Consider the following 72,089-nt stretch of genomic DNA (forward strand, 5'->3'; position numbering starts at 1 on the left):
GTCTCCAAGTCTGCCTCGAGCTCCTCCATCTTCTCCACCCCTCGGTTGGACGAGATCTCCTCGAGGTGAGCCGCATTTCGCGAGTTCGTCGTCGTCGGGTTCACAGCCGTCGCGACCCCGATTCCGGCGAACCTCGCCGCTGCTCCATCCTTGTCTCTTTTCTTCCCTCTGAGTCGCGTTAAGGTCTGCTTAGGTCTCGATGTCGGTTCACGCCACGCCATTTCGGCCTTGGTACCACCGTCGCGTGGGAACACGGACGCCGCACCGCCGTGCTCACCGCCGACGAGCACCTCGCACGTGAGCAGGCTCACCGGAGGCATTAGGGTTAGGCGTTTCTACCTAGAAAGCTCCGCGCTAACTCACTGGTGCTTAAGCCGCCTTTCCCCGACGCTCTACCAGTCGGAGATGGCCGGCGTAAGCCAGGGTAGCCCCGCCGTGCCACCATGGCCGACGGCGACCCCTCTCCGTCGCTGTAACCCTAGTGTCACCTACCTCCATCGTTGCGGAATCACTCTAGCAGCACGTTGGTGCCCTTGGATCCACCGGAGAAGCTCACCATCGACGAGCATTCGCCGGCGAAGGTGTCCCCCGTCTCTGAGTCCCTGACGCGCGGGACCCGCTGTGAGTGACTCAACGGTCCCCTCCTCTCTTTTATTCAAATCCAGATTTTTGGCATTCTTGCAAAAATCATATCTTCAGTTTCTTTGATCCAAAAATAGTGAAATAAATTTTGTGATGTTCCTTGAGATGGCTAGTTTTTAATAAAAATATAAATGCACCATGTTTTCTGGGATAAATGATTATTATGATTTAATCTTGTTATTCATGTGTAAATTCGTATCTCTTCATATACTGCTCCTTTTGCTATAAAAGTTTTGTGCTATGCTCTGAGTGGTATGAGAATGCTTTGATAAATATTTCATGATTTTTTGAGTAATGTATCTGTGATATGAAATTTATGTTGGTTCCATGGCTTGTTTTCTTACTTAAATCATAATAAGTATTTGGTGCTTATGCTGGTGCTCTACTCTTGTATCAATCTTGTTGGTAATAGTAACATGTAAATAATCTGAAATCTGTTGTTTGACACTATCTAAGCTATGTTTCTTAATTTATGAAATAAGCACCTTGTCACATGTTAAATGTTTATCTTAGATTTGGCATGTGCAATTGTTCTGAAAACATTATGATAATGTCAAGATGCTATGGTAGTGCTTGTGTAATTTTTGTAGATTTTTCTGAGCACTTTTGCTAGTGTCTTGTAATTATGTCCCCTTTATAGAATTAAATTTATAAATGCCTTGGTATTAAATGTTTTGGGGTTAACATATGTTGTTCTGGTAATCTTATGATATGCTAGTGCTTGTAATCCATTTGGTTGGCACTGAATATGTTTTGGCTATGTCATCAAATATTTAATTAAAGGGTTAAAAGCTGTTCTGGACAGCAAGGGAGTAATGTAACCCTTACTTGTTGGTAACTTGGTTTTCTCGAAGTTTTGTCTAAATCAAACTTGTTGAAAACTTTATGAACTAGCTGTGGTTTAATTTTGGGATCATTTAGTCCAGTAGTTTTGAAGTTATGGCTTTTCGAAGTTGGGTTCCAGAAATAGGTGTTCTCTGTTTGTCTGGGACAGAACCTGGAACTTTGTTTAATTGACTTGTTTAACTTATGAGTCTTGCTGTGATGTTTAGAGATGAAATGTAGACAATTTCATAAGCTTTCCAGAATGTCCACATTTATGTTTGTTGGACCTGTATAGCTCCAGTTATGATTTATTCCTTGAGCTGCACTGTTATGTTGGTCATTGCTGTTTGTAGTTTAACTTGGTAATCTTGCTAAGTAATTAATCATCTTGTGTGATCTTGTTATGAAAGTTATTCCATAAATGAGTGTCCAGTGAAGTTCTAATTATGTTATCCAGCATTCAACCTTTTTAGTATGCACACATTCTTATTCATCGCGCATGCAATAGGTGCACCGGAAACGACCGCTGCGTTCGAGCTCCAGGTGAACCCCGAGGGCCAAGAGATCAACCCGGAGGTGGAGGCCCAGCAAGCCGGACACGAGGAGCCGAAGAGGAGATTGAGTGCCCGAATCACGAGCCTGCATTGTTCGTGAAAGGCAAGCCCCGAAGCATCTTAAGTCTCCCACTTTAATTTCGAAAGCTTACTTGGTTATGTTATAGCTATTGATGCATTACGTATAGGAGTTGTGATAAAACCTTTGCTGCATTATACTCGTTCCTTATCCAGATATATTACCATTGCCTGGTCCTAGAGTTAGGATTGAGTAGCAGCTTAGCCTTGCTTAATCGGTAGAAGTCGGGTGATATCCGGTTACCTGCGCGAGATAGGGTTGTGTCGGATCACGATCGTCTATATGTGCTATTGTGAAAGGAACCTGATTAAAATGATTTAAGCCGGGCGGAGTTTTGAAAGGTTGTAGTTACTCCGTCTGTGGCAGCTAAGGACCGATCGTTGTACATCCTCTTGTCACGTTGAACGCATGCCTGACACATAGTTGGCCGGATAACTCGTTCCGACCGCGAAGCCTAGTAGTATGACTCAGGCCGGAAGACCGGCAAGTATAAAGTACGCACTACCGGAGGAAGTGCGGTGTGCGGGGGACCATTGGCGTAAGACCAAAGGCAGGTGAGTTAAAAGTCCTGACCTCCCTGGCAGAGTGGTAGCCCTGGGAGTGCGGCGCTGATCGGAGCTGCGATTCCTGAGTCGTACCAAAGTGACCCGCTGGCTCTCCGACGGGGGATGCTTGGGTGAGTGCTAGGAATAACCCTCTAGCTGGATAGGAATCGATTCGAATCGCCGTCTCTCCCCGATAGTGAGAACTTGACAGAGCAGCGGCAAACGTAGCATTCACTAAAGGAACAGTGGTTCGTGATAATGATGATGATAGCAAGGAAGAACATATGATGAACTTGATATCGTTATTATTGTTTGTATTAATCAAGTGAAGTGTTTTAGTACAGGTGCTAATCTAGTGATAGGTCAAAAAAAAGATTAAATGGATGCCTTTACAAATGGTATGGTAATCACTTAAGCTTTTGGCAAATAATGGGTCAAGCCAGCTACACTTTATACTTAGCCTTGCATGATCCTTGGTGTCTTTTATGTTTTACTAGACGGGTAAGTCTAGCTGAGTACATCCTCGTACTCAGGGTTTATTTCCCATCTGTTGCAGATGATATCTTTTATGATGGCTTCTGCAAGACATGTCTCCATCCCGCTGGGAATGAGGACTAAACTGTTGGGCACGGTTCTCTAACTACTTCGTATCTGTTGCTTTTGGATGGATGGCATGAGACTCTGGAAATAACAAGAACTTTGGAATGTGTTGTAAATTACTTTGCTTCCGCTACTGCAAACTTGTGTTGTAATAACTAAATACTCCGATGTGGGGCCGCTTCGACGGTAATGAATGACTATGTAACATTCGCTGTGTTATGTTGAACTATTACGATCTTGATTTGTTGCAAGTTGGTTTGAAGTCCTTCGTGATTTCAATTGACTAACGAGATTATATGGGCTCAAGTTTGGAAACTTGATTGGTAGTCGATCGTTTCTACACTTGAACTCTTATAATTTGGTCGGTTCTGTGACTAAAGAAATGTCTAATTACCTGTCGGTGTACACGTTACCGACAGGAAAATAAATAACACATAGGAAATGTATGTGTTTTCCTGTCGGCTACATTATTTTTCTGTCAGTATTTGTCGTGAAACACAGGGAATTTGTGAGTTCCACTAATCATTACGATCTTGTAAGTCAAATTACTGTGACCCAACTCTCTTGAAATATCAGCCCGCGTAGAATTGCTGCCAATCCTATCTGGCGGGAAGCCAAAACCAAAAGGAGGGCTTCAGCGCGCCAAACCCAAAGGAGAAGGCCCACAAGTCTGTGTAACACCCTAAAATTGACTCATTTTTGAAATAGGTGAAAATGATTTAATTATGAATTTTTGAGCTTATGAAACATAGGAAAATAATATTTTTCATTTAATTAAAATTTATCATAGGGTGTAGCAACTTGTTGTGCATTCATATTGGAGCATTATTTTCATTGTATTGTGTGGATTTGATTAAAGGTAAGTTAAACTGATTTTAAAATGATTTTTCAAACTTGTTTTTGAAATGGCCTTGAAACAAAAGAAAATAAAAAGAAAAAAAAAGGGAGACAGCTCCCTGGGTCTGGCCGAGGCCCGCTTCCCTTTTCCCTCTGGCCTGCTTCCCCTCCCCCGCGGCCCGCTCCCCTCTTTGGCCCAGTACGCGCAACCGGCCCAGCTCCTGGCCTACCCCGCGCCCTCTCCTTCTCTCTTTCTCTGACCAGTGGACCCCACCCGACAGCCAGCCTTCTTCAACCCCAAGTCGGAGTCGTGCTGGACTCTCGACCGGGTGTCAAAACCCGATACGCACGGGATTCCTTGCCATCCACGGTGAACCGAGCCCTATAAAACTCCCAAATCCACCCCGCAACACCCCTTTGCATCCATGTTGCGAAACCAAGCCCTAGGTCGCCGTGTTCTCTTGAGTTGGATCTCGGCGAGGCCGACCTTGTTCTCGACCGCGGCAAGCCCTCTTCGCTCTCCCTCGGCTCCAGATTAGGCCCTAGATGAGTTCGGCACGAGATTCTCCTCCGCCCGGTGTATTCTTTTTGCGTTCTAGTGGCCGGAATCGCTCAAACCGAGAACTCCGGCGAGCCTCCAATGGCGCCGCCGCGCTGGAGCTCCACCCGGCGGCCGACCCCTGCCGTGACCTCCTTGGGACGCTGCGGACCGTCCGATCAAGCACCAGCGAACGAGATTAGAAGGTCGGTGTAACTCTTGCTAAAGAACCCCTGCTCTTTTTAAGAATAAACCCGCAGTCCAAAGCGGATTTCAAAAATACGCTTTCTCTTTTAGAAAACGGAAAACAACCAGATTGACTCCGAGAATACGTTTTCTTGTATTTACAAAACTGCCACTGATTTTATCTAGCTCATAAAATATTCATCTTAATTCCGTTTTTGTCCATTCAAATTGCGTTGAATTCATATTAATGAGCTCTACATGTTAGTAAAATTGTTTACTCAGTTTGAAACTTTTTAATTTCGTGGTCCTATTTAATTAATTATTTATCTATAGGAAATCTTAGAAAATTCATATCTTCTACGTTTTAACTCCGATTTTCGTGATCTTTACGTTTGTGTGATCGTAGTGCTGCGTAGAATATTTTCATAAACTTTTATCTTTTATTTCTCACTGTTTGGTGTATTGTTCTAATTATAGCTTGTTTGCTTCGTGTATGATTGTCTACATTGGATTGCGTGTAGTTGATTGATGATTGAGTTTAGACGTGAGCCGTACGTTGGTGAGCAAGATCAAGCTTTTGGACGACCAGCAGGCTCAGGAGAGCTTTGATCAAGGCAAGTATAACTTGGGATCATCCTTGTTACCTATACACAATTAATACAATATCTATCATATGCATGTGTCCACCTTGATGACCTTAGCAAAATCATAGATGATTGTTATCCTGAATTCCTTGTTACCTATTTTGATATGCATTTGGGTAGTTTTGCTAGTGCTTGATTATAATCCATGATCTTGTAACATGAATGTTTGGATAAACAATAAACAATAAAATAAACTTTCTAGCAACTTGAATATAAAGGGTGGAAAGAACTCTGGCTTTGCAGGATTGATCTTGACCCTCCATAAGGACTTATCCCTTGGCAAAAGCTGGGACAACTCGTACAACCATGAGGGCTATATGGCTCTGGTTTTAGCTCAGTATGAGGACCTTTTTCTAGCTTGTTAGCGGTTACCTTAAATGGCGTAAGAATGGCTAGACACGTTGGGTATAGTGCGGCCTCTGTCCATGTGTATAGGCTGCGAGTTATGTGCCATGGAAGGGGGGCTCTATATCTGCCTGCCGAGTGAATCTAATGGCCCTAACTTGTTAGACGAAACCTTTGAAAGGCTTCATAGTGATCCCTGCCGACCTCCCTAGGAAGGGGGTTAAGAGACTTGCAACCTCGGGCGAAAGGGTAAATCACGACTCATGGGTAAAGATGTACAACCTCTGCAGAGTGTTAAATCTGGTATACTAGCCGTGCCCACGGATACGGGCGGCCCGGAAAACTGACGGAATAGATGGACACTGATGAACGTGAATAATGATAATAACTGATGGTTTATTATGTTGTTTATATGTGTTATTCTTAATTCTTGTATACATTGATCATGTGGTTATGGGATTAATTATGCTACCTTGACATTTGCTATCCAATGATTAAACATGCTATCAACTATTAAAAGCTAAATGCAGTCAAATCAGTGTCAGCTATTTGAGCCTCATGAACCCCTGGTTATACTTGTTGAGTACGATATGTGCTCACTCTTGCAATTTCCCCCCACACCTCAGGAGAAGTTTTGGGCTTGTGATCAACCAGTCAGTTGGATCCTGTGGAGAGGAGTTAATACCCGAAGTTTAAAGTTGTCTATCCGTTGTTTGCTATTAAAGGTTATCTCTTTAATATTATGTACGTTATATATTTATGCATTGTTCTTTGATATTAACCCTTATTTGTAGCTATATGTGAGATTTGACTTCTAAAATTCACATATGGTGCATATCTGGTTTTGTCCTTAAAATCGGGTATTACAAAGTGGTATCAAAGCAATGCTGACTGTAGGACGCAAGCCTAGTTAGAAATTGGTCATCTTAAGGTTTTGGAATTGTCATAAAATCCTTGCTCTATAAACCTTGATATTTTCATCCATACTATATCCCTATCCTTGCTATTTCTCTACCTTGTTGCTTATTTTAAGAGTACTTGCTCTCACCTTCACTCCTTGCTTTGAATATGCTTTTAGAACCTTGTCTTACCACCTGCTTACATAGTTGAAAGAGAATTTTAGGAATCTTTGCCCTTAATAGGAAGAGAACGATAGTACCGCAAGTTGAGTTAATGCTTGAAGTGTGAACCTTTGATGCTTGGTTTGGTTTGTTATTATGCTTATGATTGATTTGGATCTTTGTAATGAGTGCAATGATCTTGTGGGTTTTCTCCACGATATCATTTAGTTTATAGGCCTAAGGCATAAGGAGTAGTGAAATAAGTAGTTGGGTTTGGTTATATCCTGTTTCTATCCTTTGCTGTTTTCTGAAGCAGACTGCAATAATTCTGGTGTATCTCAAGTTCTGATCATGCAACGTCTATCAAATTTTTCTGGGAACAACTAGACTTCAAGATATTTCTCTGACCGCAAGGATCACCCTCATATCTATTATGGTTTGGAAGTTACAAAAATCACAAGATGATACAGATGTGCTGTCCAGAGTCTAGACCAGTTTCGGGAACTTGCTGTTTGAGACAAATATAACTAGAGAATTTGGAAAAGTGTTCTATAGAAAAGTTATAGACGACTTGCTAAGCTTTCCAACAGTATAAGCTGGAAGTTATTTGGCTAAGTAGAACCTGAGATATGATACTTAAAATTGGATGTTTCCATTCTGTATCAAAGTCTGGACAGTTTTGGTATTCCCTATTTTCGGCCAAGTTAAAGACAGAATCTGGGAAAACATGGTATACGAAAGTTGTAGAGGATTTCCTAAGCTTTTCAAAAATGTAAGGATCATCTCCAGATGAGTTAAGTAGCTCGAGATATAATTTCTGGAAGTTACTACACCTTTGCTGAGACATTATCAGAAAGGATATTATGTTTGGTTATTCTACCTATTCTTAAATACAGAACCTAAGGAGGACTTCTACATGAAAGTTGTAGGGAATTTCATAAGTTTTCTAACGATATAATCTGCAACTCTATTGGATTAACAGAATAAGAGTTATACCTGTTTTACTATGCTGGTATTTTTCATATCGCGAGGAAATTTCAGGATACCTGTTTGCTCCACTGCACATGAGTTCTTTGGGATGTCAGAAGTTCTCAATGTACTTGTTTGGAAAGTATGCAAGCTACCTTTCTTGTGTCCCCTAATTGACCTTTTCTAAGGGGGTAGCCTAATTAAAGAAATTACAAGGAGAAGAAGTGGGTAATGAGTGGAACATTTATAAGTACATCAAATGCAAGTATGTTTGGTTTGTTCAATATATCATTCTATTTGGAGTGTGCTAATACCAATGGAGGTTTATGTCATTGCTGATACTCATGGATTGAGAGTTATGTTTATGAGGATCAGATGACACCAAAGTTTACGAAGTTAAAAGTGGGATGCGAGAGTGAAGCCACTTAACTGTGATAAAGGTACTAATAGTTGGAACTTAGTGATGAAGCCAACCTTGGATCAAGAGACTCGGTACATCGAATTTTAAAGACTATATGATGTGTCGCGTCTAAAAAGGATAGGAGAAGTAGTCGCTAGTGTTCCCCAATCAATCTCATTTTAAGGGGGGTAGTACCCTGCTATCACAGGATGATGCATTTTAAAGTGATAATGGTCTTCTAAGATGTTCTATGGTTATGATCATCTATCCTTGCCGTGTTACCGACGTTGGTCACTTGATGACAGGGAGTGTAGTGTCCCATGGATTCGGAGCACAATATGACACCTCTCATGGATAGGTGGGAAGATTATGATCATCTTGCCTTTGAAGAAAGATGCTATGAGTATGACAAAGCTGAGTGTTATCAAAATAATATTGAGGAGCATGTTGACAATGAATCAAATCAAAATCCACAACGACGGAAGCGTAAAAGGAAAGCTCGTAAGAAGCCTGCTCACGGAAATAAAGTACAGCAAAATTATATCAAGGGAAGACTGAACAATGTGGATATGCATAACATTCAAGGAGCCACCAAAGTGGTGGGAGGTTATATTCAAGTGGACTCAGTGCTAGTTTTTGCTCTGTTTGACCGAAGTGCTTGCATTTGGAATACAAGTTGTCAAGTTGAAATAATGCACAATATCTTATTCTTGTTTCTCTTTTGGAACTCGTGCCTCTTCCGAATCTCGAGGACGAGATTCATTTTAAGGGGGGTAGATTTGTAACACCCTAAAATTGACTCCTTTTTGAAATAGGTGAAAATGATTTAATTATGAATTTTTGAGCTTATGAAACATAGGAAAATAATATTTTTCATTTAATTAAAATTTATCATAGGGTGTAGCAACTTGTTGTGCATTCATATTGGAGCATTATTTTCATTGTATTGTGTGGATTTGATTAAAGGTAAGTTAAACTGATTTTAAAATGATTTTTCAAACTTGTTTTTGAAATGGCCTTGAAACAAAAGAAAATAAAAAGAAAAAAAAAGGGAGACAGCTCCCTGGGTCTGGCCGAGGCCCGCTTCCCTTTTCCCTCTGGCCTGCTTCCCCTCCCCCGCGGCCCGCTCCCCTCTTTGGCCCAGTACGCGCAACCGGCCCAGCTCCTGGCCTACCCCGCGCCCTCTCCTTCTCTCTTTCTCTGACCAGTGGACCCCACCCGACAGCCAGCCTTCTTCAACCCCAAGTCGGAGTCGTGCTGGACTCTCGACCGGGTGTCAAAACCCGATACGCACGGGATTCCTTGCCATCCACGGTGAACCGAGCCCTATAAAACTCCCAAATCCACCCCGCAACACCCCTTTGCATCCATGTTGCGAAACCAAGCCCTAGGTCGCCGTGTTCTCTTGAGTTGGATCTCGGCGAGGCCGACCTTGTTCTCGACCGCGGCAAGCCCTCTTCGCTCTCCCTCGGCTCCAGATTAGGCCCTAGATGAGTTCGGCACGAGATTCTCCTCCGCCCGGTGTATTCTTTTTGCGTTCTAGTGGCCGGAATCGCTCAAACCGAGAACTCCGGCGAGCCTCCAATGGCGCCGCCGCGCTGGAGCTCCACCCGGCGGCCGACCCCTGCCGTGACCTCCTTGGGACGCTGCGGACCGTCCGATCAAGCACCAGCGAACGAGATTAGAAGGTCGGTGTAACTCTTGCTAAAGAACCCCTGCTCTTTTTAAGAATAAACCCGCAGTCCAAAGCGGATTTCAAAAATACGCTTTCTCTTTTAGAAAACGGAAAACAACCAGATTGACTCCGAGAATACGTTTTCTTGTATTTACAAAACTGCCACTGATTTTATCTAGCTCATAAAATATTCATCTTAATTCCGTTTTTGTCCATTCAAATTGCGTTGAATTCATATTAATGAGCTCTACATGTTAGTAAAATTGTTTACTCAGTTTGAAACTTTTTAATTTCGTGGTCCTATTTAATTAATTATTTATCTATAGGAAATCTTAGAAAATTCATATCTTCTACGTTTTAACTCCGATTTTCGTGATCTTTACGTTTGTGTGATCGTAGTGCTGCGTAGAATATTTTCATAAACTTTTATCTTTTATTTCTCACTGTTTGGTGTATTGTTCTAATTATAGCTTGTTTGCTTCGTGTATGATTGTCTACATTGGATTGCGTGTAGTTGATTGATGATTGAGTTTAGACGTGAGCCGTACGTTGGTGAGCAAGATCAAGCTTTTGGACGACCAGCAGGCTCAGGAGAGCTTTGATCAAGGCAAGTATAACTTGGGATCATCCTTGTTACCTATACACAATTAATACAATATCTATCATATGCATGTGTCCACCTTGATGACCTTAGCAAAATCATAGATGATTGTTATCCTGAATTCCTTGTTACCTATTTTGATATGCATTTGGGTAGTTTTGCTAGTGCTTGATTATAATCCATGATCTTGTAACATGAATGTTTGGATAAACAATAAACAATAAAATAAACTTTCTAGCAACTTGAATATAAAGGGTGGAAAGAACTCTGGCTTTGCAGGATTGATCTTGACCCTCCATAAGGACTTATCCCTTGGCAAAAGCTGGGACAACTCGTACAACCATGAGGGCTATATGGCTCTGGTTTTAGCTCAGTATGAGGACCTTTTTCTAGCTTGTTAGCGGTTACCTTAAATGGCGTAAGAATGGCTAGACACGTTGGGTATAGTGCGGCCTCTGTCCATGTGTATAGGCTGCGAGTTATGTGTCATGGAAGGGGGGCTCTATATCTGCCTGCCGAGTGAATCTAATGGCCCTAACTTGTTAGACGAAACCTTTGAAAGGCTTCATAGTGATCCCTGCCGACCTCCCTAGGAAGGTGGTTAAGAGACTTGCAACCTCGGGCGAAAGGGTAAATCACGACTCATGGGTAAAGATGTACAACCTCTGCAGAGTGTTAAATCTGGTATACTAGCCGTGCCCACGGATACGGGCGGCCCGGAAAACTGACGGAATAGATGGACACTGATGAACGTGAATAATGATAATAACTGATGGTTTATTATGTTGTTTATATGTGTTATTCTTAATTCTTGTATACATTGATCATGTGGTTATGAGATTAATTATGCTACCTTGACATTTGCTATCCAATGATTAAACATGCTATCAACTATTAAAAGCTAAATGCAGTCAAACCAGTGTCAGCTATTTGAGCCTCATGAACCCCTGGTTATACTTGTTGAGTACGATATGTGCTCACTCTTGCAATTTCCCCCCACACCTCAGGAGACGTTTTGGGCTTGTGATCAACCAGTCAGTTGGATCCTGTGGAGAGGAGTTAATACCCGAAGTTTAAAGTTGTCTATCCGTTGTTTGCTATTAAAGGTTATCTCTTTAATATTATGTACGTTATATATTTATGCATTGTTCTTTGATATTAACCCTTATTTGTAGCTATATGTGAGATTTGACTTCTAAAATTCACATATGGTGCATATCTGGTTTTGTCCTTAAAATCGGGTATTACAGTCTGTGACTCAACTATTTCTCAGCAAAAAGAAATAAAAAAAACCCAAAAACCCTCCAGCCCGCATCGTGACCTAGCCCCAGTTCAGGATTCAGCGGTAGTCCCGTCCGCACGCCGCCACACAGCCCGCACGCCGCTTCCCCTCGCATCTCCCCGCACAGCGCCGCTTCCCCTCGCGCCTCCATAGCACGCGCGCCGCCAGCTTCCCCTCACGACCCTCCACCGCATGGAGGCCGCCCTCCCCCGCCGGACCTTCTCGCGTCGCTCGTCTTGTCGGGCTCTCTGGTGTGGACCATTCTCGTGCCGCGGCCATAACTCCTCGGCAGGAAAATTAGAAAACTATTTTTTCTGTTGGTAAATGGAATTGTATTGTCGGTGTGGTAACCAACAGGAAATTTTCAGTTTCCATTAGTGGTTGGCTTACCGTTGTTTGCTATATAAGGTTATATTTCTTGTATTTAAGTATGTTATATATTAACTATTATGTTTTGATATTATCTTTATTTGTAGCTATATGTCAGATTTGATTTTCTAAGCTCATATATAATGTGTATCTAGTTTTGTTCTTAAAACCGAATGCTGATTAGAGCAGCTACGCGCAAGGACACATGTTTCTTGATCGAATCCCGCTCAAGTTCCAATCCTGCTACGTGGATAATTATCACAAGAAAAAACTACAGACCTCTTCCAAATTTATAACAAGTTACATAATTTATTATGCCATAATAATCACATGTCTCAAATTTATAATAAGTTACATAATTTATTGTCATCAAGTATTCATATAATTTAATATGAATTGTTAGTTCAACTACTTACATTCTTATTTCAGAAACTTTTCAGTTTTGGTAAACATAGATCAAGAAATCATAAAAACAAGAAAGAGCGACAGCTCTGTCCTTAGATTCGGAAGGTCACATCAATATATTATGTACGACAGCCATTAGTTTTCCACTATCATAACCGGACCGTAAGCACAATTACTAACATATAACAGTAATTCTGAACATTTTGTATATTCTTTGTAATAAAGTAAAATAGCCTAGATTTCATGGATTTTGGTTTCACTTCTTTCTTGCAAGGAGCCGTTGACGAAATTCCCCAAGAGCCCATATAGGATACAAGTTGCGGTAGTTCCCGTAGTTGAAGTACAAAGAACTATTAAAGCACCCAACATGTTCCTGCAATCAAAAGTTGGTAATGCACTAAGGACAAATTTTGCATGGTCCATGTTTATCTATAGTCTACGTACTTAATTTAATATGGCTTAATTTCTTTTTTGAGAATTACACAGTACAATACAGACACTCACAATGCACGCACAGTCACCCCTATGAATACATATGCGCAAATCCTACCCCGGCCCTATCAATACTTCCGAAGGACTAAGCCAACAAATCACAAGATTCACGAAATCACCACAGATGCCTCACCATCGATAAACATAATGTTTTTCTAAACGTTCTCAAGTTATATCTATCTCTATATCTAAGATTTCTTGGCTTTGGAGCTAATAAGTAAAACATGACCTTAAGTGGGGTCGAATTACAAGAATATAAGTTTAAGTAATGTATATTGCGCCGTTGACGTTTGCGAGGATCACATATTCAATTTATCAAGACTCAATTTATTCAGGCGAGAACCAGAACTGTCTAGCCCTTCCCTCGAAAATAAGGCCTATGGTGTGCGGCCGAGGCACAACCTAAAATAGAAACAACATGTCCTTTATATATCTACAAACAATCCTACTCTACGAACAATCCCAATGTTATTGCACGAAACGCCCTATGATCTACGTAAAATACACAAGTATATACATCAAACAAAGTGTCAAACAAATGATTGTATATTTGGCTAACTACCTAAAAACAATTGGCCATTTGCCACTACTGAGAAAATATAACATTTATATTAAGAAAACAATTAGCCACTCCATCATCAACAGGATGAATATGTACTAATGCTTTAGCTCAGTTGTAGGAAAATATTAGGAAGCATTTAAACTCATGTAGTGATGATGTCTGGAACCGTCTATGAAGGGTGTATGAAAATGTTGTATACTCTCTCTGTAGCAATAGCGTGCAGACTTTTGTGGTTCAAAGTTCATCCATAAATGATCATTGTTAGCCATCATTTATGACATCATTAGTTGGAAATGGTAGAACTTTGTTGCATCACTGTGATTACGTTTCTCATGTGTCTTTTCCTATCTGCTTTTAACTATCCGAAAATCACAGGAGAGGGCTATCAGATTTGTCAGGAAAGGTAATAATCTAGTTCCGATCCCTTGGAGACCTTGAAAAGACAATATTGATAAATATTTTTTTGCTGAAAGAAAAATGAACAACCTAATAATCATGAACCAAAATTTTGTTTTAACTCTTATATAAGGACAAAAATAATAACTTACTTGTTGTGGAAAGTCACCAGATTCTAGTTGCATATTGATCAACACTTTTGCAGCTTTATATAATGGTGTTGGATCACGTTCCACCTACATACCATGCCCATAATATGAAATAATTAGCATGTACCATAATAATGTCCTAAATATAACTGTGGCAATTCTAATCTGTTTGCAAAATATATACCTGCCCACCATAAACTAAGGCTAACATTGCCCAAGCAGTGTTCACAGCATGAGGTCTACTAGCATCCACATATTCCTGCACAATATTTAAGTCTAAACCATGATAAAACTCATTGATACATAGAGTACGACTATGTTCAGTAGAAAGAGAAGAATATTTGATATATAATGCATCCCATAACATTGAATCATTGCTTAACTATTAGTTAAGTGCAGGTAATGAATCATCCAATTTCTATGAATTCTAAAATTGGAAGGTTGTACAACTTTTATATAACTACACATTGTACATGGAAACCCAAGACAAGAGGAGAACAGATTATTTAATTTCCCGATTTTGAGTACCGAAAAATAGATTATTTGATTGTATATGAAGAAGTAAGAGTAGGATGTTTGCAACTGTAGCATACTATAACCACAGGTACTTGAGTACGTAACTGCTTGTCTAATACTATCACTTAGCCATGTGGTGTGGCAACTAAACGTGGTTCAAAAAAATCAGCATAAATCACGTAATTACCTATTTTTTTCATGAAACACTAGAGTTTATTACTAGGGTTCTTTAGATAAAAAATATTGGATGGATGGTATGTGACCCCTAATTTATCCAGACTAATATCATGATTTATCTATAGAAACCATTATATGTTTAAAATGAATATAGGATCTTTAGGAAAATTCCAGACAAATAAGTAAAGAATGAACTAAACATTGATTGTTTTACCATCGAGAAACCAATAACCTTGTAAAATCCTAACCCATTACTATTTCGCTTCAGCTTGTTTGTCCCAACTGTTTTTATTTTTAGCAAGAATGCAAGGAAACCCTCACTGTAGTTTGTCCCAAGTGTTCTGGTACTAGGTTTAGTCTCATGTTATCTAGATAGGTTTGTACCAACTTAAAAGCCTTTTGTAATCTCATCCTAACACGTTTATTACGTTAACTCTCTATTACAAAAAGAAAGGATATAAGTACAAGAAGAGGAGCTACCCATATGCATGAGATATAGAAACTTTGTGACTAGAAGCATCATTTACAAAGCATAGGATACAAAAGAATAAATATATACTTTTGTCAGTTGCATGGTGTCACATGTATTTGATAGAATCCATTATGCTGTTTTAAAGAATGGCTCATCAAACAAAATTTTAACACAAACAGGACGAAGCAACTATTTGTTATTCAAAATAACTTGATACTATCAAGTAATGAGAGGCTACTACTACTAAATTGAATTGGCACCATTCAGTGAAATTTGCTTGTCTTAGCTTCCTACTTCCTAGATGTACTAAAGAGGATACTATTTGTAAACAGGGATTCATGGAAGACAAATGACTGAATCTAATAAGAAAGATTGCCATGAGTTAATTAAAATCATGACGTACCTGTATCTTAAGTTATCAAAAGTAGAAATATAACATAAACTGAGCAAATCATGCACTCAGTCATTTAATGAGACGTAATCCTTACCTCAGTTTCACTAGAAAGATAACTTTCTCCCCATCCACCTGTATGTAGTTGCTTCGACAACAAAAAGTTACATGCTTTCCTGATGGTATCACTATTTTTGTAAGTTCTTCCAGAAGCAGCTAACCCTTTTATCGCAAAGAACGACCCATATGTGAAACATACACCCCAACTGCCAAACCTATTATATCATAAGAAATCTAGTTATTAATGCCATATAAATATTAGAATTATTAGCATATAACAAGCAGTAAAATTTTTGAGACCAGGAGCCATCTTTTCGTTGTTCTTTCTCAATAAACTTAGTTGCGCTTTCAATGCAATTTCCTATCTCTTCTTTGCGATACCCATGATCTAGGTCTCTGAACATAATCAGAGCTTGTAGCACTGATGATGTGCATTCAACAGATCTGTCAATTGGTTCAAGACAACAAATCAGCTCCTGTTTATATGAAAACATGAAACAATTGTGTTTATGCGGTTAAGAAAAATATTTTATTTCTTACGGATAATCAACAACAATATTTATAAAGCTCTCTGAAGGGTTGAGAACCTGTTTCCAACAAAATAATAAGATTAGTCCAAGAAATTAATCTAGCTAAATTTCTTTTGTAATTGGAATTAATCCATTATATTTATCATGGAAATTACTATAGTTAAAAAAGATATTGCAGTTTAACTTCTCACCTCCAATAAAGGTGTGGTTCTCTTACACTCATATGTTGAGAAGGTGCCATCATTGTTCTTCATCAATAGGAAGAAAATCAAGAACCATAGACAAATAAAATAAGTGCAAAAAAACTACTATACAATTACTAAAAAATATTATCTCCAAAGACAAAGTTTTATTTGATTTGATTGAATCTGTATCTATAAGTCATGGCCCTTCAAATTTACAGGGTGGGGAGGACTTCCCTTGTTAGTAGTTTAAAGTCGTACAAATCCTGTGACAAAATATAACTGCTAACTCGAATTTGGGACAAAGGGTAGCCTACCTACAAGCAGGTCGACAAAGATGGAGAAATGAGGTAGCACCTCAATTTAAAAATAGAAGAATAGTGATTGAATTGCACTACTCTAAAACACTTTTCTAAGGCCTTAACCGAGACGGTTGTTTTTATTAACCGAGGTGATTACATTTTTTCAAAAATCATCTATTTTTGGAGGCGGTCATATTGAGACAACCGCCTTCGTAAATCGATTTTTGGATGCGGACAACTATAAGGCCTGCCTCCATAAATATAGGCCTAGCTTGCAAAGCTCATATCTTTCCATGTACTGGGCTTATATATAAGCCACACACTTAGGGTTTCACATCAAATTGTTTGTCTCCCACTCCCGAGCCCCTCGCAAAAGCGGCCACACGACGACCCTTCTTCCTCCCTCTACCTCTCTCTCCTGACTCCCCTCGCTCTCTCAGCACCATCACGTCCCTCAGCGACTCAGCGCCCCCTCCCTCCCGAGCAGCGCCGCAGCTCCTCCCCTCCCCAGCGGCCTCCTCCGATGGGTCCTCCGGTCGTGCGGCGCTCAAACTGCTATGTGGGGCCTCGGGTGTAACACCCAAAATTTTGCACCATTTCAAATAGATGAGAATTGATTTATTTATGCAATTTTGTGACATTCAAAATAAGGGTATTAATGATTTTTGGGAATATAAAATCAAATATAAAGCTAGATACATGTTTTTGCATACATGCTGCTGCATACTTATTTTTGTGATGAGTGGTTTTGATAAAATTCTAAAAGAAATTCAAAATCCTTTGAAAATTAATTTGGAAAAAGAAAAGGAATACTTTTATTTTTCCCTCCCTCTCCTAAGCTTTCAGCCTAATAGCCCAGGGCGGCCTGCTCCTCCTCCCCTTTAAATTTCTCTCCTTGCTGGCAGGCCCATGAGCGCTAGACCCAAGCACGGGCTTGACCCTACCGCCGCCGCTCGCCCGCGTGTCTCAGGGTGGATGGAGGCCACCAGAGCGCCCGTGCCCTGTGTTATAACCCACCGCACCCGCAGCGCCATCCCTCGCCAACCCTCACACCGAATCTGAGCTCGCAGCTGCCAAAACCCTAGCACCACCGAGTTGGGGTCACCGTCCCTCACCACACACCGTTTTGACCGCCTTCGTCTGCATTATTCTTCGTTGGTGAGCTTGCCGCACTCCCCTCTTCCTCCCAGTGCTCTCAACGCCTCGAAACATGGCCTCTAGGGCCGTTCTTGAACTTTGGTGGGTTGAGCCATCACCGGCCCTGGCGCGTGCCACACGGGTGGTCCTCTAGCCGCGCGAAGGGGCGAAGCGAGTTCATCATCATCTCTACTCCAAGCCCGTGCTTTTAGGGCATCAAATCGAGGTCTGTGGGCCCCTCTCCCATCGCGACGGTGACCTCCAAACCGTTGGCAATGGCAGAGCCCCTTGGGTTTCTATTAATCACATGCACAGTCCTTGGTCGAATGGAAAAACCTTATTTTCTTATTTATTTTTAATTGAAAAAATAGTCAGGTTATTAACAGAATTGTCGTTGGACTATTTTGCTCATAAAAGGCTCGTTTTAGCTCCAAATCGATCTGTTCAACTTGCGTTAGGTTTGTAACTTAGTTCCCTATGTGTTGATATAACTATTGGTTATGTTTTGCACTGATAAAATTCATAGTTAAGTTTAACCTTTTAAGTCTATTTAAATGCTTTAGAAGATCTTGCTTAATTTATTACTTCCGTGTTTTAGATCCGATTTTACTAATTTTCATGTTGATGTGTTCTTAGTCACATGTAGAATAGCTTTATGAGTTTTTAAACATGTTTTATCACTGTTGGTGTATTGTTCTAATCTGTAGCTGTGTTTGCCATGCATGATTGCCCGTGAATGTGTGTTGTTGTTTGTTGACACGAGTCCAGACGGTGAGCCGTACGTACATGGGCGATCAACAGTACTACTTTGACGACCAGGACCAGCAGTGAAACTACCAACAAGGCAAGTATAGAATGGGAATTTCTTGTCCTATTCATAACCTACTTAATTACCTAGTCATGTGTATGTGTCAATTTGATCACCTTTAAGGACATCCTATCTATTGTAACTTGTGCCTTGATTTACCTATTGGATATATATATATAATATGAATGATGACTAATGATTATATGGAATGGATGATAAAATTGAATAGCAGCTGGACGATAGGGTGAGAGAGCAGTTGGGTTTTGTACAAGATGCTCTTGGCCCTCCCTAAGGACTTATCTGTTGGCAAAAGCTAGGACTTACAGTACAACCAGGACTGCCACATGGCTCTGGTTTTAGCTCAGTAGTAGGATCTTTCCTAACTTACTAGTAGTTACTTGAAAGGGCGCAAATGGGACCTACTGAGCTGACTATAGTGTGGCATGTGTCCCTATGTGTATGGCCTACGTGAAATATGCCATATGGAAGGAGGGCTCTATAATCCCTTTCTAGGGAAACCTAGCGGCTACGAACTTGGTAGAAAAACCTTTGAAATGCTTCATAGTGAACCCTGCTGACCTCCCTAGGAAGGAGGTTAAGAGACTAGATACCTTGGGCGAAAGGGTAAATCAAGGCTCTCGAGTAAAGAAGTACAAACTCTGCAGATTATTAAAAACTGTTATAATAGCCATGCTCATGGTTAGCAGTGGCCCAAAAAATTGATGGAATAGTTGCTCACTTAAATATGATGTTATAAATGATGATGGGTATAATGATGATTATTATTATGATGACTATTGACATGCTTATTATTACCTAGTTCAACTTGGGCTTATGCATAACTAAAGGAGATAGTGCTAAGGTACAGGCTTATTAAAAATGCTAACCACAGTAAACCAGTTTTAGCTTCCTAAGCTTCGTAAACCCATGTTGTCCATGTTAAGTACGAGATGTACTTATGCTTGCTTTACTTTTTTTGGATAAAAATCTCGCATGGGTAACAGATGACAACTGGTATGAGTACTTTCATGAGGACTTCTATCCTAGTGTACCACCAATCTATGTCCCAGTGGAGTTGAAGGCTTCCATCGAGAGATAGTTATTTATTCTTCCAATTTTGTGAGAGATTTCTATTATTGTAATGGAGAATTATCCGTTATATAATAAGCACAGTGATGATACTTTGTAATTTATGTGCTTATGTGTGTGACTGATCTTTGGGCACACATAAGGTTTATGCATCTCAATTCATCCTTGAATTGGGGTGTGACATCCAGCGGATCCAAGCGTGCTCCCGGGGTTCTTCCCAGTGGTGGCTGGGGAGTGCTTCTCCTGGAGGAGAGGATGTAGATCTAGGGACAGGGCTTGTTGATCCGGAGAGGAGAGGAGGTGGCACGTGCGGATCTGGCTCGGTAATGCTTAGGGCGGCACGTCTCTGACGTCTCCGATGAGGACACAGCGTCTCAAGCATCTCCAACGAGGATGCAATGGATCCTACTTAGGTGTAGTGGATCTGGCTTCTCTGACCTATGACTATGGTGAGGATGTAGCAGATCTGGCAGCAAGAGGCCAGATCTTGGTCCGACGAGAAGCAACAGCGGAGGCGACACGTGGATGGGCTCGGTGGGCCCCTAGATGGGTTCGTCGGGCATATCCATGTTTTTTTTGTTTTTCGATTTACCAAGACAGGCATCCAACTGCCTTGAAAAAGGTCATATTAACATGACCTTTTGTCCCTGAGGCGGTTGCCATGCCCATCTCGGTAAATCATTTTTGCCCACCTCGGTAAAGTTTCATGTAGTAGTGTTGGTTGAAACCATATGAATATGTGCATGATGTGAAAGGTGGTTGGGAGCTCGTATTGAGATAGTTTGTGTCATCTTGTAGAAGATTAATATTTCGTAAAACTGTAAGAACATGACAAATGATGTAAAGACAGTCATACCACATAAGAAAGTAGGCAATCCACTGCATTGTACAAACTTTGTCCTTCTATGGGTTCCCCCACAAGATCTGGGGAAATCTTTGATAACAACATCAATGCCTAAAGAAATGCAGTTAAGTGTTAATGGAAGAAAGTTTCAATGAGAAATTTCTGGAAAATTAGGTATCATAAATATTTTCACATATGGGCACTCAAAAGAATTCCATTTAATCACAATTTATGATATAATTAATCCATCCCAACTTATAAGGTGAATGACTTTTTATAACAAGTTTGACCACTCGTGTTTTTCAAAAAATTGTGAAAAATATCACTTCTTTTGTCATGGCTTGGTTTATTAATAAAAGTTCATGAAGAATGACTTAAATTTGACTATATTTGCACAATTTTTTGAATAAGATGAGTGCTCAAACTTGGGGTCAAAAAGATCAAATGTCTTATAATTTGGGATGGAGGGAGCAGTTGCATACTTGCCTTCACTTGTTAATTTGTTTAAAAAATAATATAGTATATGCATTGTAGGGAAGATAAATAAAGAGCAATAGTGTTTGTTATTCATATAAGTACTTATGTACTACATATGTTTTATCTATCCCTCTATCATTTACTATACAAGTGTACAACACAACACTATGCAAATTTGTAACATAACTATTTTTTGAAGGACAGTTGCTGAAACAGTAATATATGCCACTATATCATAGCACACCACTTATAATTTTACTAGGGCAGAACATAATCTAGTTGTTGAGTGAATGAGAAACATAAAAAAATCCTGACCTTCACTGCTTCAGCAGTACAGTCAGATACTGACCATCCATTATCTGCTGTTGAAAGTGTCCATGAACCTTTTGATTTATGACGGTAGTAAGTTTTGTAGTCGGGGTGGTTCTCACAAATCTACATATAAGAATGCAAATGAACAAATTCAACAAAATAATTATTTTCCAATAATATGAACAAAAGGTGGGGAATTTGAACCTGTGAACTCTTAATAAATTCATGAGCTTTACGGAGTGTTGAACCAATCTCATTAACAAGACCTGTGGAGCAATAGGCTTGGACAATGAAAGAAGTCTCCCATGTTGGATTACCATCATAGACCTATCATAGATAGAGTTTGTGCAATGCTTCTCAAAACTTACTAGAACAAAATAACTCCTTTCAAAATAGAATGAACACCTCAATGCTATGGTACACACTCTTTGGTTCAAATAACTATGATTGAAATTAACCACAAAGCATGCACAATATATATTTCCAAACTAGGATTTTGCGAAAAAAGCTACAACTTTTTCCATGCATTCCGTTGATTAGTTGCACATGAGTTTTGAGGTGAAGGCCCTAGGTAATGTGCTATCAAGGTTGGTCATGTTCAAAATTTTTATCGTATGTACTATCATTGTATGATGACCATTATGAATTCTTAAGAGTTTTACTAAAATGTTGCTACAACTAGGACAAAGTAGAACAATATATGTGGACGTTAAGAAAATGGTATCATTTCGAGCATTTGGCATGTTAAAACTAGTTTTGAGATTCTGAAATATTTTTTTGTGGTCTTTGACATTCTAGTGTTTGAGGTCAAAACAGGGGATTAAAAAGTAGAGTAATGAATAACAATGAGTACTCAAGACAACTTACATGTATTTTGTTTGTGTTTATAGGTTGATAGTGAGATTAATGAGGCAGATATAGACTTTTTGTCCATATAAAGGACTTTAAGTTAGTTTACACAATGGATTGATCTTGATAATTGAATCATTTTATATACTCACTGATGCATGGTTCAATTGCAATTTATAGCTGGGTGGCGGTAGAAATTAGAGAAAAGGGTATAGTTTGGTTGAAGCTAGTTCTTGAAAGAGAACAATGGCTTCATTGGAAATGGGACAAGATATTAATTGTTGATGTGCTTGTCTGGAACAATTCCTAATCATATATGCTAGAAGAGGGAGGGGGTCTCCTACATTATGGATGAGGACACTTGGTGCCCAATGAAAACCCAAGGGATTGATTGGGTAGCTCATTTTAGGGAGGACCAATTTAAATTTCTTGTCAACTAACTACCGAAACATCTTGTTTGTTTAGGAGAACAATCTAGTATATGGATAACTAGTTTTTCCAAAAACAACACAATGAATAAACAATAACTATTTTCTACCAAAATATTCAATAAAACCATTTGTTCAAAAACTTGCAACAAAAACTGTTTTATCTAGTTAGATCTCTACCCCTTTTGCCACAAAAAATCATAGAGGATACATGGATATAGTTAATCCAAGTAATTCTTATGTGACCAAATTGCATACAGAGAAATAAGAGCACACAAGGTAGTTGCTCTTCACTGATTCTTGTGTAGGAATGAACAAAAAATGCAACAACATTATAAGATAGTGATTGTCTCTTCTATATTTTGTTGTTTAAGTAAAGAATTTGTGGCCAGTTTTCTGTACATGATAACTGATACAAATGTTTTCTATGAGCATTGAAGTCAGTATTGTTATCAAGAAAGTATAGAAAATTCTGAATAAGAAAATACTATCATTTCAGCGAGTTGCTAAATAGTGCAAATATTACCAAAATTTAGAGAATTTGATCAATTGCCAAAAACATTTGAAAACAATAAATGAATTCTTTTTTGAACTTGTGAAGAAATATATCTAGACATGATATTATTTACACTAGTTCACAATAAATGAATCATCTAAAATCTAAAAAGTATGCCATCAAAGTTTTCAGTAACAATTATAGGCCATTGCCAACAATGGAACAAAGAGTGGAAAAATTACAATAAATGAATCATTTATAATATGCAATATTTGCCATCAAATCTTTTCAATAAAACTTATAAGCCATTGTCAACAAAAAAATGAAGAGTGGTAAAATTACTACACAAAACAGAGAGTGATAGAATTACAATTAACAAATCATTTAGACAATATTTGCCATCAAAGCTTTTCAAATTATAAGCCTTTGTCAACAGTAAAAATGAAGAGTGGTGAATTACTACACAAAGCAAGCAAGATAGTACCTGTGCCTTCATGCCATCTTCCGCAATCCATAACATATCATATATCCTTGGAAGATGTTTTTTGAATGAATCTGAATTTGGATTCTCTGCCCAACAACAAATCATATCTAGCGCCTAGTAGCAAAAAGTTGACAAGTAGCTATATATTAAATAGTACAATATTCCATTCCAAATAATTTTAGTTACATGTAAGGAGAGAGAAGTTAAGTTAATTTAGTTATAACAAATCATTTTCATGATCCATACATTTGTCCCTATAAAAATTGAGGATTTATCCTTCGCAATCAGTTTTATATACTCTCACTGAATTTGAAGAAGCAATGTGTCACTATACAAGTTTGTAGGACAAAACTAAAATAGATGAATCGGAGTCAAGTGATTGTTGAGATCCTTAAAGAGTACCTCGATATCATACTATTTTAAATATGTTAACACAGTAGGGGTTTTCTTTTCCCAGCATTAGGTATGAGAGCTAAACTTTGCTCACATAGTATAAAAAATGGAGTTAGACCACCTTTTTGTTAAGAATAAGCATTTAAATCACTATCAAGCATTTATGCATATTACCTTGTTTATCGGACATGTACAGATGTATTTACTAGTTTCATCTTCGTAGTGGATATGTTTCATGATGTTTTTCAATGCTATATCTCTTAACTTATTTACTGGCCAACAATTCAGCATTGGCTCTATAACCTTATTAAGGCAGGTCCATACAAGATTTTGTGCCATTGTTCGAGGATATATAAGGTCCACCTGTATGCAAAAGAAATAGAAAATAATAACATAAGAGTCAAACATTTAAACTTTGTGCAACTTTCATTGCTGCTGCCAAAAATAATACACAGTGCAATATATATTCAGGTTTTTTGCGCACGCGTGCACACGCACACACAGAGAGACGTAAGTATATCAAATAAGCCCATCATCATTTTGTACTCCCCTTTATTATATTTTTATTCTTTTTTACTTCCAAAGAGTACTGTTCGTTTGGCAAACTGTTCGCTGATTTGTTGTGAGAGCTGCTGAATGGCTGGTAGATTTGACTGATAAGCTCAAGTGAATATTTATTGTTTAAGTTTTTACCACAAACTTATAATATGCCCTGACTCTTTTTTCTATTACCTAAATTCTAGGTCCACACACTTTTGCGACATATCCCAAAATACTGAATGCATATAAGTACTGGCTTCCGTTTCAAGCACTAAATGTCATCACTAAACGTACTACGAGAAAAAGAGTACTAATTCTACAAGTATTTAATATGTTTAGATCCAATATAATGCTACTCATTTGTAAAAGTGAGATTACTTAGAAGTAGAACATTATAGAAGCGAGGAAAAAGTTTACCCTCGTAAGAACACCATTCTCTTGTACTATATATACAAGCATGTGTAAGAGTTTTAAAGAGGTTCAATAGAAAAAGTTACTATTTGCACATGCCATTAATTTAACATACCTCACCTATCATTTCGATTATTTGAAAAACTTCAGACTTACAAATTTGATTTGTTATACTACACCAACTGAAATACATAGATTGCTTTCACTTATTTAAAGTAAGATGATTTATATATACATTTTTTTGAAAAAAAATAATAACTATTATATGGGGATCTAACCAAGTCTTAGTAAATACAAACCTTGGCACAAGTATCACGAGCTTTTTCCCAATCAACCTCACTGTATGGTACGGAATAGAGCTCATCCCTTAATTCCAATATAGTTGGAGTAATCGTTCCGATGAATTTTCTACCAAAGAGATAAGCCATAGGCAGATACACCATACGACAAAATACCCAAAATCGTCCTGAGCCAGTAATAAATGTAAAAGGTTCAATGTCAGATAATGAGATACTATTTACAATGGTACAATCATTCCATTAGATTCGTCCCCAAGGCCTCCTCATATATGGCTTTAAATCTAGTTTTCAGTAACTATTTTTTCTCAATATTAAAACTTGGCCTGTGGACATTGCATTAAGAAAATGAGCTTCTTATGCCGCTCAACAAAACCCATGACTCCCAGCCCCACCCATATACAGCAGCACCGTAGCCTACATGAGAATGATTACGACCAGGGTCGAGGTTCAGACAATCTGTGCTTTGGCATGAGATAGACAAGGGGATTAACTATCAGGGCTGAGCAAACCTGTGCTTTGACATATGGCACAGATGAGGTGATCTTTTTTAACCCTAGTCTGAAAATTTGTTTCCATGAGGAGTCAAACTCGAGCCATTTAACCAACTTAGATAGATGTTCTTTTGATATTTGTTCTCAATTTTCTAGAGATGCTCTTATTAGCACGTAGTTATACTTGTTCTAGTTATAGATAAGTGATGTCTTAGACATCTACAGAGTCATCAAAATATATCTTTGATTAGTACTTTTTGTTGCAAATATCAGTGGTTAGAAGATCTGTAGATGAGCCAAAGGAAGGTGGCAACAAATATGGGAAACTGAAAAAACAAGATATATGGGTATTGTGAGCTTTGCAAAATTGCACGAGTCGTGTAAATATTTATGCCTGCGCTGAGTAGTGCATGCCAGTTCTCTCTCCCTGTGATTGGTATCCCACAACTGTAACACCTCCAGAACAACTTCTATAAGTTGCTTGAGCAAATTTCTAGACTAATTATGACATTTGCATAAGAAGGTAGGTTAACTAAAAAAAGATGGAATGTAATTAGAAAAGAATATCATGTCCTCTACCCCACACTCCTAGCCCTATGTGTGGTGGCTTCCGAGGACGCCACATCTCCCTTTCTCCCAGTCCCCAAAAGTTCTGCAGGCTACACTCAAAGCCTTCAGAATTATGAGCGACATTATATTACCTAAATCAATGGTTCACAGGTAGTTTTGATGAGATACTGAGAAATAAGTACCTGGATGAATTGGAAGAAAGTGTGGGACAAGCCATAATTCAGGAACTATTGGATTATTTCCAGACCAATCATACAAACCCATCACCTTCATTTAAGAAGATAACATCCTTGAATTACTCAGATCCAAGTCAACAAATTGTAAGTTACATAAAAAGTCAGTAACTACAATTGCAGTTTTATGCATCATGTTTCTGGTATAAGATCTTTTTTCAAATAAGAGCCATAAGAAACATAGAAATATTAAAATTTGTAACAACAGTTTATATTTTAAAAAAGTTTTTTTTCACAGATTCAAAGAACCGTGTTTATATATTCTAGGTAGACAAACCAGATATGAGCATTTGGTAACCAGGTCAAATCTTGTCAAATTACCACATTCAGCTCGAATTCAATTAATAATTTCCTTTTGCAAGAAAGCAAAGGTACTTTAGCTTCCTATTTTAAAAGGAAAAGAATTTTATCATAATTAATACCAGTATCGAAGGATTCAAAAAGTGGATTGTTTAGTACTCAAAATCTGGAATATACATAGAGTTTAAAATTTATTTGAAAGGGCACTTCATATTTGCATAGACTTATTGCAAAATATTATATATGAAACCTAGTGGCCTTTAAATCCTCATGTATTCATATAAAAAATATTTTATTAAATGTCATACCGAGAACCATATCTTTCCCCACTGTGGAATTGCAGCTGCACTTCCATGGGATAAAATCCACTGACGTCCTTTGGTCAATGCAGCATTCGTGGGCTTTTCACCAATAAGTCTTAAGGCAACATAGTTCAAGCATGAGCCGAACATGGTGCTTGGTCCCAACACTTGTTTACCCCAGCCACCATCTTCATTCTACAAGGACCATGTTACATAATAAAAGATTTCTAATTTTCCTTGTAAATAGACAAAATAACATTATAAAAAAGTAAATAGCTAGACTGTCATAAACATGCCTGATGATTGTAAATATAGCGACATATCTCACGTCGATGTTCTTTAGATAGGACGGTATCGAGTGACCCAGTGGTATATAGAGCGAATACCTGAAATGAAGTAGAATTCTCATAGTGTTATGCAGGTCAACTAAGGTATACAGTTCCTGCACAGCTCACAGTTTGTTAAGGATGACTTAGAAGAAAGAATTAAGCTGAATTCCTATTTCTGTTACTAATATTTATTCTAGCAAATAGGCAATATATAGCATAAACACATAATCTTTTAGTTTATGGTACTTCTGTATGGCATATGCCAATCAATAATGAACTAGCAGGCCTAGCATCAAACACAAGTTATCTGATTCTTTTTTTTAACGCAAAAACTATCTGATACAAAGTGTAAGTGTCAAATTCAATGTGTACCAGGAGAGGCATAATGAACAAAATGCCACTATAGTCGGCTGGCCAGCACCCATCTTCTGCTTGCAGACTTGAATGTTGATCGAGGGCTCGCCTCAATGCCGCTAATATGATCTCCTCTGTGACTTCTACATTTTCTGCGAGCTTGGTGGGTGGAGGATCCACCTGAAGATGTTTATGCTTTGCATACTGCAATAGAGGACAGTTTAGTATATGAACAATAAAATGGAATATAGGCCAGAAATAGTTAAATCACTTGTACACATACAATTAGTATAACTAGAACAATCTTTCACACAAAGAAAATTAAACATGAAAACTATTTTCTTTTAACGTTAATCTAAGCTGGCAATTATTACTTCAGAACTAATAATTCTGCCTTACGCATGTCACACACGCACAACATACCAGCTCACTCATTTCCTGCCATGGCGTGTGACGCTCGATTTTACTGCCATACTTGCAGCTCCTCTAGAGCTCACCGCAGCTGAGGCATGGTAAATAATGGTCTAGAACCAAACAGCCAGTGGAGGTTTCGTGGGGTGTTATGCATATTTGTTAGGGTGCCACATAAGGGCACTCACAATGCAAGACTCTATCACAGAGTCCAAGACACTTAATTACATATTATTTATGGTATTTTGCTGATGTGGCAGCATATTTATTGAAGAAAGAGGTAGAAAAAATAAGACTCCAAGTCTTATTTAGACTCTAAGTCCACATTGTTCGAGATAATAAATAACTTTAGACTCTATGATAGAGTCTGCTTTGTGAGTGCCCTAAGCAAAATTGCTAACTTAGCAGGGTCATTAAATGAAGGAGTTTCATCAGATGAGATAGAAATTTCATCCCCATGAAACTCCCGTGACTCGGTTACCTAGTTTATAGTCTTAGTAACTGTGTCATGAAACTATGCATTGAGACTGGCCTTAGGCCAGTGTCAGTGGAGGTTTTATGAGGTGTTATGCATATTTATTAGGGTGCCACATCAGCAAATCTGGCCTTTTTTATGAAACATGGAGGAGAGAGAAGGAGTTTGTTTCATTCCCACGACACGAGCTGACTAGCATTTCCATTTCCAACACCATGAAACGAGATCGAAACTCTCAATAAACGCGTTTCATCGGCAAGGACGGACGCGAATGGGCAGGCGAGGCCACCACGGGCGAGGTCCTGCTACGTGCGGGTGAGGTCGTCCACCGTGCGGGCGAGGCTGAGCCGCCTCTGCCGCGCTGCACGCGAGCCGCGAGCATACCACCTCCGCCGCGCCGCGAGAAGGGCTCCTCACCGAGCTCGCATCTGCCACGCAGCGAGCAGGCCGCCTTCGCCGCGCGCGAGAAGAGCTCCTCGCTGTCGCGCGCGAGCAGGCCGCCTCCGCCATGCCGCAAGCAGGCCGCCTCCGCCGCGCGCGAGCTGGCCGCCTCCCCCATGTGTGAGAAGAGCTCCTCGCCGTCGCGCGTAAGCAGGGCTCCTCCTCGCCCACCGAGCCGCCTCGGCCACGCCGCGCGCGAGCGGGTCGCCTCCGTCGCGCCATGCACGAGCAGGCTCCACCTCGCCACTGCGTGAGCGGGGTCCTCCTCGCGGCCGGGCGTGTGAGCGGGTCGCCTCTGCCACGCCGCGCGCGAGCAGGCTCCGCCTCGCCATTGCGCGAGCGGGATTTTATGGTCCGGTTTCCAATACATTCATTCATATTATCCTCGTAAAACTCTCTACTCCTATGAATCTCTTATCATCTTTTATACCGAATGAGGTAAAACAAAATGACTCCACATAGGAAGATCCTTAAATTGTGCTCTCAAAGAGGTCTAAAGTGGGTTAAAGTCAAAAATATTGGCTTCACTTTGTCATGGTGAGTTTTACATGAGGTTCTGTGAGAATATATTTTAAGTGAAGTTGTTTGGCAAAACAGTTTACCAAAACAGTTCTAGCTCTACTAATAAAACTATTTATGGAGCTCAAGCTAACAATGTAGGTTCGTAGAGTAGAGTAATATCAAACAAGACCTAATAAATATTCCAATATGGAGAATGGGGCTTTTAGTATCAAAACCATAAAAGATTAGGTTCCACCGTTGACGTAGGCGAGAAATCGAACCGAATTAACAAATTGAAAGCACAACGGTTTTACGTCATGTTTTTTTTTCTTTTCTATTTAAGACGAAACCACTGAGAACATGTAGCGAGAGCTATGCCTACATGCTAAAAAATTATATGTGCATTAGTTCTCTGTGAATATTTAATTATCTTTTTCTCAACGCATGAACGTATCAAAATTTCATCTTTTTTTCATCCGGTCCCCTCCGAACTACCTCTATTGTGTTGAGTTTCTTCTATCACACTTTTTTGTTGACTTACGAGTTACAACAATTTGCATTTAATAAATACAGGGTCCAATTCTAATATATATCTCCTATGTGCCTTAAACTCATGACTTATGCTCATACAAGTTAGAATAGCCCACGTCTAGCAATGATATGAAATACAATAAAGAATCTGATTCATAGGATTCCGTTGTAACGCATAGACACAATTTTTAGTTCTAATATAATACTAAAAAGTGAAATTTTAACTACCATAAAATCTTCACCACTGCCGGTTCCATACCCTCACTACCATGGGTTTTCCGTTTTGGCGGCCCTCAGCGGTGAAAGTCGGTGATAAGAATGGTCATTACCGCTGGTTCATGTTAGTTTCCCAAAATTCTAAAATCAGCTAAAATTTATTTTAACACTGGGAAGGCTAGCTAGTCGCATGATCATACCTTATTAGTCACAAGTCATGTGATTTTTTTGCATCGGGATCTAGTCCTCGCTAGTAGCTACTCGAAGACTCCACCCCTAGATCATATGTGTATATATGGCATATTCATTCCTCTAGTATTTACTTCTCAGGATTTTGGTATAAATATTTAGCACCGTAAACGGCTTCAGATGAAAATTCATCAACTACAAGTTGTTGTTCTAATCGAGATCGACAACTTGGATATTGGTTGCTTCGCCATTCAAAGTCGTTTGAACAATTTGAATTTCATAGTAGGGAACTTTAGCCATACTTTTTGGAACCTCAAATAATTTCAAATAAAAATTAAAAGTCAACGACTAAAAAGTTGTAGACGGTTTGGGTCAATTTTCCATTCGAGGTCATTTGTAAAATTTAAATTTCAAAATTTTACAATTACATATTCAAAATTTCTAATGAGAAGTCGTGATCTACAATTTTGCTTTTGACTTTTAAAATATGAGAGATTGTTTGTACAATTCAAAAAAAATGACTTTTAAAATATGAGAGATTCAAATAGAATTCTAGGATCATAAATGATTTGGAAAGAAAAAGTCATCAACTATAAAGTTGTAGACCTTATTGAGATCAAAATTTTGATATAAAGTTTATTTTCATCTGACTTTGTTTGAAAAAATTATGAATTTTATTGTGATGCAGTATAAGTGAAACCTTTGGAGAAAGTTTTCTTTACTGCCGGTTTGTAACACAAACCAGTGGTGAAAAATAGGTCTCCATCAGTGCTGGTTGGTAACACAAACTGGTGATAATGTTATGTTGTCACCACTGATTTGTGCCGGTGGTAATAATCACTCCCATTTTTGCAAACGGTTCATAAGACGAACTGACGGTGAAAATCATTTTACCAACGATTCCTAATACAAACCGGTGTTGATTATCAATTATGTAGTAGTATTTCTTCTCTCAACATAAATTTCGCCATCCAAGGGTATCCTTAATGGTAAATTGTAAATAACTAGCTAGATGAGACTCAGAAATAATAAACAAAGAACACTATAGTAGAGAGTTATGTGAGTTGTGAGAGAGTTGTTTATGGGAGATCGTGTTAGACTAACTATTTAGGAATCACTAGTATATATTTGATCTCGCTCCTTGATAACCAATAAAATTCTTTGTGGACAGCTTCGTGGGAGATTGTGCTAGATTAACTATTTAGAAGTCACTAGTATGTACTCCCTCTGTCCACGAAAGAATCAATTCCTAGAACCCGTGCCGGTTAAATTTTTTTAAGTTTAACTAACTTTATAGAAAATAGTAACAATATCTATGAAATAAAATACACATCTTATAAAAATATGTTCTATGATAAATCTAATGATACTAATTTGATACCATAAATCTTACCATTTTTTCTAGAAATCTGGTCAAAGTTTAAAAAGTTTGACTTAGGACAACCCTAAAAATTGATTATTTCATGGACAAAGGAAGTATATTTGATCTCACTCCTTAATAACTACTCCCTTTGTCCATAAAAGCTTCAATTTTTAGAGTTGTCTTAAGTCAAACTTTTAAAACTTCGATCGAGTTTAAAAAAGCTAAGATTTATAGTATCAAACTAATATCATTAGATTTATCATAAAATATATTTTTTATAAGATATTCATTTTATGTTATAGATACTATTGTTTTTTATAAAAAATTTGACTGACACGGATTCTGCGAATTGAAGCTTTCAGAGACAAGGAAGGAATAAAATTCTTTGTTGACCAGCTATTTGCCAACAGGTGGGTGCCCTAATCATTCGCCGGCCCAACACTGCCAAACCAACTCCTACTAGCTCGCTCTAACTCTCTCGCCTCATCGTCGTCTCCCCGCACACCACCGCCCTCCCATGCATTTGGGCCCTTCTCGCCCCGACAGGCTTCCTGTGCTCCGTGCCCCACGGCCCTGTCCTCCTCGACCAGCACTTTGGCATGGCCGCCCTCGTGTCACCCACCAAGATACGAGTTTCCTTGTCCATCTAATTTTTTTTTTACCTCTGACATACGGGCCCTACTTACTAGTCCTAAAGGAAAAGGTAGCAAGAACGTGAAAACCTAAGGAGGAGAAGCAGCAAGGGAAAATCAAGAGATAATAATACAGATAAAACCAAGGAGAACATGCCCTGATCTAAGAGGATCTAAGGACGTCAGGACGACGTTAAATCTAGAGATAATACAAATCTCAACAAGGAAATGAAGACAAAAAAATCGCAACATCCAGCGAATTGGAATACTCCCTCCATACTCATAAAGAAAATCGTTTAGAAAACTTTTTTTAGGTCAAACATTGATAATATAAATCATAAATAATTTTTAGATTATTGAGTTTGGAAATATAAAAACCATATGAATTGATTTATCTTGAAAAGTACTTTCATAAAAATATACATATACCACTTTTTGATAATTATTTTTTTATAAAAATAAAAAGTTAAAGTTAGACTTTGGAGATATACGACTTTCTTTACGCGTATAGTGGAAGTATATACTATCCGAACCGAGGAAGGAGCATGAACCAGCCAAATGCATCGAGCCCTTCTCCCGGCAGCTCACGTTGTCCCGCTCGGTGGCAACAATTTGAGAAGAGAATGAGACGTTGTAGGCTCAGGCCAAGGCAGGTCGGTATCATCGACACTGCCCGGGACCCTACTATGGATGGATTTTTGTGATCGAATCGCGTGATCCTAGTCTGGATATCAATATTGACCACATTTTTTTATGAAACATGTTGACCACATTTTTATATCCAATCCAAATACGAATACAGATTTATTGGATATGAAGGCAAAACGGATATGTCGAGTTTGAAATCTTATTCAGATATCTACTAATTTTTTGTTCACGGTCAAAAACGATCATCAGGGCCGGTTCTTAAAAACCTATGTCATCCATCGTCAAAGAAGTGGTCTTTAAGCAGTTTTAAAACCGTTCCTAAAATTTAATATTCACCGCCCTTGAAAGTCTAGGACTAGAAGACTGACCATACTATCTATCTCACAAGATTTAATTTTGAGTTCGTTTCACACAATTGCAGCATCGTCGACTCAAACTCCACAACCTTAATTTGGCCTCACAGGTATCACCTCCTACCACGACAGATTATAGATATGATATCCATTTTTTTCCGGATATGTACAAATCTTGTAATCAATATTTTGACTTGTAAACAATCTTAAATATAAAAAAATTTAACTATAAAGTTTTCGATCTCGTCGAGTACTAGAGAAACTTGATAAGCTATTACCTGCATACGCAATAAGAGATCAGAGGACTCCCTCTTCTCGAAGCGGCGCTCCGTGAACTCCCGGCGCACCCTCTCCACCTCGGCGCGCTCCTCTGGCGTGCCGAGCTCCGGGTCGAACTCCCACACCACCCGCCCGCGGAAGTTGTTGCACGACTTCAGCCATGGCCCGCCCCCCTCGGCGACCTTGAGCCTCCACATGATCGTTGGGCGCAGCGAATTGGAGAGAGGTGGAGAAACAGGTGATACGTAGTACCTACGCGTGAGTGCAGCTTACAGGAAAGCTCCTCTTATATAGTAGGCAGAGGAAGCAGAGAGCATGTTGTTGTGGGAACGCATAGAACCGTAATTATTGACCCCATCTATCATTCATGGTGAGAAAATGAAAGATGAAGGCCAATGTCTCTCTCATTCCAGGTTTGTATATCTCGATTACTGTCAATATATATATATATATATATATATATATATATAGCACTTCTGAAAATGCTTGTCCCGAGAAAGAGACTAAATATTCTAATACGGGAAAGGGGACTTTCAGTATCAAAACAAACGTAGGCTAGAAATGGAATCAAGTACTAACAAATTAAGCACTACATTTTTGTAGGAGATTTGCTGCCGTACCACCAAATAACTTTAAGTCATTAATTTAATTAGATCAGATGGTTCTAGGAGGTAATAGGTGAAAAGTAAGTTTTAGATATAAAGATCTTTTCTAATCTAATTAATAATACAAACATTATCTATTAGATCTTATGGTGAATTTTTATTTTTGCAATTTTGAGTGTACATAACTTAACTAGAATAAACTAACAATTTTTTTATGTACTTGTATCTCAGGCACGTAACCAAATTTGCGTATATGCGTGCCTGACATACATGCATACATGTAAATTATGTGTATATGAAACTTTACAATAGCTACATATTTTATTAGAAGGTCTTCTCAATTATGTAATATATTTTAGTTGAGTTAGTATATGACATATATTTTTTTAGCGGTAATGATATGACCCAGACGTCTGGACGGCTCATTCTTGGCTTTTACATAGATTGGGTCCAACAGACAACCCACTTCCCCACTCGCTATCTTGCCCCACTCACGGCCGCTTTAATCTCGGCCCGCAACGGTTGCCCTGCCTACTCAGCTCCACAACACGCCACTATCGCTTCTCAATCGCATGTGCCCACCACTCTCCATCTCGTGCATGCTTACCGGCTCCCTCTATGGCTAGCGGCGACCCGCTCCTCTCCAACGTGTGTGCCACCGAGTTCCTTCCCGGCTGGCAGCACCCCGTCCTTGTTCCCCACCGTAGCATCCTCCTCCCCTGTCCCGGCAGCTCCTTCACTACACCAGCGGCTCTGTCACCCACCCCATGTCCTTCCCCTCCCACCACGGCGGTTCCTTCCCACCATGGCGCCCCCCCCCCCCCCACACACACACCAGTGTCCTCCCCCACCGGGAGCCCCTAATGCTCGCAAATCTAGCGGCCATGGCACTCATTCGCGAGGATATCTCTCTCCACCCTATATTGCAATTGTATGTCTCACAAGGTTCAAAGGTATGTTGCGATTGAATCATATGGATGTTGCAAAACTAAAACGGGGATGTTGCACATGTTGCAATTTTTAGAGGCATGTTGCAATCGTATGTTTCGAGTGTTGCAGATGTTGTATGTGTTTTATTCGAATGTTTGTGTATGGTTGCAATGGTTTTCAAGTGTGTTTCAGGGTGTTTTTCAATTATTCTAGAAGTATGTTTCAAGTGTTTCAACTGCCTTTAGATGTATGTTGCAACTATTGTCTTGAAATGTTTCAAAAGTAGTTTGGATATTGCCTCTCTCCTCCCACCTTCTCTTGCATCACACGGTTGGGAGCAGAGGCATGGGCGTGTGGTGATATGGGCGTCGTGGGCGTGCTCTCATGTTTGAGCGGGTGCAGAGGATACGATTTTTTGAGTGTTTGATTCGACACATCAATACATGAGAGGAGCGGACGGTTTCGTCGAATAGAAGCGTGAGAACCCCCACGTGAAGTAGGTGTGCGGGCAAGCACGCAATCAGATGTAGTTGGCCTGAGTGTCCGGACGCTAGCGCCCGGATCGGACGTCTGGGCGCTAGCAGTTTCGATTTTTTAGTGGAGTATGTAACATGACCGTTGTATAATTTTAACATAACTTAGAGCATCTTCAAGAGTCTTTGCAAATCTCACTCTCTAAATCATCATTTAGAGAACTATTTTTGTAAAAATCACTTTCTATTTTTTTACTCCCCAGCAGCTTTTCTATCTCTCCCGTGCACACTTTAGAGAGCCATTCTCATTTTCTATTTTTGGCTAGTGACAAGCCTGAATTAGAATATGATTATATTCGTATAACCATTTAGACAAGTTATTGGAGGGTAATTTTTTTTACCAAAATCTCTATTCATAAGATTTAGGAAGAATTTAGAGTCTCTCCGAGTTGCTCTTAGTATCATATAAAAAATTTAATCACTTTTAAGGAAAAATATTATGCAAAAAGAAGAATAGGACTATTGGCCTAGATGTCACTTTTTATTTTAGCCATGCAAATGGGAAAACGAAGGATGCGGCGACAGTCACGAGAGGAAGGGGTTGCATGCCCACCCACATCTCCAGTGATCGGAGCAATCTGAGGATTATTTTCTTTAGATTAATTAATTAAATTAAATTTTATAAAATCAAGGCCTCATGTTTATTTAAGATACTAACTTTTAATAAATAATGGGGTACTGTAGCATTATTCTTTTTACAGATGGCCAAATGGGAAGACCCTAGCCCAGCATGAAACGATGCCCATATATAGTGCCCACTCGCACTAGCACGGGCATAAGGCTGTGCCTAGGCTATGGCTTCCACACGCACTACGCACTGTCACGATCACTACAGGGCTAATGAGCTGGTACGCTGTGTGGCCAGATCTTTCCTAGGTGTTGGATTGGATGGTCTTAGGGAATCTAGAATCGTTGGATATAATTAAAAAGAAGAGTACACAAATATCTAAAACCCTAGCTCCCAAATACCAATTTCTTATCCTGCCATCTCTTACCAAAAAATACGTGTGCATACTTTAGCGACGTGCTCCCTCTTTGCACTGAGTCACGATGGCCACAACTCCCATGCCTGCTCCCTCTCGCGCGACGGTCTCAGCCAATGGCCATGAAGGTGAGCTCCATCTTACGTGGCGGCACAATGGCCTCCATGGAGCTAGGCTCCCTCGTGCAGTGACGTGACACCTCAGCCCAGAGAGAGCTAGGTGGAGGTACGTAGTGTCGCATGCTCGACGAGGGAGATGGTGCTCCGTCTCGGCAATGTGGTGGCGGCGAGGCGAGCTCCACACATGGTGTTGCAGTAGCCTTAGCGCGCGACAATGACACGTGCTGGCATGGGCCTAGTGGGCCATCGTGCCCATCGACATGGTACGACACATATAAGTTCTTGTAGGGTTGTCCCTGGGCCAAGGGTTGGGCATGTCCGGCCCAACACGGCATGACATGGCTAGGGCGTAGTGCCGAATAGTGTCATACAGAATAATGGCAAGACCAGGCCACGGGCAAAGCATGTTTTTTCCCTTAACGAAACCAGCGAAAAGTTATCTCTTTCTAAATGTCGTTCGTCTAAAATCAAGGCTAATAATATAACCTTCCGCGGGCTTTATCAACACTTACAAGCCACTTATATCAGTTGTTGATTCAACAATAACTCACCCTTTTCTCTCACAATATCTCTTAATTCTTGAGCTAGCTGTAAATCTTTTCTCTCCTCCACCTTAGCATATAGCCATTTATATGCATGTGGTTATAATTGCTCTAGTTCAGTCACTAGCCCCCACACTACAGGACCAACGACACTACGTACGAGATCACAACTCTCACTCACTTGGTCTCCCCGCACACAAAGACCGCCGAAGGCCATCCCACCCTTCTTTATCAATGAAAATAGATGGAAACCGAAGGTGTTTCAATATTTTTAGTGGAACCGGGCATGTGTACCTAAACAAACCAATACAATCACATATTCAATGGAAACGGTCGGAAGGCAGGTACTTAAGCCGGAATACCGCACAAAATTATATACTCACAAATGACAAAATAGGTGCACCATGAAAATATATTTTCTTGCAAATTTACCGTACTTATTTAGTGTATCATAAATATTATTTTTATAAATTTAGTCACATTACACACACTACTGGAAACTCGTTCTTTGCCGAGGGCCTGAGGCTTTGCCGAGGGCCAAATCTCGGGCACTCGGCAAAGACCTTCTTTGCCGAGGGCCGCTAACCGTGGATAGAGACTCAATATACACCAAATAATATGAATAATATTTTTCAAAACACTATATTGCATTACTCCATACACCTGCAATTTAAATTTAAAATATTCAAAAAAATCAACAAAACAAAATAAATTAAGAAAATATATAAAAAAGATCAAAATTGTCCGAAACTTTAAAATTAAGTTTCAAATAATGTATTTTACCACCACAAAAAAACTAGACTCAAAAAATAAAAAAAAACAAAAATTATTTGCCGAGGGCTTAGCCTGGCTTTCGGCAAATGGGCTCTTTGCCGAAGGCCTGACCAGTGGCCCTCGGCAAATTCTTTTTGCCAAGGGCTCTGAACCTGGGCCCTCGGCAAAGTGCCGAACCCTAAATCCTAATCGGGCCGGCCCAAGAAAAACACGCGCAGCCTGTTCCTTCTCTCCCCCCGCACGCCCAGCCGCCACTCCCCCACCACCGCTCGCAGCGCCCAGCCGCCCGCGCGCGCCCAGCTCCCCCGCCGCTGCTCGCCGCGCCTGCAAGCCGCCGCCGCCACGCGCTGAAGGGTCGAGATGGCGGACTAGAGGGGGGTGAATAGTCCTTTCTAAAACTTATCGCGTCGGATAACCGAAACAAATGCGGAATTAAAACTATCGGCATAGCCAAGACTACACCCCTCTATCTAAGTTCTCTATCACCTTGAAAAGATCCTAAACAAGCAAACAAGGTGCTACCTTAGCAAGAGCTCACCTAAACAATTCTAGGAACAAGGTCACACAAATCTATGCAACTAGTACTTTGCAAACCGGGAGAGCTCCTACACAAACTAGTGAGGCAAAGCGCACAAAGCCTAAGCTCACTAGCAAGCTCAATAACAAGGCAACTAATGCCAAATTAGAGAGCACAACTTACTTAGCTACACAAACTAAGCAAAGTGACTAACAAGGTTACACAAACCAAATTAGTCACGCGAGGGAACTACTTCTAGCTACACAAGCAAGAAGGTAACTAGCAAGCTACACAAGCTAACTAATTACAAGAGCAACTACACAAGCACAAATATATGAATGTAAGCACAAGCTTGTGTTAGGGACTTGCAAACCAACGGGAAGAACAATGTTGACACGATGATTTTCTCTCGAGGTTCACTTGGTTGCCACCAAGCTACGTCTCCGTTGAGACAAGCTCCAAGGTTGTCGCCGGTCCTCTTGCTAGTGGTGACCCGCAAGTCACACTCTCCCACGTGGAGTGCTTACCACAAGCTCTAGCACTTGACCCGGCCGGACCACTTGTCGCTCTTCACGTCTCGCTCAACTAGAGTTGCTCTTCGCGATCCCCGCGGGGTGAGCACCGTACCCCTCACAATCTCTTCTCCGGAGCACCGCACAATCTCCTTGCGTGCTTCGACGGAGTCACAAGCCACCAAGCCGTCTAGGAGGTGGCAACCTCCAAGAGTAACAAGCACCACCGGCTTGCAACACGAACACCTAGTGCCACTCGATGCAATCTCTCAATGCAACTCACTAGAATCGCTCACTCACACAATCGGATGATCACTATCAAGCATATGTGAGTTAGAGGCTTTACTAGCACTCCCCAAGCATGGACACTAAGTCCCAAGGGTGCTCAGCACTAGCCAAGGCCGGTCACAACTTCTATTTATAGCTCTAAGGGCTAAACTAGCCGTTGTCCCTTCACTGGGCAAAACACGAGGGCATCGTTCGCTCATAGGGAGCCACCGGACGCTCAACCCCCAGCGTCCGGTGCTCAGCTGACCGCCACGTGTCACTAGCCGTTTGAAGTCGACCGTTGCCGCCAACGGCTACCACGCGCTCGCGCCTGACACAGCACCACCGGACGCTCAACTAGTCCACACCGGATGCATCCGGTGCACATCGGACCCGTGCGCAGAGAGTTTTGCAAACTCGCAGGGTCACCGGACGCAAGCCACCGGACGCACCCTGAGCGTCCGGTGCTCACCGGACTCATGCGCAGAGAGGGTCGCCAAACCGCCCGCACACCGAACGCTGAGCACTGGACTCTCTCCGGTGCGTCCGGTGCACTCTGCTGCACCCGACAGCACACCGGACGCTAAAGGCCAGCGTCCGGTGCCTCCGCACAGAGCGTCCGGTGAGTTTTTTCTCACTGAGAAACACTCCCGCGACTTCTCCAAACTTCCCACTGGCGCAATAGAAAATATGCACTTAATTTTCTCAAAAGCGCCGAATCCCGCCGACCATGTGCAAGTGTGTTAGCATTTTCACAAACAATTTCCCAAAGGAGTTAGCCTCTCAACTTGCCACGCCACTCGATACTAACACGTATGCAAAGTTAGATCGCTCAAGTGGCACTAGATGACCGATATGCAAACAAGTTTGCCCCTCTTGATAGTACGGCCATCTATCCTAAATCCGGTCATAAACTTCTCTACACACCTATGACCGGTGAAATAAAAATGCCCTAGGTTATACCTTTGCCTTGCGCTTTCCATTCCATCTCCTCCAATGTTGATGCAACACATGCACCAACCAATCACCAAATGATATGATCCACTTCATATCATCATGTGACCATATTGGTTCATCAATCTTGACCTCACTTGCTCTTCACCGTTGCCTCGGTCCATCGGCGCCAAGTCTTGCTCAAGCTTCACCGTCACACGCGGTCCCTCGCTTCAAAGCCTCTGACTTGCCCTTCACTCTTGCAACCGGTCCATCAAGCCAAGCCTCATCTTGATCTTCTCCACCTTGGTCACATGACTCCATGTCATGTCTCATATGCAATGAGCTCCTCCATCATCACATAATCACCTGTGGACTAATCTCCTGTGTATCTCATATAAACACTATTAGTCCACTAAATTGTCACTCAATTACCAAAACCAAATAAGGACCTTTCACGCGCCCCGCCCTATCCGGCCAGCAGTGCCCTCCATGGCCACCGTGCCGATGCACCTTTCTTCCCAACGCGAGCTCTCCCTCCCTCCCTTCTCCGGTGCTGAGGTCACCCCTTCCTAACGCGAGCTCTCCCTCCCTCCCTCCCTCCGGCGCTGAGATCACGCTGTTCCCTGGATGGGCCACGTCGGCGTGGGTCAGGCAGTGCACAAGCTCAGCCGCTGCCTGATGGGGTGGCTGCCCTTCTTCTCCCTCGGCCAGATCGACGATGGAGTGGCTGCTCTTCTTCTCCCCTGACCGGATCTACAACAGAATGGCAAGCTGACGACGTGCCGCGCTCTTCGCCCACTCCCAGGTCTGTTCATCCCCTTCCCTAGACTGTCCGTGCACATGTGTGCTTGAGCGGGGTAGAAGCTGAGACTGAGACTGAAATTGGCCACACCCCGCTGCCTGGCTGTTGCTGCAGGGGCTACGCAGGGAGCACATAGACTATGAGGGCTACTCTTTGCTACTGGATCCATCATCGAGTTGTTTGAGGTCCCATGATTCATGGATCTAGAGGAAGACAAAACCAACGCCATGGCTTTTGATTTCATCTCCCATCTGGATTCCATGCCTCTGCCTTCCAATCCTTCTGGTTTTTTGATTAGTCAATGTTGCCATGGATTGTGCTGAGTCTTGTCAATTTATTTCATTTTTCATTCTAAATTTCTAGTTGATTCTCCTGTTGGGCTACTACTATTACCAGAGCTGAAAGCACATTTAGGACACATGAACAAATAGAACAGTTGTAAGAAAAAGTACAGTTTGACAGAGTAAGTTTCTCCTTTAAACACAGTTTGAATGTGATACTAAGTACATGATGGAAATATCAGATTTCTAACCTTAAGCTCTTTGTTCTTTCAGGGTTACAGATTCCTTTAAACATTGTTTTATTAAAATAAATTTTAGAGGAATGGTTTGCTTCAGTTAACATACAATTCACATCTTTGATTCCTTTAAACATTGTATCCCTTTTTTGTGGATATTAAATTATGGAATGGTAAGATGTGCTCAACTAACTACTAGGTATAATATTAAATTATTTTTGTAGTCAACAGTCAATAGGCAACACATAGAGCACACTAGTCTGTGATTGTAGTCAACAAAGATGGTACTGGTGAACCCAGCCAGGCACACTGGGATTCTAGGAATTTGCCAATATGAGATGATCCAAATGATTTAAGCTACTGATTCTATCATTTTTTCTGAAATTTTTGGATGCTGCTACCAGCCTGTGAACAGCAAGCCAATCATAGTACTAATGATTGTGCAACCAACTGATTCATTGGTCATGACCTGATGGCTATATGGTTGAGGATTTGGAGCTCCTTTTATGGAAGTAGAAGGAATGCTAGCAGTTTGTACTTCTAATGTTTTTCAGTGCCTTTGAGGCTGACCTTGCAGATGCCATTCCTGTGGTCAAGACATCTATTGGTGGCACCAGAATAATAGGTCGACTCTGTGTTGGTGTAAGTTATTTTCCAGCTAGTTTTGTTGGTTCATCATATTGGTAGGATGGATCTAGCTACAGTAGTGGAATTCTGAATTTTATTTGTAAAGGGTGTGTTTCCTGAACTACATATGAATGAACAATCTTAAAAGTTTATTTTCTGTAACAAATGTGGTAGGCCTACATAGTTTACTTCTACTCTTTGTATATTTGGATGATGACAATGACTTATGTGTTGTGATGTGGTCAGATTTGATATTTATATATATGTTGTGTTGTGGTTAGACTGCCCTCGGCAAAGACACCTTTGCCGTCTAAAAATCCCCCGAGAGCCCTTTGCCGAGGGCCGCCCTCGGCAAAGAGGGCGCGTCCAGTAGTGACATATATAAAAAAAATGTTTGGCTCATTATTACATTAGATTTGTATTCTTTATAATTTGACCTGTGTTACTGTGTATTAGATTAGAATTGTATTCGGAACAACATGGAATAAATATATGTTCGTAACTAATTGATCCAAAACGTATATTGAAGTATTGAACTATCATTTCCTAAAAAAGGTACTTTCAAACTAGCTGGTCCAGATGGACTGCAGTGTTGGGTTTCATTAGATGGGAAGTGTTTAGCCTTCGGGACAAGATGTTAAGATGTGGCCTAGGTTGAAACCGGTAACAAATTTGGTAAAATTATAACCAAATATGGTATTCTGAAAAACACCGTACCAATCCCGTTCCGTCCCGACTCGAGACCTTCCGTCCCACGATCTGTCTCGTTTCCAGATTTTTCGACAATACGAAAATGGTTAGGTTAAATATAGAAAAAGAGATGGACCGAGATGAGAAAAATTACATCCGTTGATTGCTCGAGAATAAACACTCCATCGCCCTTCTCTTCCCACTTTAGGGCTCGTTCGTTTAGCTTCTGTTCCTGGTGGATTCATTCCAGATGATCAAAAATAGTATAAATTTACACAATGTTCCTGACTGGAATCATTCCAGGCCTCCATTCCAGGAGAAACGAACGGGGCCTTAGCGATCCTTTGATTGCTGCTTTCACGATTAGAGTGGTACACTAGGGCCAGGGGAGGAGGAGGAACGAGCTTTGTATCTCTCTTTCTCGTGCATGGCTATCCTGCCCATGATCCGGAAGGGAGGCAGAGGCAGGACAAATTAATACCGAGACGTGGTAGCTGCTGGATCACGGATGGAGCATGGAGAGGTTCAGAGTTCGCCCATCCCATGACTGCCCCTGCCGCGGTGTGTCGTGTGGCCACGCGGCGGCACCCCCAACTAGCCTGTTCGCTTGGCTGAAAGAACTGTTTGTTAATTTGTTATAAAAAAAAACACTGTTGGATGCCTGGCAGATTCGACAGCTCAAACAAACAAGCTCTAGCAAGGTGGCCACTTGCCCGCCAAGGCAGCTCGATATCACCCACACCGCCAGCGACACCTCTCACGTGCCGTGTGCCTGCCCCGACGCTCCCTCGCACGCTCCTTTCATGCGCTCGCTGCCTATACACGAGCGCGAAGAGAGATACTGTATAGACAAGGGGCAGAACAGGATGAACTGGTATCGTTATCGGATTTGCGTGAATTGAATCTGGATAGCACTGCTGTCCATATTTTAATTCGAATCAATTCGGACACGGATATTATTGATACGAATATAAAGCGGATATCTCAAATTCAAATTCGACTCATATTCAGATATCTACTTTATTTTGAAGATAACAGGTATATTTGCTCCTCAATAATTTTGTTGTAGAGGAAAATCAAATGTATGGGAGGATGGTATTGGGGTGACTAATATTATATTTTGAACTACCTGGGAAGTGACACAACAGGTCACCAACATTCTTCCCAAAATATAGGACCCATCCATCAACAACAATTTACTATTTATTTACTTATTTCCTTTTTTGGTTCATCTATTCTCCCCTGAATTGAGACCACATCGACGCCACCTGCCACTCTCCACTGCAGCGCAGCGCGAGTCTGGACCGTGGCCTCCTTGAGCACGAGCCCGGACGGGGAGTTCAGCCTCACAGGCTCGCCGGCTTCGGGGACTGCAGATGCTCTGTACAGGGGCTTGCCGGCACCAGAACTGCCGCTGGGAAACCGATGACACCGAGGAGGTCTCGTGGCTGGCTTCAGGCGTCGCTGCAGACCTCGCCAGACTCGGACTATATGACAGCGGACGATGGTAGGATTGGAGGACCGGAAATGCTCTTAGCACAAGCAGCGACGGAAAACCATGTGTAATAGTTTCTTCTTGGTCGTGTACCGTTTTGGCTAAAGTTGGTGTCTCGTCCGCGGACCAAACGACGTTTGTAAACAAAAAAATTCTATAGGCTCCTCTCTTAATGAAACACAGACTAAGCGTGTTCTCGGAAAAAAAAAACTCGTGTTCATCTGATAAGCAATGTAGAAAGTACTGTTGATTGATTTATTAGGGCTAACAAAGCTCAAGCGAACAATTAAAACGTGGTCGGTCTCTATCGCAGTGGCTGTAGAACAGCCTGCCGACCAACCCATGCCATCTTTGCTAGTACATCCTAAAGCACCTACAACATGCACGAGTTGTATGGACCCATACAAGCATGCTGCATAGGCGAGTATTTTTGGAAAAGCCTAGCAAGGCCTTGTTTAGTTTGCAAAAATTTTCAAGATTTTTCGTCACATCGAATCTTTGGTCACATGCATAGAGCATTAAATATATACGAAAATAAAAATTAATTGCGCAGTTTACCTATATAATTTTGTGAGATGAATCTAGTTACTTCGTGATTGGACAATGTTTGTCAAATAAAAAAGTTTTTGCGAACTAAACAAGGCCCAAGCGTCACTTATTGTTAACTGTAGAAGAGCAGGATAAGCTGTTACCTGCATGCGCAAGAGGAGGTCAGAGGACTCCCTCTTCTGGAAGCGGCGCTCCGTGAACTCCCGGCGCACCCTCTCCACCTCGGCGCGCTCCTCTGGCGTGCCGAGCTCCGGGTCGAACTCCCACACCGCCCGCCCGCGGAAGTTGTTGCACGACTTCAGCCATGGCCCGCCCCCCTCGGCGACCTTGAGCCTCCACATGATCGTTGGGCGCAGCGAATTGGAGAGAGGTTGCCAAACTGAATGACCCACGCGTAGCTGAGAGCAGACGAGCCTCCTCCTATATAGGAGTAGCTGGCAGAGATTTTTTTTTTCTTTTGACTGATTGTACGCTTATTAAATGCAGCGAATCTAGAGCTTGCCGCGACGGGGACGCTTTAGCGGCTACCAGTTTTTTTTACCAGCCTTAAAGAGACCCATAATGTGTCAGGGTCAGACCTTGCTTAGTTTGTGAAATTAAAATTTTTAGATGTCATATCGAATGTATTAAATGAATGTCGGGAGAGGTTTTTGATATTAATAAAAAATAAATTACATAGCTGGTCTAGAAAATAGCTAGACAAAATTATTAAGCCTAATTAATCTATCATTAGCCACATGTGGGTTACTGCAGCATTTATACCTAAATATAGACTAATTAAGCTTAGAAAAGTTGTCTCGCGATTTACAACCATACTGTGTAATTAGTTTTTTTGTCTATATTTAATGCTCTATGTATGTGTCCAAAGATTCAATAGATAGGTGAAAAGTTTTTTGGAAGGGAAAACTTTTTGAATGGGAAACTTGGCCTTGTTTAGTTCACCTAAAAACCAAAATTTTTTTAAGATTCCTCGTCACATCAAATCTTGCGGCACATGCATCGAGCATTAAATATAGATAAAAATAAAAACTAATTATACAGTTTGTATGTAAATTGTGAGATGAATCTTTTAAACCTAATTATTCTATGATTGGATAATGTTTGTCAAATAAAAATGAAAGAACTATAATGTCAAAATCTAAATTTTTTTTGATCTAAACAACTAGGCCTAAACTGGCCCTAATATCCAATATTGACCGGGCCTTGTTTAGTTCCGAAAAGTAAAAAGTTTTCGGCACTGTAGCAATTTCGTTTGTTTGTGACAAATATTATCTAATCATGGACTAACTAGGATCAAAAGATTCGTCTCGTGATTTACAGCCAAACTGTGTAATTAGTTTTTGTTTTTGTCTATATTTAATGTTTCATACATGTGCCACAAGATTCGATGTGACGGGAAATCTTTTAAAGTGAACTAAACAAGGCCCACTATGTCGCGCAGTCGGTGCTTCTCCCGTCCTTACATTTATTTCCATGCTTGATCAGTACAGTTAGCCGTTAACACTACACAGTACACAGCAGTTCAAGGTCTATAAATATCGTGTCGCTGTCCTTCGGGTGACCCATAAATTCTCAACGACCCCGTAGAGTGCTTAAGGTCTTGTTTAGTTCTCAAAATATTTTGAAAATTTTTTCATATTCTCCATCACATCGAATCTTACGGTATATTTATGGAACACTAAATATAAATAAAAGAAATAACTAATTACACAGTTTACTTGTAATTTGCGAGACGAATCTTTTGAGCCTAATTAGTCCATAATTAGACAATATTTATTAAATACAAATGAAAGTGGTATTATTCATATTTTGCAAAAATTTTAAAAGTAAACAAGGCCTAAGTTCCACATCATTTGATGGCTGAACCACCAATCGGTCTTTACTTACAGATTGGTGCTTTTCACAAATAGTAAATGATTTCAACGTTAGTGTTGTACTGTCAACATAAAACATACTTTAAGCGGCAAGATGTTCACAACATTCCTTTGGTAGCTAGGTTCGTCTACCGTTTTCACTATACATGAATAATTAGAATATAATTCAGGTTTGATGTTAAATATGGCATGTTGCAACGAGAAAAAAATAATACCACAATAATGTAAGCAGTATGAGTATGTGTGTTGTATTGTTAATAAAGAGAACGATACTATGATCATGAAGTTGGCAACTTCACATCTCTACTATAATTTACCTAACAAAATTATGCTTGGTCCACCTAAAAAAATCACCCCCGTTGAGGCCTCAACCATTGTGTACTCAAGAAAACGCACACAGGATTTTGTCTCCATCTAAATCAACGTATAAAAACCAACTAAGACCAAATCTAATGGCTGCAGAAGAAAGTTTGAAGCCCGCATCAAACTCCCGGACCCCTCCCGCTCAACTTCTCCCTCACGCGACAAGACGACCTGGGTTCGATCCCTCCTTCCTCCCTCAAAAAAAAGAAAAAAAAACTTTGACCCTGCGTCATCCCCAAGCACATCGCCTCCAACAACTCTCCTAACCCTAGCCTCCTCAATTTCTAGAGCCCCGCAAGGTTGAGCCCACCATGGCCCCCACCCGCTCCACCTCCGACCCACGCTCTGCATGGTCCTCCTCCTTGCGGCCGCCACTCGACCTCCAGCCCATGGTCCTGCCAGAGGACGACGATGGCGACGATGATCGGGCAGTCACGGAGCTCCTCAACACAGCACTGGAGGGCGACCTCTCCCGCGTTAAGGGTAAGGCGCTCGATTGGTTCCAACGCTCGTCAATTCGCTAGGGTTTTGGTCTCGAATCTGACGCGGGTTTCAGTCGCTATGTGTTTTTGGTGGGGTTTTGTGGTGACGTGCAGAGCTGGTGGAGAAGCTGAACAAGGAGGGGAAGGGCGTGGATGATGTGGTGGCAGCCGCAGTCATCAGCGTGACAAGTACAACACGCCGCGTGCCTCTCCATCTCGCCGTTGCGAACGGGAACGCGGAGATGAGCCGGTTTCCTGATCGAGGTTGGTGATGTCGATGTCGATGCGGCCGATTGTGTTGGTAATTGTTACGGTTACTGATTCTATTTCGTTTTGCCTTTCGTTAGATTGGGTGTGATGTGCTGTTGAATCGTGCTGTTTCCATGAGGTTTTGGGTTGGGTGCTGCTCAGGGTCGTGAGGGAGTCAGGGAGATGCGTGCCGTGCCCGTGTGTTAGTGAGAAATAAGAGGAACATCAAGCTATAGTCTCTATTATAATTCACCTAACAAAATTATGCTTGGTCCACCAAAAAAACACCCCCGCTGAGGCCTCAACCATTGTGTACTTAGGAAAATGCACACAGGATTTTGTCTCCATCAAAATCAACGTAACAAAACCAACCAAGACCAAATCTAACGGCTGCAGGAGAAAGTTTGAAGCTCGCATCGAACTCTTGATCCCCTCCCGCTCTCCTTCTCCCTCACGCGACGAGACGACCTGGGTCCATCCCTCCTTCCTCCCTCCAAAAAAAAGAAAAAAATACTTCGACCCTGCGTCATCCCCAAGCACATCACCTCCAACAACTCTCCATACCCTAGCCTTCTCGATTTCTAGAGCCCCGTGAGGTTGAGCCCGCCCTGGCCCCCACCCGCTCCACCTCCGACCCGCGCTCCACGTGGTCCTCCTCCTTGCGGCCGCCACTCGACCTCTAGCCCATGGTCCTGCCAGAGAACGATGATGGGGACGATGATCGGCCAGTCGCGGAGCTCCTCAACGTGGCACTGGAGGGTGACCTCTCCCATGTTAAGGGTAAGGCACTCGATTGGTTCCAACGCTCGTCAATTCGCTAGGGTTTTGGTCTTGAATCTGACATGGGTTTTGGTCGCTATGTATTTTTGGTGGGGTTTTGTGGTGACGTGCAGAGCTGGTGGAGAAGCTGAACAAGGAGGGGAAGGGCGTGGATGAGGTGGTGGTGGCCGCAGCCATCGACGTGACAAGTACCAGACGCCGCGGGCCTCTCCATCTGGCCACTGCAAACGGGAACGCGGAGATGTGCCGATTTCCTGATCAAGGCTGGTGATGTCGATGTCGATGCGGCCGATTGTGATGGTAATTGTTACTTTTACTGATTCTGTTTCGTTCTGCCTTTTGTTAGATTAGGTGCGATGTGCTGTTCACTACTGCACATTCGGCCATTCGAGCATTAGCACCGGTCGGGAAGGGCCTGTTGCCCCAGTTCTCGAGCCGGTGCTGCCCTTCCGGGACTAAAGGCCCACCCTTTAGTCCCGGTTCAGGGCACCAGGGCTAAAGCCACGTAGCAGAACCCTTTAAAGTATAACCAACCGGTGTTAAAGGGGTCCTTTTTTCGGTTTATTTATTCATTTCTGATTATTATTTATATACAATAATAATAGATATGTCAATACGTATTTTATGCTGATATAATAATATATATATATTACATACATATTAAGCATAAATATAATTATAGGCTTAGCTTATAATTAAGCTTTACCTATAATAAAACGAATAGGCCACATTAATAATTAAATAGATAGATATGTAACAAGCTTTATATATAGTTTTATAAGTACAACATTCCTAACATATATATACATAGAGTTTTTTTCTCCGGATCTCTAAAGCCGATACAAATGATCATCGTTGCTTGGAATAAGAGTTTCGTTACTGTTGAAGTGAAACTCGCCATTTGGATTGATCACTTGCTCGCGGATGAATCATGCTATCGTCTCTTGAATAGCTTTGATGCGGTTTTTTTGCATGACTTTTTCCGTCAACCATTCCGTCTTCAATTTGAAATAAAAGAAAAAAAGGTATTATTTATCTAAGTTATTCAATATAATTCTAGAGATACTGAAAAGAGACATATGATGTACTCTGAGGGTCTGTGTGGGTGTTTGATTGACGTGTACCATCAAGAATTTGCAGACGTAATATCCACATAGGTTGTTCCCCCTTCTTGTCTTAAACACCACTGTCGTTATATAAAAAAAAGATTCACAACCTGTACCACAATAAGAAAGCTAAAAGTTAGCGAAAGTTTGCTAGCTAGTACAACTTACTTGTGGATGAATTATATTAAGCGACGCTTTACAACCAATGAGATGTTCACGGTCAATAAATCTTTCTCAAACCCTACACACAACCATTGTGGATCGTCAACTAATAATTGCAGAGTCATGTCATGATATTCTCCTAGCTGAGATCGACATTACGTACCTTTGAATAATGTTTACCATTTGTTGGCAATTTTCTTGTGGTTTTCTCAGTGAGTCTTAGATTATCAACCAGTTTTTAGGAATTTCAATAACCATGAGTATCCAGTGAAAGCTGTTTATTACACACACAGATATATAGTCAGGCCTATAACTGTATAAAACCTGAATCGAGTAATAATAAGTAAAATAAAATGTGCATGCACTTAATAACTATATAACTCACTCAAAGTTGTAGGGGAAGAGTATTTTTTTGTTTTTCTTTTTGGTTCACCAAGACCCTTATATTGTTCTCAAGGCTCAACTTACTTGTGGATGAATTATATTAAGCGGCAATGAGATATTCACGGTCAATAAATCTTTCCCAAACCCTACACACAGCCATTATGGATCGTCAACTAATACTTGTAGTCTCATATCATGATATTCTTCTAGCTGAGATCGACATTACATACCATTGAATAATGTTTACCATTTGTTGGTAATTTTCTTGTGGATTTCTCAATGAGTCAAAGATTATCAACCGGTTCTTGAGAATTTCAATGACCATGAGTATCCAGTGAAAGCTAGTTATTACACACATATATATAGTCAGGCCTATAACTATATAAAACCCGAATCGAGTAATAAGTAAAATAAAATGTGCATGCACTTAATAACTATATAACTCATTCGAAGTTGTAGGGGAAGAGTATTTTTTTATTTTTCTTTTTGGTTCACGAAGAACCTCATAAGATTGGTGCAGACTTCTTTCTCATAAGATGTTGTCCACACTGCCTGCGGAGCCTTGAAAACAATATAAGAGTCAACGAACCCAATACTAATGTCATTTTTTATTCTGAGCTCTCTCATTTGGTGCCTGCATATATACATACAAATCTTAAGTGTGTAAGGATTATATACATATAATTAAAGATGTAGAATATTAATAAAAAAGAAGCATAATTGTTGAGAGATTTGTCGAGAGCGTCGAGGTGACATAATTGGTGCAATTCTTCTAACTGGACGTATATGAGGTCATCTCCATGGAAGTAGTGATGTTGTCGAATACGAACAGAAATCCAATTATCTCCCCTGTTAGACGCCTCCATGCACCACTTGTTTATTGCAAACATTTGTGTGTCGAGTTCATGTAAATGCTGAGGGTTCATTAGACTCCTACTTGGTTTATATCTTGCCCTCCATTGATCAACTATCTGGGCCTTTTCAAAAGTGTGACGTCCAACAATAGTGGCAATGTCTTCGATATTTAGACCGCTTTGTCCAAAATAATGCTCAAGCGAATCTAGTTCAGACAAGATTAAAGATTGCTTTGACATCAAGTCCTCATTTGAGCCGTATTGATTTGGCACAATCAACAGGGGCACCGGTTTTGATACTTCCCCGAGCTATGGGACCCCCTTTCCTGCACCCTTCCTAGGCTGTTGTGCAGACTTGATGAGAGAGTGCTCATAGTCTGACAGTGCTGGCTTCTTCTGAGCTTTCCGATGCTTCTTTTGATGGTCCACCACCTTCTTCCTCAGTTCCTCTAGCTTTACATATAAGTATGACTTTTCTGGGTTCCGCCGCTCGTTCGCTTCCTTGTTCAATTTAGCAAACCATTGCTTCACCTCTGGACGAAGCATTTAACTTCTCTTCACTCTTTTCAAAAGATAATTTCTCTGGTGTCTTAGCTTTTTTCTGAGGCAGCCTTCTTTGGAGGTGGGACCGACGACTTCGGTCATTCTGGGGCTGACCGCTTCTGACTGCCCCACTTTGGAGGCGATGGGACCGACCGTGTACTCCATGGAGAGGGCGGTGCAGGCGGTGGAGGCAAACTTTTTTAAATGCAATACTTAAATAATATAAGAAGTAAAATCACACACAAACCTATGGTGAGGAAGAGGTGACAGAGACACTTCTGGAATAGTTATGAAGCGCTTGCGCCAACAAATTACGCACAAACCTATGGTGTCTTCTCAGCTTCACCTAAGGTCTTCTCTCCGTCTCCCCCTTCTATTTGTAAAGGCACGCTGCCACAACCTCTCTCAACCCTATCAACCGAGATGCTAGCATATCCAGGTGGTACTGGTCGACTATGGATTCTTGGAGTTCTCGTTCGGTCGATAGGGTTGACAACACTGATAGCCACCTTTTTTGTGGCATTCCCGTCTGGTATGTGCAGCTCGCAGGTAGTAAAAGCCTATGTGACATTATCCATAGGGAAGTGTAGCTTCGTGTCATCCTGAATGGTTGGTACTTCTGTGGATGCGCAACTGCTTTTCAACTGGCCTGGGGGGCTAATGTTGACCTCAGGCTGTGATGTACCTTGCCCTTTCGTCATTTGACTAAGTGCTTCTTATACTTGCCTTTTAATCTCCACCTGCATCCTTCTTCATGAGATTTCTCATGCTCTTGTGACTGCATAACAAAAGCTTACAGCCGACGAATCCGCTCTGCCTCCTCGTCCTTCTTTCTCTAGCGGCTTCTGTAGGTTTCTCGATCTGCTTCGAATGAAAGCAGCCACGGAACTGCCCCATAGCCTCTCATACATCCACCGTGCTCAGGATTTTCAAGCACGTACATGAGTTCATCCTTCTCCCTATTGGGTCTGAACTCACCAGACTGAACTGCCTCTCGTGCACGGACTAGTCTCTCTGCTGCTCTAGAGATTGCTTGGCCCCAAACTAGCGCCTTGGTGTTTGGGTCTACGCTTCCCCATGACCATAGAACCAATGCTTGGAGCGCTCGCTCCAATTCATTGCTGTTGTCTTGGGTGTGACCCCCTAGCAAGTATCTTCTGTTCCATTTGATCCCACTTGGGAACAACACTCTTATAACCACCTGATCCCAAATGATGGTGGTATGTCTTTTTACTTGCATTCTCCTGGTTCCTAATGGCTCATTCCTCGCCCTCTTTTGATGTTTTGTACTGCACGAAGTCATCTCAAAAGGCCCTCAGCTTTACATATTGCTTGAGGTTGAAATTTGAGGTCTCGTTTTTCTTTACAAGTTTATTGTACAAAGTCTACTTCCAATTCTGTAACAGTACCACCATCTTCTTCATAGTCCAGTCATAAATTCGTGCCTTCAACTCTTCATGGTGTCGAAGAAGAAAACCGCCGTGACGGCTTTCCAAACTAACTCCTTGTCACGATCAGAGACAAAACTGATTTCTGGAGCACCTCGCTTCTCTCTCCATTCACGAGCACTGATCTGTATTTGGTTTCTTACAAGGTAACCACAGTGACCGACATATTTAGTTGCATGTTCACCAAGTGGTCTGCCTATAGCTGTCTCAAACTCAGAGATTACGTAGCGGCCCTGCAACGGCTTCTTTGGCCCTCGTGGAGGTACTCTTCTCCCCATAGAGGTTGATCCAGAGGGCTACACGTAGATATAGAAACAAAAATACTAAATTAATAACCAAGTAAGTCTAAAACCTAATGTAAGAGATGCATTATATATGTTTACATTTACATACCTCGCCGGTATTTCCTTCTTGTTGCATGACGAGTTGTTGCTCAGACGCATTGCCCTCTTGTTGCTCAGGGGCATTGCCCTCTTATTGCTCAGTCGGATTGTCCTGCATGAGCTCGTTGTAATCAGCAAACTATTGACTACCGTCTTCGATCATATTTATACAGTCGTTGATCATATTTCTCATGGCATCTTCCATATAATCAGGATCATCGTGAGGAGGTCGGCCATTTCTATGTCTGCAACCATATATATATCTATATATATATTTCTATATAAGACTATATAAGATAAGAAAACAATAATATATACAAAACACTAGAAAATAAAATATATATTAGAGACTTATATACTACTACTAGTAGTACTACTACAAACGGAAGTGCTAGAGTGCTCCAAACTAAAAAATAATACTAGAATCTTTTAAGCCAAGTAATATACTAGAATAAAACTAGAATAATATACTAAAAAATAATACTGGGATAATAGTACAAATAATAATATATACAAAACACTAGAAAATAAAATATATATTAAAGACTTATATACTACTACAACAAAAGTGCTCGAGTGCTCCAAACTAAAAAATAATACTAGAGTAATATACTAAAGAATAATACTAAAAATAGTACTAGATTAATACTACAAACAATAATATATACAAAACACTAGAATCATATATATATATATACACTTAATAATTAGGCTACCATGCATTATTTTTTAATGTATACATACTTAATATATATACAAAACACTAGAATCATATATATATACTTAATTAGGCTAGCATGCATTATTTGTTAGTGTTTATATATATTTAATATATATACAAAATACTAGAATCATATATATACAAAACACTAAAATCATATTTTTCCAAATTATATATGTATATATATATATATAATTCATAACATGCATTTTTAGTCTATATATATAAACTGCTCAGCATATATATATATATATATATATATATATATAATTGATAACATTCATTCATTATTTTTTAGTGTGTATATATATATATATATAAACTCCTGCAATGCATCGGTGGAGATGATCTAGTAGGTAGGGATGGGCTGGATTTTGGTGGACGGCGGCGGCGCTGGAGACGGCCGCGACGGCGCTGGAGACGAGGACTCGCGCGCGAAGATGAACGGCCGGCGGCGGCAAGGGCTCTGCTCGACGAAGACGAAGACAACTGTTCAGATCTACGGCCACCTATGTGATTATATAGGGGCGCACCCTTTATGTCACACCCATATTTTAAAAACAAAATAGGATGCATAAAAGACTCATATGTGCCTCAAAAACAGTTGCACATATAAGTAGACAAATCTCAAATGTACCATTACAGTGTTTATTACATAGCGAAACGATAATAAATCACATAGTCTTATAAAAAATGATAATAGGAAATATACAACGCTCTCGACGGAAGCTCCACACAGGGACAAACATTGACTAGTTGACTTCAAACCTAATACTCATAGCGATAGTCCTTATTCCAATCATCATCATTATCATAACCTGGGGTGTTGGAAAATTGCAAGAGTGAGCACATATCGTACTCAACAAGTATAACCAGGGGTTCATGAAGCTCAAATAGCTGACACTCGTTTAACTGCATTTAGCTTTTAATAGTGGATAGCATATTTCATAATTAAATTACAATTGTCAAGGTAGCATAAATAATCCAATAATCACACGATCAATTGTAAGCATAATTAACTCATAGCATAAACGATAATCAAATGAACATAATAACATAACAAGTTCATCATCTTAATGTAGATGTCCCCAAGGCTGCTCCTGACCGTGAGCTCGGCTAGTATACTAGTTTTAACACTCTGCAGAGGTTATACATCTTTACCCATGAGTCATGATTTACACTTTCACCCGAGGTAGCTAGTCTCTTAACCCCCTTCCTAGGAAGGTCGGCAGGGATCACTCTGAAGCCTTTCAAAAGTTTGTCTAACATGTTAGGGCCGCAAGGTTTCCCGGGCGCGCAGATATAGAGCTCCGCTTCCAATGGCACAATGACTCGCAGCCTATACACATAAAGACAGAGGCTACACTATACCCAAAACGACAAGCCCCTCTAGCGCCCTTTTGGGTAACCTCTAACAAGCTAGAAAAGGTCTTCATACTGAGCTAAAGCCAGAGCCATTATAGCCCTTATGGTTACACTATTATCCCGGGTGATCACGTAGAGACAAGATCTCATATAGTTTTTTGTCATCCTTTTATGTTTATTGCACAACTATTAATCATCTTACAAGGTCATGGATTATATCAAGCATTAGCAAAACTATACCAAATGCATATCAAGTAGGTAACAAGGAATCTAGGTAACAATCATCTATGATTTTGCTAAGGTCAGCAAGGTGGAAACATGCATATGATATATATGTGTATTTATAAGTGTTTAGGTAACAAGGATGATTCCAAGTTATACTTGCCTTGATCAAAGCTCTCCTGAGCCTGCTGCTGGTCGTCACAAGCTTGGTCTTGCTCACCAACGTACGGCTCACTGTCTATTTCCAAACATCAATCAACAACACGCAATACAATGTCGACATCATACACAAAGTAAACAAGCTATAATTAGAACATTACACCAACAGTGGTAAATCAAAGATAAAAGTTTATAAAAATGTTCTACGTAGCGCTACGATCACACAAACGTAAAGTTCACGAAAATCAGAATTAAAACGTAGAAGTTATGAATTTTCTAAGATTTCGTATAGATAAATAATTAATTAAATACTACTGTGAAAATAAAAAGTTTCAAAACAGAGAATTAACACTTCTAACATGTAGAGCTCGTAAATACGAATGTAACGAAATTTGAATGGACAAAAACAGAGTTAAAACGAATATTTTATAAACAAAACAAATTCAATGGCACTTCTGTAATTTCTTGAAAGCGCATTTGGACTCAGCCGACGAGAATACGTTTTCAGAACTGGATAGCGTAAATCCAGGATACGTCCTGGACCGTGGGTTTAAAAGCGAAGAAATCCAGGGGCTCCTAAGAAAAATACCCCCCGAAGGGGTATCTTCTAATCCTGGCCTTAGATCTTGGATCTGACGGTTCACAATCCATCAGGGGCGCCAGGCGGCGGCCGGCCGGCCGGCTCCCTGCTCTGGCACGGCGGCGCCATGATTGACGCCGTGGAGCTCGCTGGCGTCGTCCAAAACTGCAAATCCGAGCACCAAAAATTCAGCCAAGGTCACGGGGAGGTGGATGGGAGGACAGCGATCTCACCTAGGGGGTCGATTCGGCCCGAGGAGGAGCAGCAACGGCCAGGCGCTCGCTGCGGCGAAGCCCAAAGTCGGCTAGATTCGACTCAAGGAGAGAAGGCTGCTAGGGCTGGGTTCTTCCGGCTCGAGTGAAAAAAAACGTTGCGCGGAGCGAAGCTAGAGTTTCATAGGGCCTCGGCTTGTGCAGTTGACAAGAAATCGCGGATTTCCTCGGATCGGGTTCGGCATGGAATCGGGTCCTGCTCGGACTCGAGGAAGGGGAAGGTGACTTGCTGACATGCGGGGTCCTGGGGTCAGCGAGGGAAAGGATGGGGCCCGGCTGTCAGCAGCAGAGAGGAGAGAGAGGGGAGGGACGCGAGCCGTGGGAAGCGCTGGGACGTGATGTGGGCTGTGCTCGCGATGCGGGAGGGGGGAGAGTCTAGGCGCGGGGCTGGCTGGGCCTCGGCCTGGTTTCCAGGGGCTCCTCCCCTTTTTCCTTTTTATTTCTTTTTTTTCAATTCTTTTTCCAAAGTAGTTTTTGAGCAAAGAACAATTAAAATAAAAATAGAAACATGAGCACAAAAATACCATGCTCCAGCATGAATGCACAAACAAGTTCCTAGCCTTACGATCATTTTTAATTCCAACAAAGATTATTTATTTACTAGATTAAATGCCCACAAAAATATTCAAATTAATTCCTATTAAATAAAAACTAGATTTTGGGTGTTACAAATTCTACCCCCTTAAAAGAATCTCGTCCTCGAGATTGAGCAGTTCTTACTCAAATAACTGCGGATATGATTTTCTCATATCATCCTCTCTTTCCCAAGTTGCCTCTGCTTCGAAATACCGATTCCACTGCACTTTGCACATTCTAATAACCCGACTCCTGGTGACTCTCTCAGCTATCTCCAGTATTCTGACCGGATACTCTTCATAAGTGAGATCACCTTTAACAGAAAGCTCTTCTAATGGTATTTGCTCCTTAGGTACACGCAAACACTTCTTAAGTTGTGACACATGGAACACATCATGCACACTAGATAACTTTCAGGCAATTCTAACTGATATGCTACTTCTGCATGCCTTTGCAAAACTTTAAAGGGACCAACATACCTTGGAGCTAGCTTTCCTTTCATATTGAACCTCTTCACACTCCTCATCGGTGATACTTTTAGATAGACATAATGACCCACTTCGAAATCCAGTTCTCTCCTACGTGTATCTACATAGCTTTTCTGATGAGACTTAGCAACTCTGGTTATCCCAAATAGTCCACACTTGTTGTTCTACATGTCTAAGCACATATGTACCAAACACCTAACTCTCTCCTGTCTGATTCCAAAACAAATATGTCCTGCACTTACGACCATACAACGTCTCGAATGGTGCCATCTTAAGACTCTGTTGATAGCTGTTGTTGTAGGAGAATTCTGCATATGGCAAACTCCTGTCCCAACTAGTTCCATACTGTAAAGCAAAGGTCTCAACATATCCTCCAGTATCTGATTGATCCTCTCAGTCTGTCCATCTGTCTGTGGATGATATGCTGTACTAAAATTTAACTTTGTTCCCAAAGAATCATGCACTGCTTTCCAAAAGTGAGATGTGAATTGAGTACCCCTATCTAACACAATCTTCTTAGGTACCCCATGCAAATAGACAATTCTCTCCATATAGAGCTCAACTAGGCGTTCTCCGGTGTACTTACTCTTGACAGGTATGAAATGAGCAACTTTAGTTAAACGGTCTACTATCACCCATATTGAGTCATACCCTCTCTGTGTACGTGGTAAACCCACTATAAAATCCATACCCACTTCTTTCCACTTCCATTCTAGAATCTTCATTGGTTGCAACAGTCCAGCTGGCCTCTGTTGTTCAGCTTTCACACGCTGGCAAGTATCACACACAGCAACATACTCAGCCACATCTCTCTTTAAGCCATACCACCAATACTTCTGCTTCAGATCCAGATACATCTTAGTACTACCAGGATGAATAGAATATGCTGATTCATCAGTCTCTATCAGAATCATATCACAAATAGCCTTCACTTCAGGAACACATATCCTTTTTCCAAACCATAGTACACCGTTGTCATCTATTCTGAATCCTGGTGCTTTACCTAGTACCACATTTTGTGCTATCTCCTTTAGTTTCTCATCCTCCAACTGTCCTTTCAATATCTCCTCTAGAGTAGGAGTTACTTCAATTTCCATAGCATTCACTACAATTCCTAGGTTCAAATATGCAAATTCAGCACACAACTCCTCAGTTTCAAGTGTGATCCGAAGCTCATTGGCATATTTCTTTCTGCTAAGTGCATCAGCCACGACGTTTACCTTTCTAGGATGACAATGTACTTCAAATCATAATCCTTTATCAGTTCCAACCATCTTCGTTGCCTCAAATTCAGATCTGTCTGGGTGAAGATATACTCCAAACTCTTATGATTAGTATATATGTCACTCTTATGCCCATTCAAATAGTGTGTCCAAATCTTCAGTGCATGGACCACAGCTGCTAATTCTAGATCATGAGTAGGATAGTTCAGTTCATGTTTCCTCAACTGTCTAGATGCATATGCCACAACTCTACCTTCTTGCATAAGAACACAACCCAAACCCAGACGAGAAGCATCACAATAGATAGAGAAACTCTTACTCAAATCTAGCAGTACCAACACAGGTGCAGTAGTCAGTCTCTTCTTAAATTCCTCAAAACTAGCTTGACACTTATTAGACCATACGAACTTAGCATTCTTCTCTAATAGAGCAGTCATAGGCTTTGCAAGTTTTGAGAACCCTTCAATGAATCTACGATAATAACCAGCCTACGAATTTCACTTACATCTGTAGGTGGTTTCCAATTCAGCACATCTTTCACCTTACTAGGATCCACGGCAATACCACCATTAGAGAAAACATGACCAAGAAAAGAAACTTCGTCCAACCAAAACTCACATTTACTAAGCTTAGCATACAACTTATGTTCTCTAGGTTTCTGTAAGACCAATCTCAGATGTTCAGCATGTTCTTCCTTGGTTTTAGAGAAAACCAGAATATCATCAATAAATACCACCACAAACTTATCAAGATACTTCATAAATACTTTATTCATCATGTACATAAAGTAAGCTGGTGCATTGGTCAAACTAAAAGACATAATTGTGTATACTCATACAACCCATACCTTGTTGTGAAAGTTGTCTTTGGTATATCTGAATTCCGAATCTTCAAATGATGATAACCAGAACGCAAATCAATCTTAGAGAACACACAAGCACCTCTTAACTGATCAAATAAGTCATCAATCCTAGGCAAGGGATATTTATTCTTGATAGTGACCTCATTAAGTGACCGATAATCAACACACATCCTCCAACTACCATCCTTCTTATCAACAAAGATAACTGGTGCACCCCATGGTGAAGAACTAGGATGAATGGACCCTTTATCTTGCAATTCCTTTATTTGTTTCATAAGTTCTTCAAATTCATTAACCCCCATTCTATATGGTCTTTTAGCTATGGGTGTAGTACCAGGTAGTAATTCAATAATAAATTCAATGTCTCGGTCAGGTGGCATACCTGGCAATTCATCTGGAAAGACATCCGGAAACTCATTCACTACTAGGTTCTGAAGGATCAACATCATCATCCAGTTGGTTTACTGTAGCTGTAGGTGGTGCTTGTACTGCTACATCAACACTGATTCGTTCACCCTTTGGTGTTGTCAAAACTACCATTTTCTCTTTGCACTTAATTTCTATAGTATGTTTCTTCATCCAATCCGAACCCAAGATCACATCTATGCCTAAAGTTCTCATAACCATGGGACTGATAGGAAAATCTACCCCCCCTTAAAGAAAGACTTGCTGAGGGGTAACAATATGAAACTTGTATAGTCCCACCCGGTGAATTTACTAGCATAGGGGTTTTCATGGCAACTAGTGGAATGCTATGAACTCTAACAAATTCTTGTGAAATGAATGTATGCAAAGCTCTAGAATCAAATAAAACTATAGCAGGGATAGAGTTGATGTTGAATGTACCCATCATAATTTCTGGTCCCTCCTGAATTGTCTCTGCAGCCACATTGTTCACCGTTGCCGCATAGGAAGTAGCCTTCTGATTGTTGTTCTGCTTGTTGAACTTCTCTGGGCAATCATATGACATGTGTCCTTCCTTCCCATAGCGGAAACACCTCGTAGGGGTATTAGGAGCACTTTTCTTCATGGGGGTGGCATTTGAATTTCCTGAGCGGGGTGTCTACTGACCATTCTGCTGTTGATTAGGATTACGCTGCTGGAATGGAGGATGTTGATTTCCACTCTGTGATTGGTTCTAGAAACGCTGAGGCTGTTGGTTGCGGTTCCACTGACTAACTGGCCCCTGGAACCTCTACTGGAAACCTTGCTGAGAATTGAAACGTTGGCGGTTATTACTACCAGAACCTTGTGCTAGCATCCTCCTCTTCTTATCCTGACCCTTACGCATATTATCAAGCACAATAGCACGATTCACAAGAGCCTGAAAGGTAGGATAGGTATTCCCAGCCAACTGCAACCTGAGCTCATAGCAAAGACCTTTCATGAACAGACGCTGCTTATCAGCATCTTCCCTGACATCATTAGGGGCATAGCGGGCCAACTGCTCAAACGTGTCATGATACTCTGCCACAGTCATAGAGCCCATCCTGAGAGATCTGAATTCTTCCTGCTTGAGCTCCATCATTCCCTCATTGATGTGTCGTGCTTGGAAATCTCTACAAAATTCTAGCCAAGTGACAGGAGGAGCATTGTTGGGACGAACAGCTTGATATGACTCCCACCAGGTCTGAGCTGCTCCCTCAAGTTGTCCAGAAGCATACAACACCTTCTCGAGGTCATTGCATTATGCTATATTCAGTTGTCTCTCCATAGCACGTAGCCAATCATCTGCCTCTATAGGATCAGCTGAGCGTGTAAATACCGGAGGTCTTCTCTTCATGAATTCGCCACGCTTATCTCTCACATGAACAGGTGGTGGTGGTGGTGGTGGTGGAGGTTGATGCTGAAGGTGCTGCATGAAAGCATGCATCATCTCGTTCTGAGTTTGCATGAGCTCTTCCATAGTAATTGGAACATTAGCACCCATGCCACGGCCTTTGTCTCTGCCTCTGCCTATTCCTCTTGCTGCCATCTGCATTCCAAGGTATAGAAACATATCTGAGTAATATCCAACATGATAAATACAAGAAATAGTTGAATCTGAATTTTTCTGGGCGGCATCCAACGTTAGCAGTTCAGAAAATCAGTCATATCTCGAGTTCTAGGAACCAAAAGGTTACATTATGTACACCGTTGGAAAGATAAAGAAATTATCTACAACTTTCATTTAGACCATATTAACAGATTCTGTCGTTAAATTAGCCAAAACTGGGCATAACCAAAACTGTTCCAGAATTCCAAACTGCGCAGAAACCTCAACTTTGAACAGTTATATCTCACAGACCATAATAGATAATAATGTCATTCTTGCTTCATTAGAAAGATAAAGGAGTCTAGTTGTTTCCAAAAATGTTTGATAAACTTTGCACGAACAGATTTTGAGTTGTACCAGATTTATTGCAGACTGCTCTAGAAAACAGCAAGGGACAAAAACAGAATTTTAACCATACCCAACTATTTAGTTCATTAATCCTTATGCCTTAGGCCAATAAACTAAATGAAATTGTAGAGTTAATCCACAAGATCATTACACTCATAACAAAGATCCAAATCAAGCATTAAGCATAATAACAAACCAAACCAAGCATCAAAGGTTCACACTTCAAGCATTGACTCAACTTGTGATACTATCGTTCTCTTCCTATTAAGGGTAAAGATCCTAAAACTCCTATTTCAATGACGCCAGAAGGTGGTAAGAGAACTTCCAAAAGCATATCAAGCAAGCAGTGGGGATGAGAACAAGTTTTTAAAATAAGCAACAAGGTGAAGATGATTAGCAATGGAAAGGATATAGTGTAGAGATAAGTATCAAGGTTCATAGAACAAGGATTGTATAGCAATTTCAAAACCTTAAGACGGCCAATTTCTAACTAGGCTTACGTCCGACAGTCTACAAAGCTTTGATTCCAATTTTTCACACCTATATTTTAAGAACAAAATAGGATGCATAAAAGACTCATATGTGCCCCAGAAACAGTCACACACATTAGTAGACAAATCTCAAATGTACCATTGCAGTGTTTATTACATAGCAGAACGATAATAAATCACATAGTCTTATACAAAAATGATAATAGGAAATAAACAACTCTCTCGACGGAAGCTCCACATAGGGACAAACATTGACTGGTTGACTTCAAACCTAATACTCATAGCAATAGTCCTCATTCCAATCATCATCATTATCATAACCTCGGGTGTTGGGAAATTGCAAGAGTGAGCACATATCGTACTCAACAAGTATAACCAGGGGTTCATGAGGCTCAAATAGCTGACACTGGTTTAACTGCATTTAGCTTTTAATAGTGGATAGCATATTTCATAATTAAATTGTAATTGTCAAGGTAGGATAAATAATCCAATAATCACATGATCAATTGTAAGCGTAAGCATAATTAACTCATAGCATAAACGATAATCAAATGAACATAATAACATAACAAGTTCATCATCTTAATGTAGATATCCCCAACACTACTAGTTTTTTACCCTAATGCACCATACAATTTTTGATGCTATAGGCCTAAAATAGATGCGATAGCTATGTATGGCATCAATGTGTCGGTTGATGCGAGCCGATGCAATATATCCTGATGCAATAGCCTATCGCATCGGCTCCTTGCTGTTGATGCAACAAGCAGCAATTGCATCGGTCATCCGTTGCCTGTTGCATCAAAATTGGGCCAGTGCAATAGTTTATTGCATCGATATCTTGTTGATGCAATACATCTATTGCAACGGCTGACTTGTGATGCAATAAACTCTATCGCATCAATATTTGGTTCGATGCAATATTAAAGATCGCATCGACATGTGGTTTGATGCAACACAAAGTATTGCATCGACATGTGGTTCGATGCAACACAAAGTATTGCATCGACATGTGGTTTGATGCAAGTGAAACTATCGCAACGATATGAGGTTCGATGCAAATACAATATATTGTATCGACATGAGGTTCGATGCAAATACAATATATTGCATCGACATGAGTTTGAATGCACAATCAAATATTGCACTGATATTTATGGCAACACAATGAATTCAGTGCACATTCATAATATTTTATAATTCAATGGGACACAAAGACAATCATATTCATATCTTGGATCATCATCATTCAATTTGCACATTATAAGGAAGTCAAAGGCCTTCGTATTACATAAAAACATAAATACTCGTCTGATCTACACAAGGTAGAAAAAGAAAATCATAAACACAAAACATGTCTCCTAGCACTAATCTAAATGACATCTTTCTCGTTGCACAATGTTTGATCCAATTGAGCTTGCCAAGACTCCTTGTCGATGATCGTCCTGAAAAAGGCAAAATGATATGCATTAGTAATACTAGCAGTGATCAAACAAACAACCAACAGCAACAACCCTGCTTCTCAATTGTTTTGAGGAAGAAATGCTTATGCAAAAAAAATAAAATTTTACAGAAGATAGGAAACATAATTATCTACAACTATTGTATGAAACATTGTAGCATTTGAGAAATCTAAGATAGCATTAACAACATATGAATGTAATGGAACTTTCCTGATAGCTGAAACAGGACAATATATTTGTAAAATTCATAACAGAATTTGTGCTCACTCAAAAAATGTAATTTAGTGAAGTCATGTTTTTCATCACAGTATATATTCTAAAACAGATTACGTCTATAACTGTCATGATTTTCATCACTGTAAAACAACAATCTTTAAAAGATCCAGTTTCTCTCAAACTACAGAGGCTATGACAGTGGTCTTGGTGACAAAAGAAAGGTGTTGAAGTCCTCTACAAATTTGTCAACAGTGGTAAAAATTATTGAGGCCATTAAGATGCCCTGAAAGTTAATAGATCTAAAACTGTACAGAATTTTGGCAGCGCAACAACATTGTGAACCAATGATCATATCTCCCAAACAATAAGTTTTGTAACCATGAACTTTTCTGCAAAACAAAGATACCAAAGCATAGTACTTAAATATAATTGCATCTTAAAGTGATATTTGTAGCTCTTACCTTTCCTCATCTCTTTTTCGTTTGTCGCTTTTTAGCTACAACATTATTCCTCAATGTTTGAGGTGTAATAAATTTCACCAACTCATTAATGCCTTTGTCACAAGGGGCAACTGATTTGTTGGCATTACTGCGAGTGAGGCGACTATTTTGGATAGTGAACTGTTTGCTCACTAATTCAGCTTGTGGTACATTCTGAAAAAACCAAAAGATTTGAAAGAGCAATCACCAATTATCAAATCTAAGAAACCGTTGATCTAGAGGTGTTATTGTGAAGTTCATTACCTGTTGCACATGTTCTACGTCTTGGCTGGGAGTTTGATCAACACATAGTCCATTGGAATGCTCATCTTGTGTGGGCAGGGCAGATTTTGTACCAGCCTGCATTATTTTTTTTAAAAAAGGATGCACACATGACCATCTTAGATGAAATCTAGGCATCCACTTCATTGCAGATTACATTTTTCAAAAGTAATACCTGTGCTAAATCTGCAACTACATTTGCACTAACCATATTCTCAATACCAGTTGCATTAGTAGTGATTTCAGCAACTTGAGTGGTTGTTTGTGTAGGCTGAGGCGCCGTTGTGCTTGGTGCAGCATCCTTGCAATGGATTTATAAGGACAAATATTATCACTCAACCAATGTTAAAATACATGATGTTGCTAGCAATTAAGAAGTAGTATTATTACCAAATGGGTTGCTTCATTGTGTTGTTTGAACAGTGAAAACATCTCTTGCCTTAGTTCTTCTCTAATCTTGTTACTTGTACTCTCCAGTTGTTGTTCCAGCTGTTTAATTTTTTCCTTGTCGCTTTCCCTCTCAGCGGCTTGAACGGTAAGCTGTTCTTTTAACTGGTCTACCTCAGCTTTCATCTCATTATTCTTCTGTTGGGCTGCTACTGCTAATGCAGTTGCCCGAGCTTGCTCTTCAATCATAATTTGGCTGTGGGTCGGATACTTTTCCAGGTATCCATGTCCAAGACCTTTCCTGCTCTTGCATCCATTGGTTTCCTTGTAGGTTTCACGAAGAATGTTCCTTTCTTGTTCTTTTGATATCACAGAACCTTCCAACTCAATTCTCTCTACAATTTTGGAGAAGGCGCTTTCCTATTTGAGCAAATAAAATCAAGAGGTTACTGATGATCATCATTTGCAGCTGTAAGTGTGATAATAGCAAGAATAAAATATTGTATGCAACAAACATGAGATGTGATACAAATTTCATAAGCATGCAGCTGGTAGATGTGGAGTGTGATGCTCTCTACTCAGGTGTCATACAAATTTCATAAGATGATTTACATATCAGATCCACAATACATTTATGAAATTGACATATGAGATCCATTGGAAAGCAAATTACATATGAAACTCAGTAATTCAAAAAATATGGTTCTAGACTTTTTGGAATGCCCATCAAATTGTGATCTTCACATTATGGAACCTATGGAAGGAGAGAAATAGAAGAATTTTCAACAACACTCATGAATCGGCATTGCAAGTGGCGTCAAGAGTCAAAGAGGATATTTCAACAAAGGAAGAGGGCATTAGCTGGGAGGAGATAATCTACAAAGCTGTAATAATTCAACATCACCAAGGCATTATTCAAGACTTAATTAAGTCAAACAATTCAAACATCAAGATCTACTCAGAATGGGAATAAGATATCACAGTGCATTTTTATTTTTGTAACTCCTAAACTATGAATCCTAAAATCCTGAAATAATTACCACTTATCCATCATCACATCAGTAGCTCACCATATAAATCTAGAGTATTAATGAGGAAAGTAGTGCTTGCATATATTTCCTTAGCAGCATCTGAAGACCATCGGCTTTCCTTGCTGCGTGTGCTCCTCCAAAGTGCCAAATGATCTGGCTCATCACCAGTCTCTAGGTTTCTCTAAGATGAGAACATTGAAGATTGTTACTGTTTAGCTAACAATTAAAAGAATAAAGTTAGGTTCCATATCATTACCTGCTCATAACTCACTTGTGAAAAAGGTTTTGATCCTGTAACATGTACTGTCTTTCGATGCTGGGAATTGCTAGCGTTTGTGTTGATTAATCTCTAATACTACACTGGGGCATAGGTTTGACTCCTTCCCCTCGCATGCTATTTGTTTTTTGAAATATTTAACAATTCACTACACTTTTAATTTTTTAAGAATAAAAATAATTCACATAGTGTCTTGTTTTCACATTTGTCTATATTCTTTCAAATAATAACTAGGAACTCGCAACAAGTTTTTAATATTTGTCAAATTCATTTAAAAAATAAAACATGGTCCCCATGGGTCAACTATTTATAGTGTCAAGGTAACCTTGCATCAAACAAAAATCTGTTGCAATAGTACTTTGTAATTGCATCCATATTCTCAACCGGTGCAATACCACATTCATATTGCATCAAAAAATCAAACTAACGCACCCAAATGTGTCCGATGCAATAATTTCTACCTGTGGCATCCCTTATTCGAAATGATGCAATAGATCATACTTATTGCATCAACATGAAATACTATGGCATCCAACTCTTTGTCGATGCAATAACGAACACCTATTACATCAGATTCTGAATGTCGATGCAACAACAGTAACCTGTTGCATCAGATTTGTGTTTGATGCAAGTGGACGTGATGCAATAGGGTCAAAATTTAGTAGTGCAAGGCCGCTCCTAACCGTGTGCTCGGCTAGTATACTAGTTTTAACACTCTGCAGAGGTTGTACATCTTTACCCATGAATCATGATTTACCCTTTCGCCCGAGGTAGCTAGTCTCTTAACCCCCTTCCTAGAGAGGTCAGCAGGGATCAATATGAAGCCTTTCAAAAGTTCGTCTAACATGTTAGGGCCGCAAGGTTTCCCGGGCGCGCAGATATAGAGCCCCCCTTCCAATGGCACAATGACACGCAGCCTATACACATAAAGACAGAGGCCACACTATACCCAAAATGGCAAGCTCCTTTAGCGCTCTTTCGGGTAACCTCTAACAAGCCAGAAAAGGTCTTCATACTGAGCTAAAGCCAGAGCCATTATAGCCCTCATGGATGCACTGTTATCCCGGGTGATCACGTACAGACAAGATCTCATACAGTTATTTGTCATCCTTTTATGTTCATTGCACAACTATTAATCATCTTACAAGATCATGGATTATATCAAGCACTAGCAAAACTATACCAAATGTATATCAAGTAGGTAAAAAGGAATCCAGGTAACAATCATCTATGATTTTGCTAAGGTCGGCAAGGTGGAAACATGCATATGATATATATGTGTATTCATAAGTGTATAGTGATCCCAAGTTATACTTGCCTTGATCAACGCTCTCCAGAGCCTACTGCTGGTCGTCACAAGCTTGGTCTTGCTCACCAACGTACGGCTCACCGTCTATTTCCAAACATCAATCAACAACACGCAATCCAATGTAGACAATCATACACAAAGCAAACAAGCTATAATTAGAACATTACACCAACAGTTGTAAATCAAAGATAAAAGTTTATAAATATGTTCTACGCAGCACTACGATCACACAAACGTAAAGTTCATGAAAGTCGGAATTAAAACGTAGAAGTTATGAATTTTCTAAGATTTCCTATAGATAAATAAATAATTAAATGCTACTGCAAAAATAAAAAGTTTCAAGACAGATAATTAATACTTCTAACATGTAGAGCTTGCAAATACGAATCTAACAAAATTTGAATGGACAAAAACGGAGTTAAAATGAATATTTTATAAGCAAAAAAAATTCAATTGCAATTTTGTAATTTCTGGAAAGCGCATTTGGACTCAGCAATCACAGGATATGTCTTGGACCGCGGGTTTAAAAGCAAAGAAATCCAGGGGCTCTTAAGAAAAATACCCCCCAAAGGGGTATCTTATAATCCTAGCCTTAGATCTTGGATCCGACGGTTCACAATCCATCTGGGGCGCCACGCGGCGGCCGGCAGGCCGGCTCCCTGCTCCGGCATGGCGGCGCCATGATTGATGCCGTGGAGCTCGCCGGCGTCGTCCAAAACCACAAATCCGAGCACAAAAAATTCAGCCAAGGTCACGGGGAGGTGGAGGGGAGGACGGCGAGCTCACCTAGGGGGTCGATTCGGCCCGAGGAGGAGCAGAAACGGCCGGGCGCTCGCCGCGGCGGAGCCCAGAGTCAGCTAGATTCGACTCAAGGAGAGAAGGCTGCTAGGGCCGGGTTCTTGCGGCTTGGGTGAAAAAAAACGTTGCGCAGAGCGAAGCTAGAGTTTTATAGGGCCTCGGCTTGTGCAGTTGACAAGAAATCGCGGATTTCGTGGGATCGGGTTCGGCATGGAATCGGGTCCTGCTCGGACTCGAGGAAGGGGAATGTGATGCGCTGACATGCGGGGTCCAGGGGTCAGCGAGGGAAAGGATGGGGCTCGGCTGTCAGCAGCAGAGAGGAGAGAGAGGGGAGGGACGCGGGCCGTGGGAAGCGCTGGGACGCGCTGTGGGCCGTGCTCGCGATGCGGGGGGAAAGGCTGGGCGCGGGGCTGGCTAGGCCTCGGCCTGGTTTCCAGGGGCTCCTCCCCTTTTTCCTTTTTATTTCTATCTTTTTTAATTCTTTATCCAAATGAGTTTTTGAGCAAAGAACAATTAAAATAAAAACAGAAACATCAGCACAAAAATACCATGGTCCAGCTTGAATGCACAAACAAGTTCCTATCATTATGATCATTTTTAATTCCAACAAAGACTATTTATTTACTAGATTAAATGCCCACAAAAATAATCAAATTAATTCCTATTAAATAAAAAGCAGATTTTGGGTGTTACACTTTAGCACCGGTCCGTAGCTGGAACCGGTTCTAAAGGGTCTTTAACACCGGCTGGTGGCACGCACCGGTGTTAAACGGTGACCCTTTAGCACCGGTTTTAGCCACGGGCCGGTGCTAAAGAGTCCTTAGGCGGGCTCGGGCGGGTAGCACCGGTTCCAACCATGGGCCGGTGCTAAAGGGCATGTGCCTGCCTGTTTTTTAGGTTTAGCTTTTTAAATTGTTTTTTCTTTTTATATATACACTAAACCTTATTAATTGTATAGTAAATTGAATATTTTGCATAATATTTTTTAAAACGTGACATTTTCTTTAATGTACACATGAAAAATTTTAACCTTAAATATGTTAGTGTCTTTTTTAAATCTTCAATAAGTTTGTAACTAATGTTTAGTATTTTGTTAATGCAAAAATATATTTTTCTAATAATTTAAAAAAACTATATCCAATCAACAAGAAATCTATTTTGACATCATATTGATGTTAACTTTTTATTTTTATCATTTATTACTCAGAATGCGAGTAGGGTACAATTTTCATCAAATAAAAAATCTATTTATCACATAAAAATATAGATCTTGATGATCTCTAACAACTTTGTATCAAATAATGTATCAAATATAGATCTTGATGATCTCTAACAACTTTGTATTCCAAATTTTTCATTTGAAGTCATCAAATGGGTCATTTGACCAAGTTTGACCAAAGTCAAAACATTGGTTTTTAGAAACACACACTTTGACCGAACCCTAGATGGTCCCAACTGGAAAAGCCATAAATACAAAGTTTGTTGCACATATTAAGTTCTACATTTGGTCTAATGGTCAACTTTTCATTTGGAATAGTTTGAACCACTCAATTTTGAATTTTGAAAGAATTCATAGCCACACACCAGTTTTCGGAACCCTAGATGGTCTCGACTGGAAAAGTCATGAATACCAATATGGTTCCACTCATCAAGATCTACATTTAATATATAGACCATTTTTTCATTTGACAAAGTGTTGGGAAGGAGTAGTTGAAAATCCACAATTCTCACATATAGTTTCATATAGTTTATGTGAGATTCAAGATTTGCTAGGTATTGTTTACTTAAACTTTCTCAAATGGAAAAATTGTGTATATAAAAAGTTTAGATCGTGATGATCTCTAACAACTTGGTATTCAAATGTTTTTCGTTTTAAGAAACCGACGGTGGCCAAGGTACACGACCTTTCGACATTTTTTCAAATATACACTGTCAAGGTCATAATAACAGTGTGTGCATGCATTATATCCCTTTTTTGACTGGCCTGAAAGATTACTCAGAGCTAGCCAATCATTTGATTGTTACAAACAACAATGCTCGTAGGTCAAAGTGCTCTTGTTTGTACTCGTCCCACATGCGAACCCCTAGTTTGCTCTATAAAGGTTGAACTTCCTCAACTAATGGCCTCAGGTAGACATCGATGTCGTTGCCAGGTAGCTTTGGTCCTTGGATAAGCACCAACATCATAATAAACTTCCGCTTCATGCATAGCCATGGAGGAAGGTTGTAGATACATAGAGTAAGCTGAGTGTTGTGACTACTGCTCTGCTCCCCGAAAGGATTCATACCATCTGTACTTAAGGCGAACCATAAGTTTCTAGCATCATGTGCAAAATCTAGGAATTCTCTGTCTATCGCTCTCCACTGGGATCCATCGGCAGGGTGTCTCATCATATTGTCTATCTTACGGTCTTCTTTATGCCACCGCAACAACTTTACATTGTCCTTGTTTCTGAACAGACGTTTTAATCGTGGTATTATAGGAGCATACCACGTAACCTTGGTAAG

General features: G+C 40.5%; 1 protein-coding gene and 1 long non-coding RNA gene across 5 annotated transcripts; one reads left to right on the plus strand and one right to left on the minus strand.

The window, feature by feature from the left end:
- Window positions 12,620-45,766, minus strand: LOC8073228 (achilleol B synthase). 4 transcript variants are annotated; one of them, XM_021465335.1, is made up of 20 exons: window positions 45,513-45,765; window positions 43,480-43,557; window positions 43,353-43,394; window positions 27,951-28,136; window positions 27,546-27,635; window positions 27,256-27,444; window positions 26,597-26,681; window positions 25,354-25,520; window positions 24,278-24,466; window positions 23,711-23,824; window positions 21,658-21,780; window positions 21,457-21,576; window positions 20,677-20,775; window positions 16,494-16,550; window positions 16,313-16,359; window positions 16,073-16,216; window positions 15,810-15,987; window positions 14,341-14,415; window positions 14,160-14,243; window positions 12,620-12,930 (listed from the first exon to the last, which is right to left on the minus strand). In XM_021465335.1, the coding sequence occupies exons 1-20, from the start codon at window positions 45,708-45,710 to the stop codon at window positions 12,814-12,816; spliced, it is 2,382 nt and encodes a 793-aa protein (XP_021321010.1). In that variant the 5' UTR covers window positions 45,711-45,765; the 3' UTR covers window positions 12,620-12,813. The 4 variants fall into 4 exon arrangements, with proteins under 4 accessions (XP_021321010.1, XP_021321011.1, XP_002445263.1 ...); XM_021465336.1 differs by lacking the exons at window positions 43,353-43,394; window positions 43,480-43,557 and having other exon boundaries at window positions 45,513-45,759; XM_002445218.2 differs by lacking the exons at window positions 43,353-43,394; window positions 43,480-43,557; window positions 45,513-45,765 and adding an exon at window positions 33,971-34,207.
- Window positions 41,013-42,792, plus strand: LOC110437097. The gene is made up of 2 exons (XR_002455207.1): window positions 41,013-41,494; window positions 41,606-42,792. It is a non-coding gene; the product is annotated as an uncharacterized LOC110437097 (long non-coding RNA).

The sequence above is a fragment of the Sorghum bicolor genome, chromosome 7 (assembly GCF_000003195.3).
Source record: "Sorghum bicolor cultivar BTx623 chromosome 7, Sorghum_bicolor_NCBIv3, whole genome shotgun sequence".
NCBI classification, from domain to species: Eukaryota; Viridiplantae; Streptophyta; class Magnoliopsida; order Poales; family Poaceae; genus Sorghum; species Sorghum bicolor.

What these genes read in the sequence shown, in the direction of transcription:
- LOC8073228 (XM_021465335.1), bottom strand. Translation starts at nt 45,710, where the DNA reads ATGTGGAGGCTCAAGGTCGCCGAGGGGGGCGGGCCATGGCTGAAGTCG. An exon ending in TTCTCGAGCAATCAACGGAT is followed by an intron (nt 43,395 to 43,479) that starts GTAATTTTTCTC and finishes GAAACGAGACAG; the next exon opens with ATCGTGGGACGGAAGGTCTC. An exon ending in GCTATATTTACAATCATCAG is followed by an intron (nt 27,445 to 27,545) that starts GCATGTTTATGA and finishes TGGTCCTTGTAG; the next exon opens with AATGAAGATGGTGGCTGGGG.